This window comes from Ranitomeya imitator, chromosome 10 (assembly GCF_032444005.1).
Source record: "Ranitomeya imitator isolate aRanImi1 chromosome 10, aRanImi1.pri, whole genome shotgun sequence".
NCBI classification, from domain to species: Eukaryota; Metazoa; Chordata; class Amphibia; order Anura; family Dendrobatidae; genus Ranitomeya; species Ranitomeya imitator.
Window position 1 is genome coordinate 101,073,800 of NC_091291.1, and position 72,089 is coordinate 101,145,888.

Genomic DNA, 72,089 nt, shown 5'->3' on the forward strand with positions numbered 1-72,089 from the left:
CTGTGGTGCTGAATGGAGGTGGTGGAACGTAAAGGAAGCCCGGAGGCAGAGTTTTCTTCCAGGTTCTGTATTTTCCAGAGCCTGAAAGAAATCATTAGCATAAAGAAATGACGATTTCTCAACAAGATATGGGCATACAGGTATGACTAGTTTAACCATTCTATCACCTGTAAGCCCATATTAATAGTTTAAAAACTTCACAGAGGGTGACAGATTCCCTTTAAAGTAAAATCAATTTTGGTGTAACCCTGCTTTATATGAGTCTCTCACTTTGCTCAGAGCTGTGCTTGTGACCACAATCTATAATAATAATAATAATAATAATAATAATAATAAAATGAATGGGGGAAAACACACATAAACAACATACTGGATAGTGGTGCAGAAAAATCTGCTGCAAATACGCACCTTATAGTTTGACATGACATAGGGCTTGTTCAGCGGAGCGTTTTATAGATATATGATCTGTCCCTGTTGAAATTGGAAAATACATAGGCAACACGTGACCAATATTCCTGACTAGAGCAGTCCAGATGATAATTTGTCCGTATAAAAAAAAATCGCAGCGTGCACTATTCTCTTCTGTATTTCAGATGATACTCCCCTATTCAAATCTACAGGTGCGCAACAAAAAATGGGATATCGTAAGGCTCATTCTTAGTGCTTCCAATTTTTATGGATACATTTAAATTATTAACATAGGAAACGGGCAACCAGATGACGTTTAAGAAGGTGGACTGCTGATGTCGAATTCCTTCACCTGAAGACACAAATCGCGTTATTGTAATGTCATATGAACTGTTTTGTGTAATGTGAATGGTGTAATACGTTAATGATGTGTTTAATTTCACCATGGCAATAGTGAGAGTTAATATATATGTTGATATGTGCTGTGATGTGAAGCAGTATAATATCCTACATTATTAATGATGTTCTGCCCAGCAACAGGTAGCTGAAACAGACAGTGAGAGTTAATAATTGGGACTAGCCCACGGTGGGAGGGTCTAGTTTAAGGGAAAGTGATTGTTTTCTGTTACGAAGACTGATAGGGCCTAGAATGCATAGTTAGTGGACGTATAGGTCCAAGGCGAGCAGTGCCGCATTCTGGGGTGACCCTAAGTGAAAGGAGACAGAAGAGAAGGGATATCGAGATCCAGATGACATGTGACTAACAGACAGAGTGGCCTTCTGGAGACGGGTCCTAGGAGAGGATGCCTAGCCGTGAGATCCTGAATTTATAATGCTGGAAGGTAATGGACTGAGTACATGGGACTAGTAAAGGGTCGCGAGCGAGTGTTCTAGAGCGCCAGAAAGAAAAATAGGAGCACGGAACAGCAGAACAAGTTGATAACACTTGCTGATCAGGACTGTAGAGTTAAAGCTGGGTTATGGTGACGTTGGGAAAATCAGTGTACTCGTACATAGAGAGCCCTGGAGAAAACTACAGAGGAAAGAAAACGTGTGGAAAATGCTTCAAGTTGTAAAGGAAACACTCATAAGACTATATGCCTGCTATCTCTTGTATAGAATCCTTATCAAGTTGCAGTTCAGTAAAATGTGTTGGTCTACCTCATTGAACTGTGAAACATCTGGTCCTGGCCAGACCACAACGTCGGCTGCCTGTGGCCTGCACGGCACTAGTCCACACACCCAGCCAGGACCTCCACTTTCATGTAACATGTCAGGGCACCACAGACGAGTGTCTCGCTCACGGCCATCGCTCTGCGCCACGTTATAGACACACGGATGAAATACGGATGACAATATGGATGAAAATCGGATGATTTTTCATACCCTCGTCTGAATTCGGCCTTATAACAATGCCCATTAGCATTCGGCTGCCAGTCTCGTACATGTTCTTGCCGACTATACATAAGCGCTGATGTCATGTCCTTAGCGATGACATGTCAAGTGACCAAGTATTTTGCAATTGTTTGTGCACCAGAGGCAACCTTCTTAAAATAAGGCAAATAGCTCAAACTTTATATACCCTGGGGCCGCCCATTTTGCACATCGATTTAATCATTTATAGTTAAATATATGAAGAAAACTAACAAATAAAAACCCGAGAAAGTACAGTAAAACAAGCCATGAGTCCTAGGACAATACAGGACGTTGCTTGGGTAAAGCGTGGCCACCATTCCCCACGGGTCTCCGGACAGAGATGTTATTTCTGTCATCACAATGTAAATGTTCCCTCAATGAATTTGTTGAAATTTCCCACAGATCGCGGCCCGTAGAGAACAATAGACGTGTGTCTGACTGAACTGCGCGGCTCAACAAAGCAACAGCTGGAGACAGGGTCACCCAACTCATGAAAGGCCTCGATGTGGGAACAGAGCGCTGGAAACGCGCAGTAAATGTGACCCTCCTCACAAGCTAAGCACAATTTAATAGTAAGTGACACATTCCATTTCTGGGAACTGTCCCTGAGCCCGTTCCAGGAGGACAAAGCAGGGACCATTACCTCATTGCGTCATCTCCCCCATGATTTATCAACACGGGCAAGAATTAAAGGGGTCTTCCAGTCTTTTGGAGAAAAAAAAGCCGTCTTACAATATAATTTTGTTCTTAATATAAATATTTTTTCAAGATCTCTGCTTGCCATCGAATCGAAACGTGTCTAGGTCAAGTCCGGTTCACACAACTGCGACTTGTTACATCGTATCACCTTTCCGAAAAGCAGATATAGCTAAAAAATGGCAAAATAAAATTTAGTTTGAACCCCATAAAAATGAATGACTTTTTTTCCAATGGCTATTTTTTTGTTCTTTTTTAGTTAAAAGGGGTTTTAAGGTTTCAGAAAACCCCTATTCCTAAAAACAAACAAACTGAGCTTTACTCACCCTTGCCGGATTCAGAGTTGAGTCTCTGTCCCTGTTCCTGGTTATTGTTTTCGTCTGCAGCATTGAAGTCACGTCAGAAGCGCTGCAGCCAATCAGTGTGCTCAGAAGTTGCAGCATTTTCAACGTGACATCGGTGCTGCAGATGATAACAGACACTGGAAACAGTGACAGAGACTCAGAATTGAACCTGGGGAAGGTGAGTAAAGCACAGTTTAAAAAAAAAACTGCAGACAGTGGACAGTGGTTTTCCAAAACTAGAAAACCATTTACAGTTCACAAATATTAATATTATACATATCCCAGACAACCCCTTTAACTCCCCAGTAATGCAATGGAAAAAATGTATTGAATATTTTTGGGGTGAATATTATGCAGCACAGACGTTCTGCCCTATTTTAGAATGAATTCATTTTTGTTTCTGTCTGACTTCATCACATTCCTGCATGGAAAGAGTCCGCAGCCAGGCTGGGTGGTCCTGTATATAATTCTCCGGGGACTGGAATTCATCATATAATCTCATTCATTTACAGCCGGTGACTGGGAAACTCTTGTATCAATGGCCATTTACCACTGAACACTCTGAGAACAGTTAATTGAATGAAGCGGCCATTGTTCCTTCTTGCCTAGAACTCTCCGCCACTTGTAGATATCTCCTCCTTCTTACAAGATTAATTCAAAATGACAATTATCTGCAGAAAACAGCAAAAATTAACTGTACGCCGCCTCGTAGGTAAGTGCAAAAAAATTAGGTTGACATTGGGCACCCATGGGTGAGTGCTGCGATGTCCTTTACACTTGTAACGACAAATCATCACTAGAGTCCAAGTGTACAAACGTCGGCATAAGGAAATCCAGATGGAGAATCCACCTTAAGAAAATATTTTATTCTTACTATAGGTGCTGAGAGCCGTAGATTCTCTCATCCGAGAGAATCGGACCGATTATGCCAATGACACTCTGATCAGAGCATTGTGTGATCCGATTCTTGCGGACAAGAGAGGACTGAGGAGAAGATGGAGATCAAAATTTCTCCATCTTCTTCATTGTGTCAGTGCATGAAAATCGAACTGCACTTAGATGTCATATGAATGCAGTCAGATATTTCCCACGCACTAATTGACTAGCGTGGCTGAGTGTCGGATCAAATTTGGGGATTTAGCAATTTTTTTCCTCGTCTAGAATCTTTCCAAAGAAAAAAATCAGAGATGGGCATGGCCCCAGAGAATACCATTGCTCTGAGTGCTATCCGATGTTTTGTTTGATCGCCCTCGGACCAATAATACGGCCTTTTGAAAGAGCGCTAAGGTAAGTTTCACAACTCCGACATTCACGGCTCAAGCATGGACTGAAACGTATGGAGACTGCTGTGTTCCGGCCAGGAGTCCTGCGGCACATCACCTCTGCTTGTTGTCATTTCACAGGAATCTTCATTATGTCAAGTGGGTAATTAATAATCTATCGTGGTCGAATCATGGACTCAGAGATACACAACTCTTTACTGTATATTTATCCAAGCTGCATCCGTCAAGCAACCAAAATACATTTATTGAATCCCCTGTTAGAATTATTATTATTATTTATTATGCCTTTCTTATATAGCACCATTATATTCTGCAGCGCTTATCATCACTGTCCCTATTGAGGCTCACAATCTAAATAGAATTTCCAATATTCTATGGCAGCAATGCAGTTCCAATGTTCTAAAGTTATGATTCTTAGCAATTCAGGGTGTAAATTAATCTTCTTCTATAGTCATTTGGCACCTGTTCACACTAGTTTTTGGATATGCTGATCATTTTCTTCTATTTGTAATATAAATTATCCCTATCAGTGCACCAGTGAGGAAACCAATGCAGATACAGGGAAAACATACCTTGCAGATGTTGTTCTTGGTGGGATTTGAGCCCAGAACCCCAGCGCGACATCAACAGTGCTAACCACTGAGCCACCGTGCTGCCCGATCCCCTAGATGTAAGCAACGAAAATCCCCATTGAGTGACAGCAAGCAGAGATCTTCAAATAAAAACTGAAACACAAAGTATATTGGAAAAATTATAATAATAATAATAATATTAAAAACATTGTGACATCTTCCATGAAATAAAATATTGTTTCTAGAAGATTAATTTGGTAATTTGTGAAACCATATGGTATCTCACTGAGTCCAGACCGTTGACTCTGTGTGCCGCAAAACAGACACTATCGCGTGCGTGAGGCTCAATGGTCAAAGTGACTATAAGGTAGGAGCAGGTAAACAACACAGTAACATGTCGAGTGTCCCAGTCCCTTGTCCCAGTCCCTTGACTTTTCCCATTTGTCAATGAAACTTGATGAAAGCACTGGTTACCTTGACCCCTAAGTAGAAAGCACTTGCTGGGAGCAGTGATGCCCGGCAGGTGTCAGCCCATGGGGCAGCGGCTGCTCGGACATGCTTCTTGGCAGTACTGTGTGAGTTTGAGTTTGCTAAGTTTTCCCACACTGTTTTCCATTGAAAGTATTCATCCTGAGCACAATGGAAGTGTGCCGCTCCCCATTCATCATGGGGGATCTGACCTCACTGGGTGCTAAGCTGTAATTCTGCTCTATAGACCATCTGGAGGCCGGGTCACCTTTACATGTTCCTCATGATCTCACAACCTAAGAATTTACATGAATAAATGGTCTGTCCAAAAAAAAAAAAAGTATTATGAAATCGAGTGACACATAAATGGCTTGACTCCTTCACCCTTTTTGCGATATACAGGTGCTTCTCACAAAATTAGAATATCGTCAAAAAGTTAATTTATTTCAGTTCTTCAATACAAAAAGTGAATCTCATATATTATATATAGTCTTTACAAACAGAGTGTTCTATTTCAAGTGTTTATTTATGTTAATGTTGAGGATTATGGCTTACAGCCAATGAAAACCCAAAAGTCATTATCTCAGTAAATTAGAATACTTTATAACACCAGATTGAAAAATGATTTTAAAATCTGAAATGTTGGCCTACTGAAATGTATGTACAATAAATGCACTCAATACTTGGTCGGGGCTCCTTTGGCATCAATTACTGCATCACTGCGGTGTGGCATGGAGGCGATCATCCTGTGGCACTGCTGAGGGTTTATGGAAGCCCAGGTTGCTTTGATAGCAGCCTTCAGCTCGTCTGCATTGTTGGGTCTGGTGTCTCTCAGCTTCCTCTTGACAATACCCCATTAATTCTCTATGGGGTTAAGGTCAGGTGAGATTGCTGGCCAATCAAGCACAGCGATACTGTTGTTTATAAACCAGGTATTGGTACTTTTGCCAGTGTGCCAAGTCCTGCTGGAGAATGAAATTTCCATCTCCAAAAAGCTTGTCGGCAGAGGGAAGCATGAAGTGCTGTAAAATTTCCTGGTAGATGGCTGCGCTGACGTTGGTCTTGATAAAACACAGTGGACCTACACCAACAGATGACATGGCTCCCCAAACCATTACTGATTGTGGAAACTTCACACTAGACCTCCAGCAGCTTGGATTGTGGCCTCTCCACTCTTCATCCAGACTCTGGGACCTTGATTCCCAAATGAAATGCAAAATTTACTTTCATCTGAAAACAACACCTTGGACCACTGAGCAACAGTCCAGTTCTTTTCTCCTTGGCCCAGATAAGACACTTCTGGCGTTGTCTATTGGTCATGAGTGGCTGACACAAGGAATGTGACACTTGTAGCCCATGTCCTGGATACGTCTGTGTGTGGTGGCTCTTGAAGCAATGACTCCAGCAGCAGTCCAGTCCTCGTGAATCTCCCCCAAATTTTTGAACGGCCTTTTCATAACAATCCTTTCAAGGCTGCGGTTATCCCGGTTGCTTCTGCACCTTTTTCTACCACACATTTTCCTTTCACTCAATTTCCCATTAATATGCTTGGACACAGCACTCTGTGAACAGTCAGCTTCTTTAGCAATGACCTTTTGTGGCTTACCCACCTTGTGGAGTGTGTCAATGACTGCCTTCTGGACATCTGTCAAATCAGCAGTCTTCCCCATGATTGTGGAGCTACTGAAACCGACTAATGTACCTTTTTAAATGCTTAGGAAGCCTTTGCATGTGTTTTTGTTAATTATTCTAATTTAATGAGATAATGACTTTTGGGTTTTCATTGGCTGTAAGCCATAATCATCAACATTAACAGGATTAAACACTTGAAATAGATCACTCTGTGTGTAATGACTCTATATAATATATGAGATTCACTTTTTGTATTGAGGAACTAAAATAAATTAACTGTTTGATGATATTCTAATTTTGTGAAAAGCACCTGTATGTGCCTGGTGCTAGGATTGGGAACCCACCAAAGAAAACAAAATAAAACAATCAGCCTTGGTCACTAAGCTATTTAGACACAGGCCTAGGCTGGACAGCAATCTGCATCTTTGTTTTAATGAAAGAATAGCTACTTTGGTCAAGGAAAGAGGATGTGTCAGGACGTACCGGTACCATCTTACATCTAAATATATATGCACATATATAAATAGCCTTATAGAGGTCTAGTTGGTTAGGTAAAAATGCCTCTTCTGTAAGAGACACTTCGAAAACTGCTCGGAGTAGATGATTACTAAAGTACTGGCACAAGACTGATATTTGATAGATTTATGCCTAGAAAGGGATAATCGCGTTGTATTTTTAACTGTTAATTTTTTGTACCTACGTATAGGCCTCTTTCACACATCCTTTATTTAGAATCAGTCAGTGTTGAAAAGACGGATCCTGTGCCGATTGTAAAAAACTGATGTGCTGGATCCGTTTTTTTTACGGATCTGTCGAAGTAGCTGCAGCCGGAATTTAAAGAAACACAATTCGGGGGGAGAAAGAGAGAGAGATTTTTTTTCTCCCTGCATGGAAAAATGGGTTAAATTAAAGGAATAGAAATTCTTCCGGGCATGTTCAGTTTCAAAAAACGGAATCCGTCACTGGATTCTGTCTTCTAACGGACAGCAATGGATCCTGTGCCCATAGGCTTCCATTATAGCCAACGACAGACGGCGCAGGATCCGTCGCTGTCCGACTTTTCGACTACACAAAAAACGTTCCTAGGTCTGTTGTGTCTGGCCGACGGACAACGACTTTATGACGGATCCGTCAAACGACGAATTAAGCGGATGGCCATCCGTCACAATCCATAGCTAATACAAGTCTATGGGAAAAAACCGGATCCAGAAGCAACATTTGCTGGATCCGTTTTTTTCTAAAAACAACGGATTGTGACTGATTCTAAAAAGCGGATGTGTGAACGAGTCCTTAGTCTGTGTTATTGAGAGGAACTGCTGTCATTGTATTTGTTACTTTTACGCTGTTTGCCTACCATCCTTTCCCTTGTTTATAAACTGTTTAGTAAATATTTCTATTATATTATCTAATACAGTTAGGGCCAGAAATATTTGGACAGTGACACAAGTTTTGTTATTTTAGCTGTTTACAAAAACATGTTCAGAAATACAATTATATATATAATATGTGCTGAAAGTGCACACTCCCAGCTGCAATATGATAGTTTCCACATCCAAATCGGAGAAAGGGTTTAGGAATCATAGCTCTGTAATGCATAGCGTCCTCTTTTTCAAGGGACCAAAAGTAATTGGACAATGGACTCTAAGGGCTGCAATTAACTCTGAAGGCGTCTCCCTCGTTAACCTGTAATCAATGAAGTAGTTAAAAGGTCGGGTGGATTCCAGGTGTGTGGTTTTGCATTTGGAAGCTGTTGCTGTGAGCAGACAACATGCGGTCAAAGGAACTCTCAATTGAGGTGAAGCAGAACATCCTGAGGCTGAAAAAAAAAGAAAAAATCCATCAGAGAGATAGCAGACATGCTTGGAGTAGCAAAATCAACAGTTGGGTACATTCTGAGAAAAAAGGAATTGACTGGTGAGCTTGGGAACTCAAAAAGGCCTGGGCGTCCACGGATGACAACAGTGGTGGATGATCGCCGCATACTTAATTTGGTGAAGAAGAACCCGTTCACAACATCAACTGAAGTCCAGAACACTCTCAGTGAAGTAGGTGTATCTGTCTCTAAGTCAACAGTAAAGAGAAAACTCCATGACAGTAAATACAAAGGGTTCACATCTAGATGCAAACCATTCATCAATACCAAAAATAGACAGGCCAGAGTTAAATTTGCAGAAAAACACCTCAAGAAGCCAGCTCAGTTCTGGAAAAGTATTCTATGGACAGATGAGACAAAGATCAACCTGTACCAGAATGATGGGAAGAAAAAAGTTTGGAGAAGAAAGGGAACGGCACATGATCCAAGGCACACCACATCGTCTGTAAAACATGGTGGAGGCAACGTGATGGCATGGGCATGCATGGCTTTCAATGGCACTGGGTCACTTGTGTTTATTGATGACATAAGAGCAGACAAGAGTAGCCGGATGAATTCTGAAGTGTACCGGGATATACTTTCAGCCCAGATTCAGCCAAATGCTGCAAAGTTGATTGGACGGCGCTTCATAGTACAGATGGACAATGACCCCAAGCATACAGCCAAAGCTACCCAGGAGTTCATGAGTGCCAAAAAGTGGAACATTCTGCAATGGCCAAGTCAATCTCCAGATCTAAACCCAATTGAGCATGCATTTCACTTGCTCAAATCCAGACTTAAGACGGAAAGACCCACAAACAAGCAAGACCTGAAGGCTGCGGCTGTAAAGGCCTGGCAAAGCATTAAGAAGGAGGAAACCCAGCGTTTGGTGATGTCCATGGGTTCCAGACTTAAGGCAGTGATTGCCTCCAAAGGATTTGCAACAAAATATTGAAAATCAAAATATTTTGTTTGGGTTATGTTTATTTGTCCAATTACTTTTGACCTCCTAAAATGTGGAGTGTTTGTAAAGAAATGTGTACAATTCCTACATTTTCTATCAGATATTTTTGTTCAACCCTTCAAATTAAACGTTACAATCTGCACTTGAATTCTGTTGTAGAGGTTTCATTTCAAATCCAATGTGGTGGCATGCAGAGCCCAACTCGCGGAAATTGTGTCACTGTCCAAATATTTCTGGCCCTAACTGTATTTGTGCGTGTCTGCTGATTGCTGCTGCACCCCTCATCCTGTGGACGTCCCTCGTCTACGTTTCACAGATGCAAGAGAACTGACTGTTTAGGCAATGCTGTGACCATGCTCCAAAAGCTAATGGCTAAATATGCATTAGTGTGGTTCTGCAAGAGTGTGCACAGATTTTCAATAGGGAGAGGGTAAAAAGTAGCCACTACTGTAGACTCCTCTAGTAGAGTCCAAACCTCCTCTAGTATTACCTTCAGCACAAAAACTGTGCCCCCGTCAGAATCTTCATGGCGGAGTAGTTGCATGCAGGCTCATATCACCAAGCACAATGCCGAGCATCGGATAGAATGATGTAAAAATCTTACCCCAGTCCCTTACTGAAGAAAGATTTGCAGCTCGTCCGACGCTCGTCAGACGCTCGTCAGATACTCCTGATATTCATTAAGAGGTGTGTTCCTCTTAATTAACGAAGCACCTCTGACTCCAGTATGCTCCCTCATCATGACTGGCATGAACATTGCTGCTCTTGATGAATTGGAGCCATTGTTCTTAGAGTTTGGTGTGGATGAACAGGACCAGCTGCACGGAGCTCAGTCCTCTACCCCATCCCTCACCCCCAGAACAGAGATTTTGAACCCGACCTCTCCTCCAACATCAGTGTCTAACCTTACAAATGTTCTTCTGGATGAGCAGGCAAAGATTCCCACAAACACCTCCAAAATCTTATAGAAAACCTTCCCAGAAGATCAGTAACTGGTACAGCTGTAAAGGGACCAACTTCATATTATTATTATTATTATTATACATTTTTATAGCGCCATTTATTCCATGGGGCTTTACATGTGAATACGGGGCAAATATAGACAAATACAATAAACATGAGCAAAAAACAAGGCACACAGGTACATAAGAAGGGAGGACCCTGCCCGCGAGGGCTCACAGTCTGCAGGGGATGCGTGAGGATACACTAGGAGAGGGTAGAGCTGGTTGTTCAGTAGGTTGAGGGTCACTCAGGTTGTAGGCTTGTCAGAAGAGGTGGGTCTTCAGGTTCTTTTTGAAGGTTTCTATGGTAGGCGAGAGTCTGATGTGTTGGGGTAGAGAGTTCCAGAGTAGGGGGGAAGCACGGGAGAAGTCTTGGATGCAGTTGTGGGAAGAAGAGATAAGAGGGGAGTAGAGAAGGAGATCATGAGAGGGTTGGAGGTTGCGTGTAGGTAAGTACCGGGAGACCATGTCACAGATGTATGCAGGAAACTGGTTGTGTATGGCTGTGTATGTCATAGTAAGGGTTTTGAACTGGAGTCTCTGGATGATAGGAAGCCAGTGAAGGGCTTGGCATAGGGGAGAGTCTGGGCAATAGCGGGGAGACAGGTAGATTAGTCAGGCAGCAGAGCGTAGGATGGATTGGAGTGGTGCCAGAGTGCTAGAGGGGAGGCCAGAGAGTAGGAGGTTGCAGTAGTCAAGGCGGGAGATGATAAGGGCATGCACTAGTGTTTTTGTGGTGTCTATATTAATTAAAGCTTGTAATGGTGTAATGTGAGGGTGTCCCGACACTTTGTCCATATAGTGTATCTATCACATGTCTTATGCAATAGCTATAGACAGCCTCAGCCCATGTTAGCCATTTTATAGGCATTATGCACTTGCTCAGTGGTTTCTCAAAGAGCCAGTACATAACACAACTGTTTCTGTAGGCCTCAAGGAAAATAGCATAGCAAAGCACGGTGCAAAATAACATTACAGAGCAAGGACCACAGATTACTGTCCTAGAGATTGGAGATGAACAAACTTGTTCACCATTCGGATTCGTGTTTGGATTCCTGACCATTTTCCCTCAAAGTGTGCAAAATTCAGAGCAGTTTAGTAAATGATCACATGTCCACTAATGGTTTTGTTAGGACTAGGATAATGGTGCAGTATGATGAGCAGGAGGGACGTTTTTTATGAGGGGATGGGGAGGGGTCAGAGGAGCAGTGGACTGTTATTTATTTTTTTTAAGTAACTTAATGTGTGGAGATTCCGGCTGACAATCAAGGCGCAGAAACCATCCACAACATCCAAACACAAGGGCTTCTGTCATTGGCTGCTGAAGTCACATGTCCCTCTCCATATAAAAAGTGAACATATTGTTTTGGTGACACCATTTTGAGAATGTAACTGCGCAGAGAGGCTGCTCCTGCTGCAATTTGTGAGATAGTTAGATAAGCGGTTTATCGTCAGATACTTCAGCTAGATAGGATCCTGTGTGAAATCGACCTTCCAGCATCTAACTAGTTTGTGATAACAGTGTTGTGCAGGCACAGACCACATTTCCTAATCAAAATCGTTTGGGCTAATACTGTGGTGCAGGCATCAGGCCACATTGTCTAAGCAAAATCGTTTGGGCAAATACTTTTGTGCAGGCACCAGGCCACGTTTCCTAATCAAAATTGTTTGGGCCAATACTGTGGTGCAGGCACCAGGCCACATTGTCTAATCAAAATCGTTTGGACTAATACTTTTGTGCAGGTACCAGGCCACATTTCCTAATCAAAATCGCTTGGGCTAATACTGTGGTGCAGTCACCAGGCCACATTTCCTAATCAGAATTGTTTGGGCTAGTACTGTGGTGCAGGCACCAGGCCACATTTCCTGATCAAAATCGTTTGGACTAGTATTTTTGTGCAGGCACCAGGCCACATTTCCTAATCAAAATCATTTGGGTTGATACTGTGATGCAGGAACCAGGCCACATTTCCTAATCAAGATCTTTGGGCTAATATTATTTTGCAGGCACCAGGCCACATTTCCTTATCAAAATCTTTGTACTAATATTGTTGTGTAGGCAACAGACCACGTTTCCTAATCAAAATCGTTTTAGCTAATACTGTGGTGCAGTATTAGCAGCAGCAGCAGTGTAAGTGGTAGAAGTAATTTCTGTGAGTCCGTTTCACACATTTTTTTTTATACCAGCCCATGCACCAGCAGAACAGAGTACAAGTCTGACATGTTTTCATCAACTGGAGAGGATGGTGTAGGAGTATCTTGAGCTCAATATCAATGCCATCAGTAGGGTTTGGATCCTTATGCATCCAGCTGTCCCCTGAAAGTGTAGACCACCTAACTTTCATCAAAATAAACAAGTCATGAATCTCCAATGACTTTTGCACCCCAGTCGCAGACTAGGCAGTGGTGTAGTTTTTAGTGTGATACACTGATCTTGCATTATTGAGTCTGTGACACCTTTGTTGTGGCTGCTGTTGCTACTGCTGCTGATGCTGCAAACATTTTTTTGAAATGTGGAGATTCCAAGTTGGGTCTCCATCTTGTGACTTGCCTGTAGTAGAAGGTGTTTTAGAGCCCAATTATACTATTTCTACTCTGGGAAAATTGATGCCACTTTAGTGGTGTGTGGCAATCATTTTTGGAAATGTGGAGAATCCAAGTTGGGTCTCCATCTGCTGGGTTACCTGTAGTGGAAGAGGTATTTCGACTTTGGCGAAATTGATGCCACTTTAGTGGTGTGGGACAATAATTTTTTTAAATGTTTGGACTCCAAGTTGGGTCTTAGTTGCCTGTAGCAGTAGGGTTCCCAGATCAGCAGGACTGCACTTACTTTCAGTCAATTACCTGTGCTACTATCCATAAAGGTTTCTGACAATAGTAGTCTACAAAGCTGATAATTGTGCCACCTGAGGCTGAGCAGAAGAACAATTTGAGCTGTTGCATGAGGTATCACGGTTCCCAGCACAGCCGGTCTACACTGGTCCCTCACCCACCTCGTCTCAATTTAAACTTAAGTTCAAAGCTGTAAATTCTTGCCCAGACCCTGATATCTCATGCATGGCCTATGGCTAACTGCTCCTGTGCTGTTATCAAATTTCTACTGTGGGTCAATTGATGCCCCTTTTCATGATGTCTGCCCCTAATTTTTGCAAATGTTTGGACTCCAAGTTGGGTCTCCTTCATGTGTGCAGCTTGAATTTTGCAGGCCTGATCAATGTTTCAGCTGGAAATGCTGGCCCAGGCCCTGTCCCATGCATCCATCCTGCACATTTATACTATTTGTACTCTGGGTCAATTGATGCCACTTTTCCTGGTGTCTGCCCATAATTTGAGCTGTTCTGGCAGCTTTTTGCCCCCCTCTCCCCCTGAAGGTTTTTTTTCTATGTGCTTTGTTTTGCCTCCCATTGAATTCAATGGGGTTTTTTGTATGTTCGGCCAAACGAACCTTGAAAGGTTCGCTCATCTCTACTAGAGATCTTAAAGGGCCACTGTCACCCCCCTGCAGCCGTTATAAACTAAAAGAGCCACCTTGTGCAGCAGTAATGCTGCATTCTAACAAGGTGGCTCTTTTAGTTTTGTGTTCAGGTATTACTAAAATAAAGCAGTTTGAAACTTTGCAAAAATACCTGTCTTTGTCCACGGAGGCGGGTCTGAAGCCTCCTCTGTGAAGCGCCCAACTGCCGTCACTCATCTCTTCTGGGCGATGTTCGCCGCCCCCTCCGCGCTGTTTTCTTTTCAAATCCGGCGCTGGCGCTGTGTAAATATTTGTGGGGCAGGCGCACTAAGCTCTGGCGGTCTGACGTCCCAGCCAGGCTTGCAGACTGCGCCTGTGCTGGCAGTGCGGCCACCCACCTCGGTAATCCCTGCCCCGCACTGTGTTATGCATTATGCACAGTGCGGGGCTGGGATTCCTGGGCATGCACACTGCGTGTGTCAGCCACTCACTCAGGTCCCCCCGCTGACACACGCAGTGCGCATGCCCAAAAATCCCAGCCCCGCACTGTGCATAATGCATAACACAGTGCGGGGCAGGGATTACCGAGGTGGGTGGCCGCACTGCCAGCACAGGCGCAGTCTGCAAGCCTGGCTGGGACGTCAGACCGCCAGAGCTTACTGCGCCTGCCCCACAAATATTTACACAGCGCCGGCGCCGGATTTGAAAAGAAAACAGCGCTGAGGGGGCGGCGAACATCGCCCCAGAAGAGATGAGTGACGGCAGTTGGGCACTTCACAGAGGAGGCTTCAGACCCGCCTCCGTGGACAAAGACAGGTATTTTTGCAAAGTTTCAAACTGCTTTATTTTTGTAATACCAGAACACAAAACTAAAAGAGCCACATTGTTAGAATGCAGCATTACTGATGCACAAGGTGGCTCTTCTAATTTATAACGGCTGCAGGGGGGTGACAGTGGCCCTTTAATTTTCTGTGGAGTGAGTTTGTATAATGCTCAGACAGTTCTCATGAAATTAACCTCCCAAAACCCAATTAATCACCCTAAAGCAGGCTCAATACAATACCCACTTATCCAAATGAAGCCTCGGAAATCACATATTTATATGCAAATGAAGTGATGTAATAGATTGAACACAAGGATAGAAAACTGGCATGAATGGGGGGCCATGGGCCAGAGACCCTCAGTGATAATCCAATTAGGCAATTGTGATCCCAACTTCCTCTTGTGCGCGATTTATTACTGTCATCATCAAGCGGCTCACATGTTCCTCAGAAAAACATTGCGATGATGTATTATATTTAGTGATGAGCGAATATACTCGTTACTTGAGATTTCTTGAGCATGCTCGGGGGTCCTCTGAGTATTTTTTAGTGCTCGGAGATTTAGTTTTCATCGCCGCCGCTGAATGATTTACTGTACATCTGTTAGCCAGCAAAAGCAAATGTATATATATATATATATATATATATATATATATATATATATATACTGACTAGTAGTATCCTTTTTTTTTTATGGATAGCACTCGTCCCATATTATTCAACGAGGCTGTGCACGTGTCTGATTTTTTTCCTCTCACCGTGTGGTCCGAGAAAAAAAAACGCAGCATTCTTGATTTGACAATCAGATTGCACCATTCAAGTCTATAGGGCAGTGGAATACATCAGACCACCCTCGGATGACATCTGAGTGCATTGCGATTTTCACGGACAGACTGAATGAAGAAGGTGCAGAAACGTTTTTTTTATTTTCTACACCTGCAAGAAAGTCAGATCACACTATGATCTAACTCTGATCAGAGTGTGATTAACATAACTGGTCCGATTTTCTTGGATGAGAGAAAAACAGTCATGCGACCCTAGCCTTGGGGTGGCAGTATCAAATGTAAAAAAATTATAAAATAGAAAGGCTCACATCACCTTCTGACTTTTCTCGAAACATAAATAAAAAACTAAAAAAAAAAGAACACATGGTATCGTTGAGTGCAAGGCTCTCCTAAATAATAAGATATTATCATATATTTTCCAATACTCAACTCCAAAATGAGAAAATTAATATGTAAGTGGTCGCCTCCCCAAAAATTGGACCTCGAAGAGCAATAAGAGGGGCCCACTAGGACTGTGTCTCCCCAAGGGCCTGGATAAACCTGGACTGGGTAAGATTTTTGCTAATTACAGTTATATGTTGTATACTCACCCATGAAGACAAAGGCACAATGTAATAGATGATGACAACTGTCACGCGGCGGTCTTGGCACAGTGTCCTCTCCTGAGTTTCCCTCCAATGTCAGATATTTGATCCAGTGGATGAAGCACGTGTCTGGAGGCCACACGAGCCTTTCCCAGAATCTAGTGTATCATTACCAGCCCCGACCCCATTGTCATTCCATCCTCCACCTGCTGCTGAACAGAGGGTTGTTATCCTGAGGCAGTTCCACAGATAATTTAGCATCTAGTAATTGAAGCCCTCCGTATTGTTTGGGGGGGGTTCCTCGATTGGCTGCCGACTGTGGGAAACTTCACAGAGCTCAGGACTCACAGATTCAGCTGCTGATATGCACTTATAAATAGGAGATGGTCTCACATCTGCCACAAGGAGAATTATCAGTCATCAGAGATATATCTGTAAGACCAGTGCATTAAAAATGGCGCCCACCGGCACGTCTGCAGAGTCTTGCAATAATGGTCAAAAGTGCAAAAATGCCTTCAGGGTAGGTATTAGGTGATGTAAAAAAAAATCTTAAACTCACAACATAACTTGTGGATGGAATGGTCCTGTCCATTAGAGCTAGCAATCGATATATGTGTCAATCAGGGCTTAATCGATTTTATGTATTTATTTTTTTACAGCAACTGAGAAAACCGGAGGTGGAAAAGCTGAGACGAGACAGAATTAACAGCAGCATTAGACAACTTAGATTGCTGCTGGAGAGTGAATTTCAGAGCCATGAGCCTAACACCAAACTGGAGAAAGCCGACATTCTGGAGATGACAGTCAGTTATTTGAAAAAGCGCCACATGCTGGTGAATGGTAAGTACTGCACTGCGCACTCTTACGGTAATGGTGTAAAGTGTTCATTTATCCACTGGCGGAATCCTATCTATGTGAGGTGCATAAGTAATAGTTAGACATGAGCATTATTCGGAAAGGGGCCCAAGGGCTTCCCGCTAAGAAGACTCCGGTATTATAGAGGGCACATGTTAGGCAAAAACACTATTATAGATTTTCAGTTGCTTCAGGTTATATCAAATTGTCAGATATGAAGCCTAGGACTGTTTTATGAAGGTTGCACTTGCATCAGGCTACCACTATCTGGAGGTCCGGGCTATCCTTAGCTGCATAGGATGCCCATTTTATGACACCATTTATCGATCAGGATCATAGGTTCCTAATATAAGTGGGATCTGATAGGTGCCAGATTACGAAATGCTCCTGATTATCAGATGTTGGATTATTAGAATTTTGTTTAATTGACTGGAGGTTCGTGATTTTCTCAGGTGCATTGCATTGGATACAGCCTTCGTTTGTCATTTCACAGTAAAAGCTTTATCTACAATCGTCCGGAATTATCTAAATTTATCTGAATTAATTAATCACCAATCTTAATATCTGGAACAAACATATCATTGGTACAAACTGTGCAGGCACCAGGGGCCCAAGACACAAGGGGGCCCACTTCTACCTCCAAGCCAGCAAATAGCTTCTATCACAGACACGTAAAGGGGTGAATGATGATGCGTTTTGGAATGCAAAGGGCCACAGACTTGAACAGGGGCCATTTTAGCCCAGGTCAGCCCATGCTTATTAAACTATTCATTGGTCCAAGTATGCATGTACCTGATAGTTGCCATTGATGGACCTGATAACTTTCATATTATGAAACATTTCAGATCAGATGTCAGAATCATGGATTTCTATGGTGCACTGTAATCATAGTGCTAAAAGTATTTGGCTCCCCTTGACCAATGCTCAAAAGCAGGGCTCCCCAACCTGTAGCTCGGGAGCCACATGTGGCTCGCGGCCCCATGAATTGTGGCTCGCGACTGTCTGTCAGCTTGATGCATTAGGTCCAAGTCTAGCAAACAGGTATGAAAAGCACATCTCAAAAGGGTGAATTTTGTGAGTAGCCCTGCACAGAAGATCAGATCTGGATGCACATTTACTGGTCTTAGGGGTTTAGAGATGTTTTAGGTATGGTACGCTGGAGGTTTGTACTACCTGTTAGAAGAGGTGCTCAAAGCTGGATGTGACAATGTGTTGGGAGAATACTGAATGGGGATATTGTGGGAACCCCTGGATCTCAGTGTACTGCTCTGGAGTGATTTCTGTGGAAAAGCTTTGGTTATCATTATACCTGTAATGGGGGCTTTGGTTGACACTACTTTGAAGGGGGTGGGAGCTGGATGTGGCTCGCGACCCTCTCGCTAAGCTGAATGTCTCAACTGAGTTAGATTGATTGCTAACGAGCTTTAACACAAAAAAAAAAAAAAAAAAGAGATCTAAGGGCTAGCCTTCTATAAATGTAGATGTAGCTTGGGGATGCATTCGTGCACTGTTATTCGTGTATTTTTTATTCAAAGTACTTTTTTTTCTAAGTACTCGGCAGTTATAACATGGCAGTTAGACAGGGCAGGAGACAGGTAAGAAAAACTAAATCTAAACCATATTCACTTGAAACAGCACAAATACTCACCATATTTATTTGTATAATCTATATTCTGGCTGCTGCATTCACTCACATTCACCGCCCTCGCATTAACTCTCTACACTCCATCCATATCGGCCCCTCTGTCCTTGCCTCTCCTATGTATAGCACTCATGCTCTGTTCACATTGCTTAACAGCACAGATCCATTCAGTCCCAACATCCAACACAAGAGACGCTCTCACAAATCACTTAACCATCTGCTCACTCTTTCGATCCTCCTTCTCCTAGTCGCTGGAGACATTTCGCCAAACCCCGGCCCCCCCATGTTATAGCCAGTCAAACCTCCCAATTGCTACACCCAGAAACCCCTCTAACCTTATTAATATTCCCTGCATGCCTGCTGTCTCTTTCAATTGTGCCCTTTGGAATTCTCGCTCTGTGTGTAATAAACTCTCCTTCATTCATGACTTCTTCCTTTCTAATTCTCTTAATCTCCTGGCTCTAACTGAAACCTGGATCCAGCAGTCAGACACCACCGCTGCTGCTGCTCTTTCATATGGTGGACTACACTTTTCTCATACCCCAAGATCAGACAACAGAGCAGGTGGAGGCGTTGGTCTGCTCCTTTCACCCAAATGTACTTTCCAAGTTATCCCCCAAGTACCCTCACTTGTCTTCCCTTCCTTTGAGGTCCATGTGGTCAGACTCTACGTCCCCTTCTCCATGCGAGTGGCGGTGGTGTATCGTCCTCCCGGCCCCTCTCATCAGTTCCTGGATCACTTTGCCACCTGGCTTCCACACTTTCTCTCCTGTGACACCCCCACCCTTATCATGGGTGATTTCAACATCCCCATTGCCTCTCCCCTCTCCCCATCTGCTTCTCACCTTTTATCTCTATCCTCCTCTTTTGGCCTCTCGCAGCATACTAACTCTCCAACACATGAAGATGGAAACTCCCTTGACTTGGTCTTCTCCCGACTTTGCTCAGTGGATGACTTCACAAACTCCCCTCTCCCGCTCTCTGACCACAACCTTCTTTCATTCTCTATCAAGAACTGCCATTCTGCTCAGGTCACCCCCACTTTCCACACCTATAGAAACATACAGGCCATTAACACCCAGAAACTTATGATGAACTTGCAGTCCTCATTGGCCCCTATTTCCTCCATCTCATGTCCTGATTCTGCATTGAAGCATTACAATGAAACCCTGCAAAGTGCTCTGGATGAAGCTGCTCCTCCTATACATAAAACAACTCGGCACAGACGGCAACAACCGTGGCACACGCTGCAAACACGTTTCCTGCAGCGGTGCTCCAAGTGCGCAGAACGTCTGTGGAGAAAATCTAATCTACCCGAAGATTTCATCCATTATAAGTTCATGCTAAAGACATACAATTCTGCCCTTCACCTCTCCAAACAAACCTATTTCAACACCCTCATCACCTCCCTGTCCAATAACCCTAAACGTCTCTTTGACACGTTCCAGTCCCTACTCAACCCAAGAGAGCAGGCCCCAACAACGGATCTCCGTGCTGACGATCTGGCCAATTACTTCAAAGAAAAAATTGACCACATTCGACAGGAAATCATCTCCCAATCTCTTCATACCATGCACTGTCCTCCCTCCCCCACTGCATCTAGTTCACTCTCTGACTTTGAAGCAGTTACAGAAGAAGAAGTAAGCAGGCTCCTTGCATCTTCTCGCCCGACCACTTGCACCAGTGACCCCATTCCGTCACATCTCCTCCAGTCCCTTTCCCCGGCTATCACCTCTCACCTAACAAAAATATTCAACCTTTCCCTCACTTCCGGTATTTTTCCCTCCTCATTTAAGCATGCCATCATACATCCATTACTTAAAAAACCATCCCTCGATCAAAACTGTGCCGCTAATTATAGACCTGTCTCTAATCTTCCCTTCATCTCTAAACTCCTCGAACGCCTGGTCCACTCCCGTCTTACCCGCTATCTCTCAGATAACTCTCTTCTCGACCCTCTTCAATCTGGCTTCCGCTCTTTACACTCTACTGAAACTGCCCTCATTAAAGTCTCTAATGACCTACTAACAGCTAAATCTAATGGTCACTACTCCATGCTAATTCTCTTGGATCTCTCTGCAGCATTCGACACTGTGGATCATCAGCTCCTCCTCACTATGCTCCGCTCCATCGGCCTCAAGGACACCGTTCTCTCCTGGTTCTCCTCCTATCTCTCTGACCGATCCTTCACTGTATGTTTTGCTGGTTCCTCCTCCTCTCACCTTCCCCTTACTGTTGGGGTTCCTCAAGGATCAGTCCTAGGCCCCCTACTCTTCTCGTTGTATACTGCCCCTATTGGACAAACAATCAGTAGATTTGGTTTCCAGTACCATCTCTATGCTGACGACACCCAATTATACACTTCTGCTCCCGATATCACACCGACCTTTTTAGAAAACACCAGTGATTGTCTTACCGCTGTCTCTAACATCATGTCCTCCCTCTATCTGAAACTAAACCTGTCAAAAACTGAACTCCTCGTGTTCTCTCCCTCTACTAACCTACCTTTGCCTGACATTGCCATCTCCGTGTGCGGTTCCACCATTACTCCAAAGCAACATGCCCGCTGCCTTGGGGTCATCCTTGATTCTGACCTTTCATTCACCCCCTACATCCGATCACTGGCTCGCTCTTCTTACCTGCATCTCAAAAACATTTCTAGAATTCGCCCTTTTCTTAATTTCGACTCTGCAAAAACTCTGACTGTTTCACTTATTCATTCTCGTCTGGACTATTGTAACTCTCTACTAATCGGTCTCCCTCTTGCAAAACTCTCCCCGCTCCAATCTGTCCTGAATGCTGCAGCCAGGATCATATTCCTCACCAACCGTTACACCGATGCCTCTACCCTGTGCCAGTCATTACACTGGCTACCCATCCACTCCAGAATCCAGTACAAAACTACTACCCTCATCCACAAAGCACTCCATGGCTCAGCACCACCCTACATCTCCTCCCTGGTATCAGTCTACCACCCTACCCGTGCCCTCCGCTCCGCTAATGACCTCAGGTTAGCATCCTCAATAATCAGAACCTCCCACTCCCGTCTCCAAGACTTTACACGTGCTGCGCCGATTCTTTGGAATGCACTACCTAGGTTAATACGATTAATCCCCAATCCCCACAGTTTTAAGCGTGCCCTAAAAACTCATTTGTTCAGACTGGCCTACCGCCTCAATGCATTAACCTAACGATCCCTGTGTGGCCTATTTATAATAAAAAAAAAAAAAAAAAGGTTCCTCGCATCATGTTCTCATACACTTTATGCAGTATTAGCCCTCTGTGTCTGTACTGCTACATACTTAGGCAGGTAACTGGTTCATGCAGCTTTACATGAACACCTGAGCCTTACACTATAGCTGGTCCGAATAACTAAAGCAATTGTTACCATCCACCTCTCGTGTCTCCCCTTTTCCCCATAGTTTGTAAGCTTGCGAGCAGGGCCCTCACTCCTCCTGGTATCTGTTTTGAACTGTATTTCTGTTATGCTGTAATGTCTATTGTCTGTACAAGTCCCCTCTATAATTTGTAAAGCGCTGCGGAATATGTTGGCGCTATATAAATAAAATTATTATTATTATTATTAGAATGTGGCTCTCAAGGTCAGAAAGGTTGGGGACCACTGCTCAAAAGTATGGCTGCTGGTGCTTCTTCCACCCCTGATATTGGTGTCATGTGGCCTGCCCTACTGTAACCACATAGGGGTAGCACCTGGGGAAACTACGAACACTGCCTTTAAGAAATTGTGCATAATTATTATTTTATCTTACGGTACTGTATAGTCTTTGCCCATGTGAATGTAAAGGATGTTGATTTTTACATATTTTTTTGTTTTATATTTTTTTTCTTCCTATATAGCAACATCAAGCTCTACAAAAAAAACTTTCCAAGGCTACAGCCAATGTCTACAGGAGACTTTGCACTATCTATCGTATCCCAGGAAAATGGACCAGGCCAATGAAAAAGTCATGCAGTATTTCAGCAGAAGCTACATAATGGGCAGCGAAGCACCTGGTGCATCACCGACCAACTCAGAGCGGACCCTGAAACATGTCATCTGGAGACCATGGTAAAGGACTGTGATGCTTTGTCATACAGACTTGTATTTCACCCTCTGTCAGCTACTTTTCACTCTCTGTCACCTATGGACTTGGTGACATTACTAATACCAGGGGCCAATTCAACTCATGTGTCCCATAGTAGAAAAGGTTTTTTTTTAACCAATAGTTGCTTCATGTTGAAGTTATAAATATTATTTCCCATAAAGTTAGCAAGCACCTTCTATCTATATTGTACATAAGAAGGTTTTATAACAACTAATAATGCATGTGGAAAGAACTGGATACTATATGTAGATATTATATTTGAAAGATAATAAAACAATTATATTTTACATCACAAAATCTGTTGACCTTGTAATTCAAGTTTAATAAAAACAGTATTTGCTGATTATTTTAACAAAGAAAATCAATTATGTAAAACTATGTTCGCAATTCTGATGGTTGCCCTTGGAAACAGACTACAGTTTAGCTTCAATCTGCTGTCAGACATGTGACCGCACAGTTTGGCTTTACAGTGCTGTGCAAATTAATTGGGACAAAGCAAAAAAATTAAATGTTATAATGCAGGGATGTCAAACTGCATTCTTCGAGGGCTGCAAACAGGTCATGTTTTCAGGATTTCCTTGTACTGCACAGGTGATAATTTAATCACCAACTCATTATTTGTGTAGGTGATTAAATTATCACCTGTGCAGTACAAGGAAATCCTGAAAACATGACCTGTTTGCAGCCCTCGAGGAATGCAGTTTGACACCCCTGTTATAATGCACTATTACATACTAATTCTGAAAATTACCTTGTTCCACTGGCTAGTTGATCAAGATTTATTTATTATATATTAAAACTGGTTTGAATCACTGACTGGTAACCAACTTACAATTTTACTTAAATTAAATTAATTTGCGCAGCACTGTATCTGTGCAACTGACATCTGAGCAAAGGTGTTTGCAAAGATCATTTTAAAGTGTAACTGCGGTTTCAGAAGAACTTGCAGCAGAATGTCCAAGTCTGCCTCTAGCTCCTCCCTAAAATGTCTGTCGGTCTCTAGCTCCTCCCTAGAATGTCTGTCTGCCTCTATCTCCTCCCTAGAATGTCTGTGTCTGCCTCTAGCTCCTCCCCAAAATGCCTGTGTTTGCCTCCAGCTCCTCCCTAGAATGTCTGTGCCTGCCTCTAGCTCCTCCCTAGAATGTCTGTGTCTGCCTCTAGCTCCTCCCTAGAATGTCTATGCCTGCCTGCAGCTCCTCCCCAGAATGCCTGTGTTTGCCTCCAGCTCCTCCCTAGAATGTCTGTGTCTGCCTCTAGCTCCTCCCTAGAATGTCTATGCCTGCCTGCAGCTCCTCCCCAGAATGCCTGTGTTTGCCTCCAGCTCCTCCCTAGAATGTCTGTGCCTGCCTCTAGCTCCTCCCTAGAATGTCTGTCTGCCTCTAGCTCCTCCCTAGAATGTCTGTCTGCCTCTATCTCCTCCCTAGAATGTCTGTGCCTGCCTCCAGCTCCTCCCCAGAATGCCTGTGTTTGCCTCCAGCTCCTCCCCAGAATGCCTGTGTTTGCCTCCAGCTCCTCCCTAGAATGTCTGTGCCTGCCTCTAGCTCCTCCCTAGAATGTCTGTCTGCCTCTAGCTCCTCCTAGAATGCCTGTGTCTGCCTCTCACTCTGCCTTCACACTTTATACAATTTCATCAGCACCAACTGTCATCTCCTATCTCAGTAATGTAATAGTCTGTATTAATTGAAGACATTTTACCCATGTATTGAGAATGTTGAGAATGAATGATCAGTCCAGGAGGAGAAAGAAGCAGAAATATATGATACAGAGCTGCTTGTATTCATACTAGATGGTGGCCCGATTCTAACGCATTGGCTATTCTAGAATATGTATGTAGTTAATTTATGAAGAATAAAGCAATGAATACACGGGATTCGGATGGGCGCGACCAATTAGCGAAGTGTGGTTCAAATCCCTCGCCAATTCGCGGCCAGACTGCACCTTTTGCTGATTGTTCGCGGCCGGCCAGCTGCGACCAATCAGTGAAGCCAGCGCCAGCTGCAGGTTTTTGAAGGCCCCGGGCGAAAGAGTCTCACAGCCCAGGTAGCATATAGTATATAGCACAGCCACATAGTATATAGCACAGCTGCGTAGTATATGGCACAGCCACGTAGTATATAGCACAGCCACCTAGTATATAGCAGCCACATAGTATATAGCACAGCCACGTAGTATATAGCACAGGCACGTAGTATATAGCACAGCTACGTAGTATATAATACAGCCACGTAGTATATAGCACAGCCACGTAGTATGTAGCCCAGCAACGTGGTATATAGCACAGGCACGTAGTATATACCACAGCCCACACAGTATTTAACACAGCCACATAGTATATAGCACAGCCACGTATTATATTGCACAGCCACATAATATATAGCACAGGCACGTAGTATATAGCACAGCCACGTGGTATATAGCACAGCCACATATTATTTAACACAGCCACGTAGTATATAGCACAGCAGCGTAGTATATTGCAGAGCCACATAGTATATAGCACAGCCCACGTAGTATATAGCACAGCCCACGTAGTATATAGCACAGCCCACGCAGTATATAACACAGCCCACATAGTATTTAACACAGCCACGTAGTATATAGCACATCCACGTAGTATATTGCACAGCCACTTTGTATATAGCACAGCCCACATAGTGTAGAGCACAGCAACGTATATAACACAACCCACGCAGTATATAACACAGCCCACGCAGTATGTAACACAGCCCACGTAGTATGTAACACAGCCCACGTAGTATATAACAAAGCCCACGTAGTATATAGCAATGTGGGCACCATATCCCTGTTAAAAAAATAATTAAAATAAAAAATAGTTATATACTCACCTTCAGGCGGCCCCGAATCCAGCCCAGGCGTTTAGCGATGCTCCGTTCCCAGTAATGCCTTGCGGCAATAACCCGTGATGATGTAGCGGTCTAGCGACACTGCCATGTCATCACGGGTCATTGCCGCAATGCATTCTTGGGACTGGAGTGTCACGAGGAGTGGGAAAGGCTGCCGCTGACGCCGGAAGGTGAGAATATAGGTTTTTTTTTATTATTATTTTTAACATTATATGTTGTTACTACTGATGCTGCATAGGCAGCATCAATAGTAAAAAGTTGGTCACACTTACAGGGTTCATGGCAGTGTTAACGGACTGCGTTACATCGCGTTATGCCGATATATAAAAAATTTAACTTTACAGATATTGAGGGAAATTTATCAAAAGTAGTGTAAAGCAAATAGTGGTGTAGTTGCCAATAACAACCAATCAGATTCTAGCTCTCATTTTCCAGAGGACCTTCTGGAAAATAAGAGCAGAGACCTGATTAATTGCTAAGGACAATGGCTTCACTTTTTTGTTTTTCTGCACAAGTTTTGATAAATGTTTTCCACCAGTTGCATACATAGAAATCAAGGGGCACCATAGCAAAAGCCTGAATTGGGCCAACCACCTCTACCCCATTTGTGAGCAGTCTGTATGGTCTAAATGTTCTACCATGACTCAAGACTTGTCTCCCATCAAGCACATCTGGGACGCCATTGGTTGGTAATCACACAGGAGCTGCCAGCAGCGGATCTTGATGCATTGTCCATCCGCATTTAGTACTGCAGTACATTACAATCATTGACAACCTAATTTATTGCAGTGAGACTGTAAGTATCGGTATTTCTGCAGGTGACGCTCATGCACAATACTGAATAAATCATGAAGTTTTGAAACTTTTTTCGACATTTTTTCACAATTTTCAATTCATTACTATGTCTATCCGTCCTGCGATTTCCATAATTTCATCGTTCTACCTTCTTAATGTTGTTACATAGTTACATAGGTTGAAAAAAGACATAGGTCCATCAAGTTCAACCTTTCTCAAGGAGTGCATAAAAACATTATATTTATACTAGATGCAGGCCTGATGCTATCGCATCGGGAGGGCGGTAATGTCACGATGGGAGCAGGCTTTGCAGCGTTGAGCATCTCTCCCCCATGTGTTCACCCACCTACTCTCTCTTTCCCCATGTGCTGACTTCTCGCGTCTGTGCTCTTTTCTTTGACCTGTCTACCCCATGTGCTTTCCCTCTTGTCTGCTGTCTCTCTCCTTCCTGTGCTGTGTTCTTCCCTCATGTGCTGTCCCGTTTGAGCTGTCTCTCCCCTGTGCTCTCTCTCACCCCTGTGCACTTTCTCTCTCCCCATCTGCTGTCGTCTCCTCTTATGTTATCTCTTCTCTGACCTGTATACACTATGTGCCCTCCCCCTTGTGTGCTCTCTTTTTCTCCACCACTGTGCAAGGGGTTTTCCCACAAAAGAAAGTTCATTTTAAAAATTGTCTGTGTCTGACCATGTACAGAACATACCACAGCTCCTGGGCAGGGGAGGAAGCAAAAGACAATACTGACATTACAGCAGGGGATCGCAGAGGATACATTTTGTGAGGTAAAATATTGTTTAAAAACAGTCAGCGAAATATTTTACCCGACAACATGAATCCACTGTGATCTCCTGCTGTAATGTCAGTATTGTCTGTTGCTTCCTCCCCTGCTCAGGAGATGTGGTATGCGCCGTACACGGTCAGACACAGTCAATTTTTAAAATGAACTTTTATTCGTGGATAAACCCCTTTAATGTGACCGGCTTCCTCTGCCTGTAGACATGTCGTGCATCTGCCGCCAGGATCAGATGAATTATTCACTGCACCTGCGCGGAATTTGCGCAGTAAATCAGATGCCGCCATCTTTGTGCAGACAGATAGAGGCTGTCACATTAAAACTGCGCATGCACTCCTCCTGTACAAAGATGGCGGCAGTCAGTGAATCATTCGGCTGATCCCTGCGGTGGCGTGTTCGCGATGGTGTTCCGCTGGTGGTACCACGCAAGAGGCTGCGTACGGCGTATACAGTGTGTGTGTGCATGTGTGATGCGTACGGCATATACAGTGTGTGTGTGTGTGTGGTGCGTACGGCGTATACAGTGTGTGTGTGTGTGTGGTGCATACGGCATATACTGTACAGTGTGTGTGTGTGGTGCGTATGGCGTATAGAGTGCGTGTGCGTGTGGTGCGACGGTGTTCCGCTGGTGGTACCGCGCAAGAAGCTGGTACCACCAGCAGTTTCCATATTGAGACACCCATGACTTGGGTGCCCCAATATGGTGGACGGTGAACTTACACCGCTTGCAATTTTGGGATCCGGATACATCTAGACGGAACATGATGTGAAGACATTACAAGGTAAGTATATATTAAGATATATATTATATATTTCCATTATATTCTATACTTCAACCAGTCACTTTTTTTTATATTTCGATAAAAAAAATAATTAAAACCTTAGAACCAATATTAAAAATAAAAATCTGAATTTATCATACATTACACTGTATAAAAATAAACTACAGATATATTTTGTAAATATAATTTTTCATATTATTATCCTTATTATTATGAACTTTCTTGCTTCAGTGGAAGTATTCATAAAAAAAAATTCCATCCAGAGTTTATATCAGCATTTTCATTCAACGCAAATAAACTCGCCTCCCTTTTATTTCTTTATGCAGCTACAATCGGAATGACTTTTACCATTTTTTTATACAGGGGGCTAAAAAATGTGGTAATTTCCCACCAAAGAAATCTATTGTATCATGAATTTGTAAAGGTAAATTCTGATCTAATTTCCTTGGGAACGATACTCGCTTTAATTCTCCTCCTGTTTGCCATGATCTCATCAAAAAATAGATATCAACTTGGTAAAAAAAAAAAGTAAAACAAAAAACAAAGAGGCTTAAAGAATTAGTGAATTTTTCTTGAAGTTGTGGGAGAGACTGGGCAGTGTCTGAATAGGTTTAGACATCCTGTCTTTTGATCTTTTTGTTTCCCGCCTTGACGTGTGTCCCTATTTATGGTTGTCATTGGAATGTCTCTGATTCCAAACATTAGGCTGTGTCGGTTTCTCTCTTGGAGCCATTAACACTCTCGCCATTTCTGGCTTATTCAATTGCCCCTCTGTTATTTGGCACGTACCCTCCACCTGTTCATCTGTCATTATTCCAAGGTCATTCACAGTCAATTTAGCGCAGCAGTAATTTAAGCTTCTATTGTGGCCACCAGTTAACAATTGGTAGCCGAGTGTGGGAATGAGCGGAGAGGTTGGGGCTCAGCAACTGTGGCCTTCAAGGACGCCATTATACAGCGGAATCCCGCGTAAATTACGTCAGAGGTGACAGTGAACTCAGCCTCATTCAGAAGTGCGCAGTCCATTGTTGGAGAGATTTGCTGACTTCATTTCTCAGTACTGGGACCTAGAACAAGCACAAGCCTCGCTGGCGACTGGGTCTTTTGAATACATTGATGGGTGAGGTTTGGGCAAAACAAGGGGGGTTAATTGGTGTTGTCATGGACACACAGGAAGAAATAATGAAATTCATTGACAAGGGAGATACTTTTCTTTGCTGTGAGGATAATACCCAATGGCAGCAAAATCTTCAATGGTGAGATATTGATGAATAGCTATGACGACATCTTTATGCAGATGTGTGTGAATGCAAATGTAATGTCTATCTAGCTATAAGAAAAGATTTCATTTTTTTAAAATAACACTGCAATATAATACTCATAAATTTGAACTATATATATATATATATATATATATATATATATATATATATATATATTAATTATTATTATTTATTTATATAGCATCACCATGGTGCTGTACATGAGAAAGGGGTTACATACAGAGTTATACATATCGTCTACAGCAGAGGTCCCCAACTCCAGTCCTCAAGGCCCACCAACAGGTCATGGTTTCAGGATTTCCTTAGTCTTGCCCAGGTAATAATTGCATCACCTGTGCAATGCAAAGGAAATCCTGAAAACATGACCTGTTGGTGGGCCTTGAGGACTGGAGTTGGGGACCTCTGGTCTACAGCACACAGACTTACAGGTTTACAGTGACAGACTGGTACAGAGAGGAGAGGACCCTGTCCTTGTGGACTTACATTCTATGGATATATATATATATATATATATATATATATATATATACTAGCTGAAGAGCCCGGCGTTGCCTGGGCATAGTAAATATCTGTGGTTAGTTATAGCACGTCACTTCTCTTATTTTCCCATCACGCCTCTCATTTTCCCAATCACATCTTTAATTTTCCCCCTCACATCTCTCATTTTCTCCCTCACACCTCTCATTTTCTCCCTCACTCCTCTCATTCCCGCCTAACACTTGTCAGTTCGACCTCACATCTGTCATTTTCCGATCACTACACTATTTTCCCTCACTCCTCTCATTTTGCACTCACACCTTTTCATTTTCACCTCACACCTCTCATTTTCAATTCAGTATATACATGTTTGTCATCTCCCTTATATATAGTATACACCTGTATGTCATCTCCTGTATATAGTATATACCTGTATGTCATCTCCCCTGTATATAGTATATACCTGCTGTGTGTCATCTCCCCTGTATATAGTATATACCTGTATGTCATCTCCTCCTATATATAGTATATACCTGTATGTCATCTCCTCCTATATATAGTATATACCTGTATGTCATCTCCTCCTATATATAGTATATACCTGTATGTCATCTCCTTCTATATATAGTATATACCTGTATGTCATCTCCTCCTGTATATAGTATATACCTGTGTGTCATCTCCCCTGTATATAGTATATATCTGTCTGCCATCTCCTCTTGTATATAGTATATACCTGTATGTCATCTTCTATATATAGCATATACTGTACCTGTATGTCATCTCCTCCTGTATATAGTATATACCTGTAGGTAATCTGCTCCTGTATATAGTATATACCTGTGTGTCATCTCCTCCTGTATATAGTATATACCTGTATGTCATCTCCTCCTGTATATAGTATGTACCTGTATGTCATCTCCTCCTTTATATAGTATATACCTGTGTGTCATCTCTCCTGCATATAGTATATATCTGTGTGTCATCTCCCCTGTATATAGTATATACCTGTGTGATCTCCTGTATTAGACCTCGTTAACATGTTATTTGCTCAGTATTTTTACCTCAGTATTTGTAAGATAAATTGGCAGCCTGATAAATCCCCAGCCAACAGGAAGCCCTCCCCCTGGCAGTATATATTAGCTCACACATACACATAATAGACAGGTCATGTGACTGACAGCTGCCGTATTTCCTATATGGTACATTTGTTGCTCTTGTAGTTTGTCTGCTTATTAATCAGATTTTTATTTTTGAAGGCTAATACCAGACTTGTGTGTGTTTTAGGGCGAGTTTCGTTTGTCAAGTTGTGTGTGTTGAGTTGTGTGTGGCGACATGCATGTAGCAACTTTTGTGAGATGAGTTTTGTGTGGCAACATGTGTGTAGCAACTTTTTGTGTGTCGAGTTGCATGTGACAGGTTGGTGTAGCAAGTTGTGTGCAGCAAGTTTTGCGCATGGCGAGTTTTGCGCGTGGTGAGTTTTATGTCTGGTGCCTTTTGAGTATGTGCAAGTTTTGTGTGAGGCAACTTTTGCATGTGTTGCAAATTTTGTGCATGTGGCAATTTTTCCGCATGTGCAAGTTTTGCGTGTGGCGAGTTTTCCATGAGGTGAGTTTTGCACTTGTGGCGAGTTTTGCGTGAGCCTATTTTTTGCATGTGGCGAGTTTTGCGCGTGGTGAGTTTTGAGCGGCGACTTTTGTGTTTCGACTTTTATGTGGCGAGGTTGGTGTATGTGTGGTGAAATGTGTGCTGAGGGTGGTTTATGTGTTCAAGCACGTGGTAGTGTGTGGCGCATTTTGTGTGTGTGTTCATATCCCCGTGTGTGGTGAGTATCCCATGTCGGGGTCCCACCTTAGCAACTGTACGGTATATACTCTTTGGCGCCATCGCTCTCACTCTTTAAGTCCCCCTTGTTCACATCTGGCAGCTGTCAATTTGCCTCCAACACTTTTCCTTTCACTTTTTCCCCATTATGTAGATAGGGGAAAAATAGTTTGGTGAATTAGAAAGCGCGGAGTTAAAATTTCACCTCACAACATAGCCTATGATCAGGGCCGGCTCCAGGTTTTTGAGGGCCCCGGGCGAAAGAGTCTCAGTGGGCCCCCCCTTTAACACATGCCCCGATTCATGATCGCATATAAACACAGCCATGTAGTATATAACACTGCCCACGTAGTATATAGGAGCCCACGTAGTATATAGCAGCCCACGTAGCATATAGCAGCCCATGTAGTATATAGCACAGCCCACGTAGTATATAGCAGCCCACGTAGTATATAGCAGCACAGCCCACGTAGTATATAGCAGCGCCACTCACTCATGCACTGGTAGGACTAGGAGCTCTTCCTGAATCTGCCTCATAACTTCAGCAGCACGGCAGCCAGCCAGGGGAGGAGAGCAGAGCAGAGAGCAGAGAAAGTGCTCTCTCCGCCCACAAACAATGTCACACTGGCTGCCTTCTCTTAACCCCTATGTGTGCCTGCCTGGCTGCACTCACTGAGTGATAAGATGCTTGTGTCAGAGCTGGCACATAGGGGTTAAGAGAACGCAGCCAGCAGTGACTTTGTAGGCAGAGAGAGCATGTTATCTCCTGCTCTGCTCTCCCAGCTGTATCTATGACAGCTTGAGTGGGCCCCCCTCTCTCCCCAGGGCCCCGGCATTTGCCCGCTGTGCCGGGTGCTGACGCCGGCCCTGCCTATGATGCTCTCAGGGTCCAGACGTGTGACTGTGCAAAATTTTGTGGCTGTAGCTGCGACGCCTCCAACACTTTTCATTTCACTTTTTCCCCATTATGTAGATAGGGGCAAAATTGTTTGGTGAATTGGAAAGCGTGGGGTTAAAATTTCACCTCACAACGTAGCCTATGACGCTCTCAGGGTCCAGACGTGTGACTGTGCAAAATTTTATTTCTGTAGCTGCGACGCCTCCAACACTTTTCCTTTCACTTTTTTCCCCATTATGTAGATAAAGGCAAAATTGTTTGGTGAATTGGAACGCACGGGGTTAAAATTTCGCCTCACAACATAGCCTATGATGCTGTCGGGGTCCAGACGTGTGACTGTGCAAAATTTTGTGGCTGTAGCTGCGACGGTGCAGATGCCAATCCCGGACATACACACACACACACATACACACACACACATACACACATTCAGCTTTATATAGTAGATATATATATATATTAGAAGAAAAAAAAAGGAATAGCACAACTCTAGTACTTATCTTCAGGTGCAGGGCCTCAGGCAACCAGTCCAGCGATTGCACCAAGTTTACAGTCACTCAAAAAAGAGGCAGCACTCCATAGTTTAAGTGAAAAATGTGGAAGGTTTAATCGACCCACATAGCCGGGCGACGTTTCAGCTCCATCTGAGCCTTTATCAAGCAGTGAGTAACCATTCCTAGTGTCTATTTATATGTGTCTCAACTCATGTTAAATTAGGTCCAATTATAAATTACATATTATTAGTGTTCATAATAACATATACAATATTCATTATTCATTTATATTTGCATCCAGTGCTCATATATAAGGTGCGTTGTGCTTATGTGCATTAAAACCATGCTATCTATACCCCAGCAGATTATCCTGAAGATATTCACAATTACAATAATAGATATATTAATGTTAATTATGTTTACATTCCTCTGCACTCACCCTTGTCTCTCATGTGGGCTCATGGAGGACGACATGCCTGCAAGTCGGCGTTCTCTGCCGCTCACTGCGCATGTCACAAATCCATCATCATGATGAAACGCCATATCAGCCAATGAGGCGCTCTGTGTGGCATTTTACACACGGCGCATGCGCAGTAGCGCCGAAAACCGCCATGTTGGTACTGGCTGATCATTCACTCTATTATCTATGTGAACTTATGCATATTAATAGTGCTCGCGCTGCAGCGCTAAGCAGGTACATACCGTAAGGACACTCATATGTCAGCGCCTGCACAGTTGCACATAAAAGGGCCTTGTGTTAATTTAAAGGGAACCTGTCACCTGAATTTGGCGGGACTGGTTTTGGGTCATATGGGCGGAGTTTTCGGGTGTTTGATTCACCCTTTCCTTACCCGCTGGCTGCATGCTGGCTGCAATATTGGATTGAAGTTCATTCTCTGTCCTCCATAGTACACGCCTGCACAAGGCAAGATTGCTTTGTGCAGGTGTGTACTATGGAGGACAGAGAATGAACTTCAATCCAATATTGCAGCCAGCATGCAGCCAGCGGGTAAGGAAAGGGTGAATCAAACACCCGAAAACTCCGCCCATATGACCCAAAACCAGTCCCGCCAAATTCAGGTGACAGAGTCCCTTTAAGATCAGCCATTTACCATAGAATGCTGTCTGGCTACACATAGCACCCACACCCAAAATAAAGCGGATCTAACACCCAATTGGGAGTATGTATTATTTTATGTTTATTTCAGATCTATAAGGACCAAATATATTTCTTTATGGACTTAAATGGACTATATAAGATGCATAAACATACCTCGGCACTACGGACGACTGCTTATCAAAGCATATAATATTAAGGTCAGAAATGGCGCACTCTATGATACAAGGAGGTGCTCAGAAGGAATAAATATGAATCAAAAAGGAGAATAACCTTCGGCACTCAATAAGGTCCACAATAGCTTCAACTCTCAAAGGGTAGATTTATTACAGAACAGCCGATTAATAACAGACATCACAGTTTCCAACGCTTCGGCAACTCATGCCTTTGTCAAGGAAGTCTGTAGGGAGTAATCACTGCCTTTTGGAAGCCATAAGCAGAATCTGCTATACAGGGGAACGGCAGCATAGGCTGTAACAGCGGTGAGATCGGTGTGCGTCCGGTAACCAGGGAGGTGGTGGGGCTTGGGCCCGCAGGACCGACAGGTATATATACATTTAGTATTACGTCTATTCCCATATATCTTACAGCGGACATTGGCGCGCATGTATTTGTTATTATAGTGCAGCGGAGGACATAAGGCACATAGTTGATTTTTGCCCTTGTTTTTATGCACCTTGCACATATAACTTATGGTTACACCTACTTGCACACTTTGCTATTGAGGATACATTTGCACATAAGTTATTTATTATATATATATTTTTTATTTGTGCCCAGCACTTTTTTTGCACGTGCAACACTATCTCCTCTGTATGCACATAAAACCTTTTTTTACATGCGCTTATAATTAGATTGTGGGACCGTTTTTAGATATATATTTTTTTATCGTATATTTTACCTGTTCACCTGTGTGTACTTATTCCCCAAGCACATGCACTTTTGTGCTAATGTTGCCATACTATAAATAAAGGCTTTTTATCTGATTTACCCTTTTGTGGCCTTTTTATATATATAAGTATATTTCTTTGCTTTATGTATATACATATATAGTCTGTTTACCAGTATTGGGAGTCCCTTTTTTTAGTTTTTTTATATTTTTATATGGTATTTGCACCATTGTCCTGGTCCACTTATCTCATATACTAAAGACATTCAACACCTCAATTGTTTTTACTGTTTATTTAGATGAGAAATCCACCCGGGTCATAGGCACTGTAATAGCCAAACAGCAAGAATTACATTTAATATTCGTATATATTTAGTAATAACAAAAAATAAAAAGAAGCAAAAGTAAATTAATATCTTTGTCCTCCATGATACCACATTCTGTCCAGGTGACTTTTTTCAGGAATAGCATCTGATGGGTAAAAAATAAGATAAAAATTACTGATACGAAGTATCCAACATATCTTAAAATATCCTGGCCCCAATTATACAGGAAGGAAAAAAGGTTAGTACATACCCCCCTATAACACCGCATGAATACTAAAATCTACATTTAATCCTTTCGGTTTGAGTGTTTTCAACTCATAGATGCATTTGAGCTCCCTCTTTTTTAGAATCTGTTCCCTATTACCTCCCCTCCTCTGGATCGGGACCACATCAATAATCCTACATTTCAGATCTTTTTCTTGATGGTTACAGTCCACAAAATGTTTAGGGACTGGAAGGTCCATTCTTTTCTTTCTGATGGTATACCTATGTTGGTTCATCCGCACTTTAAATGCACATATTGTTTCGCCAATATACCAAAGATTACACAGGCAGGTTAAGAGGTATATTACATGGTCTGTATCACATGTCAGGAACTCTTTTATCTGATAGACTTTACCTGTTTCAGGGTGCTCAAAAGTGGGGCCCTTCAACATATGTGTACAATTCACACAGGACAAACAAGGATAACAACCCCTTTTCTTCCTGCCCGTTAGTGTCAATTGTTGGTTTCTCATTAAAGGCCCAATGTCTGATTTTATTAAGTAGTCCCCTATATTTTTGCTTCTTTTATAGGAGTAAAGTGGTGACATTGAAAATTCACTTATTTCTGGGTGGCACCTACCAAGCATACCCCAATGCTTTGAGATAATCTTGCTCACCTCCCTGCTTTCTTCCACATATGTACTCACAAACGGAACACGGTTAATTCGTTTTTTATCCTTCGTAGCTTTCATAATTAGTGCCTTTCTATCCTTCTTTACATTTTCTTTAACCGACCTTAAAAGCTTTCTAGGGTACCCTCTCTCTATAAATTTTCTTACTAATGACTCCAATGCTTCGTCCACATCCTCCTCTTTTTTGACTATTCGCCGTACCCTCAACAACTGACTCAGCGGTATTGACTCGATCATTTTACGTGGATGTTGGCTGTCGTATACTAATAGATTATTTCGGACAGATAGACAGATTATTTTAGACAGATAGAAATAAGTGGTGAGACTAGCGTCCTTGCCAGCCAGTGCACTAGCCAGGGTAAAGTGAGGTGACAGCTAGGCATAGGCATGTGATGGCGGCGGGGGAAAGGACCCACATAGGGCATTAGAAGATCTTAGGAATAGGCACAGATTGTAGTTTAAGAGGTGCACCATCCCTTGTTCCCTATCGTTAGGGTCTTCCTCCCCCTTTTTCTATCCCGCTGTATGTGTGTTGTGCCGTCCGCTGGACCGAACCTTGTTGGGTCGTGACATATATGTATTATAATATATCTAGAATATATCCATATTTATACATGTATATATATATACTGTATATTAAAAAATATATATATACGCATATACACTGTATATATCATTTTACTGTATATATACAGTACAGACCAAAAGTTTGGACACACCTTCTCATTTAAAGATTTTTCTGTATTTTCATGACTATGAAAATTGTACATTCACACTGAAGGCATCAAAACAATGAATTAACACATGTGGAATTATATACTTAACAAAAAACTGTGGAACAACTGAAAAAATGTCTTATATTCTAGGTTCTTCAAAGTAGCCACCTTTTGCTTTGATAACTGCTTTGCACACTCTTGGCATTCTCTTGATGAGCTTCAAGAGGTAGTCACCCGCAATCGTTTTCACTTCACAGGTGTTCCCTGTCAGGTTTAATAAGTGGGATTTCTTGCCTTATAAATGGAGTTGGGACCATCAGTTGTGTTGTGCAGAAGTCTGGTGGATACACAGCTGATAGTCCTACTGAATAGATTGTTAGAATTTGTATTATGGCAAGAAAAAAGCAGCTAAGTAAAGAAAAATGAGTGGCCATCATTACTTTAAGAAATAAAGTTCAGTCAGTCCAAAAAATTGGGAAAACTTTGAAAGTGTCCCCAAGTGTGGTGGCAAAAACCATCAAGCGCTACAAAGAAACTGACTCACATGAGGACCTCCCCAGGAAAGGAAGACCAAGAGTCACCTCTGCTTCTGATGATAATTTTGCAGGTTAACAGCAGCTCAGATTAGAGACCAGGTCAATGCCACACAGAGTTCTAGCAGCAGATACATCTCTACAACAACAGTTAAGAGGAGACTTTGTGCAGCAGGCCTTCATGGTAAAATAGCTGCTAGGAAACCACTGCTAAGGACAGGCAACAAGCAGAAGAGACTTGTTTGGGCTAAAGAACACAAGGAATGCACATTAGACTAGTGGAAATCTGTGCTTTGGTCTGATGAGTCCAAATTTGAGATCTTTGGTTCCAACCACCGTGTCTTTGTGCAGAAAAGGTGAACGGATGGACTCTACATGTCTGGTTCCCACCGTGAAGCATGGAGGAGGAGGTGTGATGGTGTGGGGGTGCTTTGCTGGTGACACTGTTGGGGATTTATTCAAAATTGAAGGCATACTGAACCAGCATGGCTACCACAGCATTTTGCAGCGGCATGCTATTCCATCCGGTTTGCGTTTAGTTGGACCATCATTTATTTTCAACAGGACAATGACCCCAAACACATCTCCAGGCTGTGTAAGGGCTATTTGACCAAGAAGGAGAGTGATGGGGTGCTACACCAGATGACCTGACCTCCACAGTCACCAGACCTGAACCCAATCGAGATGTTTGGGATGAGCTGGACCGCAGAGTGAAGGCAAAAGGGCCAACAAGTGCTAAGCATCTCTGGGAACTCCTTCAAGATTGTTGGAAGACCATTCCCGGTGACTACCTCTTGAAGCTCATCAAGAAAATGTCAAGAGTGTGCAAAGCAGTCATCAAAGCAAAAGGTGGCTACTTTGAAGAACCTAGAATATAAGACGTAATTTCAGTTGTTTCACACTTTTTTTTTAAGTATATCATTCCACATCTGTTAATTCATAGTCTTGATGCCTTCAGTGTGAATGTACAATCTTCATAGTCATGAAAAAATACAGAAAAATTTGTCCAAACTTTTGGTCTGTACTGTATGTGTATATTATATATATATATATATATATATATATATATATATATATATATATATATATATATATTATAATGATAGTATAATTGTATTAGATAGCAAAATAAATACTAAAATTGAAAATATAAGACATTTGATATGTGTTCAATTTTTATTCAATTATATTATTATATTTCTTACAATATACAATTAGCTTTATATATAGTTATAACACGTTGGTTTTCTGAGTCAATCATTTTATACTTTTATCAATAATAATACTATTTTTTAATTATATAATTACAATTACACAAATCTAATGTATTTGCTTGATATATTAAAGAGGTTTCCACTTTTTTTAACATTTATGGTTTATACCTAGGATGTCTGATCAGTGAGGTTTTGACTCCATGCACCCCTGCAGATCAGCTGTTCTCAGTGTTGGCGGTCGGACTATCAGTTTCGGAGCTGCACAGCATGGCATCTTCAATGGAATAGTGGTCACGGCCGGGTACTACAGATCCGCTCTCTATTGATTTGAATAGGGGCAGATGTGCAGTACTCGGCCGCAGCCGCTAGTCAGTAGATGAAGCTGTGCTGGGCGGTACCATAACTGAGCAGTTTCAGTTGCTGCCAACACTTGAGAACAGCTGGTCGGCGGAGTGCATGGAGTCGCACCCTCACTGATCAGACATTGATGACCTATTCTAAGGATAAGCCATCAATGATAAAGTAGTGGAATCCTCTTTAAAGGGACTCTGTCACCTGAATTTGGAGGGCACAATCTTCAGCCATAGGGGCGGGGTTTTCGGGTGTTTGATTCACCCTTTCCTTACCCAGTGGCGTATCCAGGGGGGGGCAGGCGGGGCATTTGCCCCGGGCGCAGCTGACAGGGGGCGCCAGCGGGGCCGCCTGAATTGATGATGTGATGCGGCATTGCAGCTGTTAAAAGCCAGGCTCCTCGTCGGCGCCCGGCACATTCTGCCGCCCGCGGTGTTGTGAATTCTGTGGCTGAGTTCACTTCTGTGGTCACAAGTGGTATTGCAGTCTCTGGGCTTCCTCCCTCAGGTGTTTTGGTGAGCTCGTTGGCTGCCTTGCTATTTAGCTCCACCTGAGTCTGTCTTCCTGGCTCCTTGTCAATGTTCCAGTGTTGGATCTGAGCTACTGCATCTTTCCTTGGGCCTGCTGCTCTGCTAGATAAGTGCTTCTAGTTTGTTTTCTGTTTTTTTCTGTCCAGCTTGCTATTGTCTTTTGCTGGAAGCTCTGAGAAGCAGAGGGGTGCACCGCCGTGCTGTTAGTTCGGCACGGTGGGTCTTTTTGCCCCTTTGCGTGGTTTTCGTTTTAGGGTTTTTTGTAGACTGCATAGTTCTCTTTGCTATCCTCGCTCTGTCTAGAATATCGGGCCTCACTTTGCTGAATCTATTTCATTCCTACGTTTGTCTTTTCATCTTGCTAACAGTCATTATATGTGGGGGGCTGCCTATTCCTTTGGGGTATTTCTCTGAGGTAAGTCAGGCTTGTATTTCTATCTTCAGGCTAGTCAGCTCCTCAGGCAGTGCCGAGTTGCATAGGTAGTTGTTAGGCGCAATCCACTGCTGCTTATAGTTGTGTGAGGATAGATCAGGTACTGCAGTCTACAGAGATTCCACGTCTCAGAGCTCGTCCTATTGTTTTTGGTTATTGCCAGATCTCTGTATGTGCGCTGATTACTGCACGCTGTGTTGCCTGATTGCCAGCCATAACACCGCGGCCCGTCCTCCCCCCCCCCCCCCCGCAGTGAGATAATCCCGTGCCGCTGGAGGTTCGCTTGCTTCAAGGAAGGAGCCCCTTCCTTTTCAGTCTAAGCGCCTGGCCGGCTGCGCCCCGCCCCCTGACGACCGCTGAGAGGCACAGGCTGACGTCACAGTCTGACTGAGCGTGTGACTCACTGTGACACATCTCACACAGGCAGGCTGCTTCATAACCGCTGGTCGTTCGTTGCGCCCCTGTACCGGTGACTGAGACTCGGTTTGTTCGTTCGCTCGGGGTTCGGGCGTGTCGTCGTGCAGTCAGTGCTCGTGTGTAGTATTACTAGTAGTCACTCACTGTAGGAGGAGGGGGAGCCGGGGAGGGAGCGCTCAGCAGCGGCCAGGGCAGGGGCAAGTTGCAAACTGGGTATGTAACGAGACTGTCAGACTCACTCACTCACTGTTGTGAGAATGAGTCTGACGACTGTGATGGGGGCACAGATCAGGACAGTATGGGGGCAAAGATCTGGACATTATGGGGGCACAAATCTGGACAGTATGGGCCATAATGTCCAGATTTGTGCCCCCATAATGTCCAGATCTGTGCCCCCATACTGTCCAGATTTGTGCCCCCATACTGTCCAGATGTGTGCCCCCATACTGTCCACATCTGTGCCCCCATACTGTCCACATCAATGCCCCCATACTGTCCACATCTGTGCCCCCATACTGTCTACATCTGTGCCCCCAAAGGGGGCACAAATCTGGATAGTATGGGGGCACAAATCTGGACAGTATGGGGGCACAAATCTGGACATATGGGGGCACAAATCTGGACAGTATGGGCCATAATGTCCAGATTTGTGCCCCCATAATGTCCAGATTTGTGCCCCCCATACTGTCCTGATCTGTGCCCCCATACTGTCCAGATTTGTGCCCCCATACTGTCCAGATCTGTGCCCCCATACTGTCCAGATCTGTGCCCCCATACTGTCCAGATCTCTGCCCCCATACTGTCCACATCTGTGCCCCCATACTGTCCACATCTGTGCCCCAAAGGGGACACAAATCTGGATAGTATGGGGGCACAAATCTGGACAGTATGGGCCATAATGTCCAGATTTGTGCCCCCATACTGTCCAGATTTGTGCCCCTTATACTGTGGGGGAGGGGGGGGGGCGCCGAACTGATCCTTTGCCCCGGGTGCAGGAAAGGCTAGATACACCTCTGTCCTTACCCGCTGGCTGCAACATTGGATTGAAGTTCAGTCTCTGTCCTCCGTAGTACACACCTGCGCAAGGCAAGATTGCCTTATGCAGGCATGTACTACGGAGGACAGAGAATGAACTTCAATCCAATATTGCAGCCAGCATGCAGCCAGCGGGTAAGGAAAGGGTGAATCAAACACCCGAAAACCCCGCCCCTATGGCTGAAGATTGTTCCCTCCAAATTCAGGTGACAGAGTCCCTTTAATCTTTTGAAACAGAGCAATGAAAATGAAACAATAATACAAAAAATAACATATAAAGACATCTTAAAACCTACAGATAAGTACTGCAATCCGTTTTATTACAAGGTTCACAGCAAATTCCATACAGTTATACAGTATGTGCTCCTTCTCATTTTTTTTTTAATATATCCTTTATTCCACATATTTTTTCCTCTTCTTACAGTTCTAGAACTTCTAATTCCACTGCAAATCCTGAGAAACAGAATAGAAAACCTCACTTCTCTCAGCGTCAGTAGTACCGGTGGTGAGAGCACTGTATTAATGACGTCGTGATTGCAGAACATCTCTGTGGATGTGAGTTCAAGTACCAACTGGGCTTCTTTGTTTTTTTTTTTTTTAAATAATAACAAAATAAGATCTGCTGTAAATAGAATGTTACAATGTGTCTCATGAAAAATGTATCACTGCCTTTGTTATGAAAGAGCTAATTTTTGCGCCTTAATTATTTTATTTGTACCTGCTCTGTAGGTGGCGCTGTTTGCACTGCACTGTACAGGCTTCACCTGGAGACAGAACAATACAAATAATACTGCCACACTTTGCATTTATAATACCGTCATATAATAACATTGACATATAGTGATTCCCATACATGTTCACTTTGTCTACCTGCAGTCAGTGAGTAGGAATATTTTTATTTTCATCCAAGGCTAAACACCCTGTAGACATATACACTTGCATAGATGACTCACATGGATAGGATACACGGAGCTCCAGTGGCGCAATCGGTTAGCGCGCGGTACTTATAAGACAGTAGCTGAGCAATGCCGAGGTTGTGAGTTCAAGCCTCACCTGGAGCAGGTTTTTTGCCAGATTCTGCATTTTCCCCTACCCCCTTTGGTGATTTTCACTCTTATGTTTGCTCAATAGTCATTTCAATAGCAAACACTAAAGCTATGGCACCTCAATAAAGATAAAACCTTAATCCTGGAAAATAACAAGTTCCGCTACTTTCTCATATACTTTGTACTTAAAGGGTTTGTCCTGTGAAAACAAGTTATCACCTATCTGCAGCATAGTGGACTGACCTCTGGGATCTGCACCGATCAGCGGAAAGGGGAGCCTTATACCCAGTACAAAATGGAGCAGCAGGTGAGATGGACAACCACAGCTCAACTCATTTTCTATGGAGCTGCCGGTAAAAGCAGAAGGCAGCGTTTGGCAGCACCATGGGGAATGAATGCAGCGGTGGCGGGGCATGTGCACTGCGCTCCATTCTAACAAGGATAACAGTACTGATTGGGGCAAGTCCCAGTGTTTCTGCCTCCACTGATCAATAAGTTGTAACCTGTCCGGTAAAAAGGTAAAAAGGTTATAGCTTTCACTAGGATCAACCCTCCTTAGCAGGAGTGACTGAATAATACCGCATACAAGGAACAAATACCACCACACCATGATCAGTCCTCATATTACCACCAAATGGTGGCCGAATTATGCCACATACAAAAAACAAATACCGTCACATCATTAACCGATCACATATTACCATCACATTGTAACTGAATAATACCACATGCAAGGGAGAAATACTGCCGCACCACGAGAAGACCACAATTACCACCACATAATGACCAAATAATACAATAGTGATCATTAATTTAAAAAAAACCACAATACTAAATGCCATTACACACAGGAACTCTGCATATATTGTCAGTGTACAGGAAATACAGTGATCACCAGTGACGTTATACACAGGAGCTCTGTATATAGTGTCAGTGTACAGGTAGTACAGAGATCACCAGTGACATTATACACAGGAGCTCGGTATATAGTGTCAGTGTACAGGTAATACACTGATCACCGGTGACATTATAGACAGGAGCTCTGTATATAGTGTCAGTGCACAGGTAATGCAGTGATCACCAGTGACTTTATACACAGGAGCTCTGTATATAGTGTCAGTGCACAGGTAATGCAGTGATCACCAGTGACATTATACACAGGAGAGCTGTATGCATTGTCAGGGTACAGGTAATACAATGATCGCCGGTGACATTATAGACAGGAGCTCTGTATATAGTGTATAATGTACAGGTAATACAGTGATCACCAGTGACATTATACACAGGAGCTCTGTATATAGTGTCAGTGCACATGTAATGCAGTGATCACCAGTGACATTATACACAGGAGAGCTGTATGCATTGTCAGGGTACAGGTAATACAGTGATCGCCGGTGACATTATAGACAGGAGCTCTGTATATAGTGTATAATGTACAGGTAATACAGTGATCACCAGTGACATTATACACAGGAGCTCTGTATATAGTGTCAGTGCACAGGTAATGCAGTGATCACCAGTGACACATTATACACAGGAGAGCTGAATGCATTGTCAGGGTACAGGTAATACAGTGATCACCGGTGACATTATAGACAGGAGCTCTGTATATAGTGTATAATGTACAGGTAATACAGGGGTCACCACTGACAATATACACAGGAGCTCTGTATATAGTGTCAGTGTACAGTGTCTATTATCTATCTATCTATCAATCTATCTATCTATCTAGCTATCTATCTATCCATCCATCTATCCATACACCCATCTATCTTATTTCTAGCACAATAGGAACATTGTTTTACTCCACCATGATCACAGACGCATTCTCTCATCTCCTCCAGTTCACTGTAACTTTATGTTAAATATGAAACAGCAGATCCTGAATTTCCAGTCACACAGACCCATCACAGACATGTCCGGGGGCAGCCACATCCCTGCTATGTGCAGAGTGGATCTCACTGGAGGTCAGAAGCATCGCTGTCTTGTCGACATATAATTCCCTGATAAATGATAATGAAGTGGTCAGTTATTGTGTCTCAGGATCAGACATCATTGCTGTGTGATATCACTTACAGAGAACCTGTCACCAGGTCAAAATGGTCCTGTTTTTACTCCCATTATATTTCCACCGCTCCCCTGAATATTCTGTTATTTTTTAGTTATTTTTATAAATCCGTCATATTGTAGCAGAGGTATGGGACTTTTTATTTAGTGTTAATTATTATTGCCTTTACAAAGGGGCGGTACTCGCAAGATAATTATTCAGAGAACTCTAAAGACACGCCCCCGAGGATCCTGTGAGCCACAGCCCATTGTAAAGACCGTAAAAATTAGCACTAAATAAACAGGGCCGTATCTCTGGAGGCATATGGTGGGTTTCAACAAAAAAGCACACAAAATGGATTCTTAAGGGGAGCCGTGGGAATATAATGGGAGCAATAACTGGTCACTTTTGACCTGGTGAAAGGTCTTCTTTAAATGAGCGTTACATTAGAGTCTGTGGTGTTTGTGAAAAATAGTAGGAGTCACAGATTGCTGAAAATTCAACCAAGCCCATTCAGAGTCATCCTTAAAGTCAGTGCTCCCCAGCTACTGCAGGACAGTAACCCTCAACCTGCCTTAAAGCTGTCAGGGCAGGCTGAGGTTTGTAGTTCCAAAAAAGTTTGGAGAGACCCTTTTTGACAACCAGTGGCGCAGTCAGCGGTGTGGCTATAAGGGGACCAGAAATAGCATTTGCATCTGAATTCTGCCATGTGAGGGGACACAAAGGCCATGAGTGACCTGACAACTCCCACCCATCTGAATTTTATATGGGTATCATCGGGGGCATAACTATAAAAGGTGCAGGGGTTTCAATCGCACCCGGGGCCCTGGAGCCTAGGGGGGCCAAAAAGTTGGAGCTTTGCATTCGGGCCCCTGAGATTCAAGTTATGCCATGAAAACACAGTACCTGTACTGCCTTGGCTCTATCAGTCTCATAGACAATGAATGGAGGATGGTGCACATACTCGGCCATTGCTCTATACAGATGGAGGGATTGATTGTCTATGCAGCGATCGGCAACTTATCTCATATCCAGTTGATAGTTCATGTTGTTATGGCGGGACAACCCCATTAAACGTGTCGGGGGCATATTTGCTTATCTAGGTCGTACTCCTACAGTGTGGCCATAGAGCAGTAACACAATACTCAGTTCCACCCTGGGGGCAATCACCGCTGTGTGACGGCTCCTTGCCCCCTTCATGTGGCAGCAGGTTGCAAACACTATGGGTGGAACTTTCCCAGGTCTTGACAGCGCGGCCATGTGTACGGACCCCGCGTCCTTTATACAGCACACATGCCTGACATCTGGGGGGGGGAGTGAGGAGTGTGTGTGTGTGTTCTTTCTTTTTTTGGCTAGGATGACTTCAGAAGCATGAATGAAAGTGGCTGTTGTCCTGCGGCCGCAGTGATTGGACTCTGAGTGTGGGAAACCATGTGTTGGCTGCCGTCCATACATTCACATACTGAGGAAGGGGTATAAAAAGAGCATCGAACCATCACATTAAACAGAACCCTATGATGATGGCAGCGAACAGCGCTCTGTGCACCATATCTAAGGAATACGCATCAGAAACCCTCACCACAAAAGTGAAAAATAGGGTAAATTCATATTAACTATATATATATATAATTTTTTTTTCTAATGTCAGTGTTACAATTGCTATAAAAAATATATCTTTTTCTTCTTGACCAGATGAGAAAGCCAGTTGTAGAAAAGATGAGACGGGATCGCATTAATAGCAGCATCAACCAACTGCGGAAACTTCTAGAGCAAGAATTCCAGCTTCTCCAGCCAGACTCCAAGCCGGAGAAGGCTGACGTCCTGGAAATAGCCGTACAATTCCTTAAACAGCAGCAGAGATGCACCCACCAAGGTAAGATTAAAAACTGCAAAAGAAAAAAAAAGTTTGCAAAACTTTTAGAATTGTTCTGTGTGCCCCCTAGTGGGTAGATTTGGTATTACACCATCTAACTTCAATCTTTTCTCTTTTTATAATCACTGCTATAATTAATCTTTTTTTAATGCACGGGGAATAAAAATGTGAAGATCTACAATACTTATTTGATACTTGATTGCATATGGATTCTATATGCATGTAAAGGATCGTTTCAAAAATGATCAAGGATAGCAATCGTATATGAAAGCTGGACATCTGTATGAGCCCTAATAGTGACCACTGACAAATAATATAACTTATTACTCCTTATGTGCCCAAACGTGCCGTCTACCTTTGCAATCACTATAAATTACATAATGTGACTTCTCCCGAGCTAGGCACTACTGGGGGGACTGGGCTGAGCCAGGAGTGGGAATGAAACCCACCTAAATTCCCATGCCTGAAAATGGAAGTATTCCGCACAACCATCTGGTGAATAAAATGTTGATATTTATTAGAGACGTCTTAAAACATTGGATCCATTCGAAATAGGTTAAAACTGGCAATACAAATCCTCTAGCCCACTATGATCACCCACCTACTACAGGGATCTCGGCTTTTGAATTTTCGGCAAGTGTGGGGAGCTTCCAACTTATACCTAAATTGCCACCACCAATGTTTGGACATCTGGCAATTCCCTATCCTATATAAATTGTATTCCTGTGACTATATACTATTTATTACATAGGACTGCCATTGCAATGTTTCACTAGTTTGATGTTATTCTTTTAGGAATGAAATCAGTTCATGGAGCAGATCACCAGGAATACAGACATGGCTACTCCAAGTGTCTTTATGAAGCCCTCTCATATCTATCAGCCCATCACACGGGGCAGGAGGCGCAGCTCCACTTACTGAATCACTTCCAGCAGCTGGAGAGCCAACCGAGAAATCTCAGCTGCCTCCAGACACCTCCTAAGCAGCAACAACAGCCTCTCATGGCCAACACCAAGTTCTTGTGGAGACCCTGGTAGACGATCCACATCATTTCTTAGAGACATATCATTCATATGATTCTATGGCGGTGAGTTCTCCTTCAATGGAAGTCTTCAGAGGCTGGATGGACATCTGTCGGAGATGGTTTAGTGAATCCTGCATGGAGCAGGGGGTTGGACACGATGACCCTGGAGGTCCTTCCAACTCTACCATTCTATGATAAGTGGTGAGGACTTGCAAAAAGGTGGGACTTCCTCTTATGTTCCGAGTGTCTGCTTCATAATGAAGATGCACTTAAATCGGACCATCGCTTGCTATAAATACGCCGCCGTTCTCCTGAATCCGGAGATGTTTCTTTTATGTTCTTACATTTTTCCATCCTGAGATGAAGCCCCTTCTTCCCCTCTATGTAAATGTAGGGTTCTTTTTTTTTTTTTTGCAAAATGGGTGTGATCATGATCATGAACTCTTCTTTGCGGGTGTCTTTATGAGGACCACGCCAAGTTCGCTAAAAAGACTAGATTTATAGAGAAGAAAGATGGGACCATATCTCAGGAGGAGAAAGGATGAAATGAACAACTTCTTTAAGTGCCTAGATACAAATCCAATCTTCAGCATGAAGGGTTAACTATATAATAGGTCATCATTCTGAGCGAGCACGTTACATTGGTGGGAGCCAAGCCTGCAGACCAGTCCAATAATTTGATAAGAACCAGACAACCCCCTATAAGGTAAAATGTAATGCAATTAATACACCTTCCAAGAGTTGGTGCCATATTACTTAAAGGGGTTGTCCAGGCTGGGGGCTCATCTGCAGTTACTATGTGCACACTGTCAGGATTCTCCGGTGGTCATGTGACTGCAAGTATGCGATCTACACACATGAGGTCACATGCCGACTAGACGTGCACAGAATCACCCAATGCAATCATATTGAGCGAGGTAGGACAAGTCTAGTCGGAATGTGGCCGGAAGCATACAAAAGACATAGACCCACAAGTGGGCTGTGTAGCGAACCTCAATTGGTCGGTGAATCCTTTACTGTTACCTATGGCAACACTGTAATAACTAGATTCAATGTATAGCTATTAAATTATTATGTTTTTATTTTGAATAAACCTTGCAGATTTTGTACAGTTTATTAAGGAAAGGAGTAATTAATCTTTAGAAGATGCATATGGGTGTACATTTTTTAATCTTTGTGAAAAGCTTATAATACATTTTTATTTCTTCAAATGTGAATAATTGTGCAGTTTTTATTGTGCATTTCGGCGGTACCTTTACTACTGCCCGAAAAAATAGAATACAGTGCAGCTGAAAATAATAATAGCATCAAAAAATGCTGCAAAAACGCAACATGTGAACATAAGCCCAAGTAAGATCCCCAGGTTCCTAAGTACTAGTATGACAATAAGACCTTATATGAGGCGTTCCCTGTCATTTTATATTCGATCAATATTCAGTTTGTTGGGAAAACGCTCATCTGAGACGCTATTTCTTTTTCACACAAGCAATACAAAAAAAATGAAATAAGTGCCCTCTGAATGAGGCCACACAGTGCCAATGGTAACCAATCACACAGGTCCCGACTGGGGCAATGTTTGCACTTCCTAAATAAACTCCACTGGGATTTCCAGTGCTAGAGCGCCATCTGCTGGAATGCAAAAAAAAAAAAAAAAATGCAATATGGGATTTTCATACATTCCCTTTAATGCAAAGTTGGTAACAGGACTCCACAGGACCTCAGGATCCGGGGTCTGGTTGCAATTGTTATCCCTGTACCCTCTGAGCTAAGTGATACAAGAATAAACTGTCACAATCTGAAAGGCGACTTCTACTAAGTGTTTAAATGCCGAGGGACGACGAAAAAAATGATTATAAATCTACCAGCTATCATGGTGAACCTCAGGTATCAGGGGAGGGGGTGCATTCATTCTGGAGCCCCTGCCTGGGGCACCAAGAGAGCTTGTATGGCCCCTAGGAATAAACCATAATCCTTGCACCCTTGCAGGACTTATTATCCAGTAAATGTCCTGTAATCCATCTAATACCTCCATTCTTGTGGTGCGCAGTGCTCCCAGGTACCTGAGCAACCCCCTCAGTAAGCAATCACACAGCACAGGAAAATACAAATAGTTTCTTTACCACATTTAAATGCAGGAAGGTAAAGAAAACAAGCACGGTAGTCATATGAGCCCGGAGCAGCAACATAAAGCAGGTACACGTGGATACGGGCAGAAGTGACGGCACTGCTCTGCACTTATACATAATTCTAGATCTCTGCATTTTATATTTTTTCCATACAATAGTCATATTGGAAAAATGTCCTCTTGTCATCATCACATAATGTACTTACTGTAAGCAGCACAGGTAGTGTGTAATAAGCAGTACAGGCAGTGTGAAATAGGCAGCACAGGTAGTGTGTAATAAATAGCACAGGTAGTGTGTAATAAGCAGTACAGGCAGTGTGAAATAGGCAGCACAGGTAGTGTGTAATAAATAGCACAGGTAGTGTGTAGTAAGCAGAACAGGTAGTGTGTAATAGGCAGAACAGGTAGTGTGTAGTAAGCAGTACAGGCTTTGTGTAGTAAGCAGCACAGGTAGTGTGTAGTAAGCGGTACAGGCTTTGTGTAGTAAGCAGCGCAGGTCATGTGTAATAGGCAGCACAGGTAGTGTGTAGTAGGCTGCACAGGCAGTGCGTAGTAAGTTCAGCGCCCCAGGTTCCTGGTCGCTGCAGTAATGTCATTCTTCCACCAGGGGGAGTGATGTTATGCCTGAAGGCAATAAAGGAGATCTCTTTATCAGGTAATACAATGCATGCAACATGTTCACATTCCAGACCAGAAGGGGGAGCTCTAAGCCTGTTTAAGGTGAACTCCCCTATTAGAACATCCTGATCTGGAGGGAAAGGGTCAGTTCCTGTCAGGAAGACAAAGGGGGAGGACAGAGTCCTGGAGCCTGAAGTGCTGCAGCTCCTGGAAGAAGACACTAAAGCGAACATATTGCAGAGAGTGTGCAGGAAAGCAGAGCACAGGAGAGGAATATCAGAGGGAGACCAGCCAGGAGCAGACTGCTTCCTTCTGAGGCGCAGGAATCCGGTAGCCAAAATACCGAGGGAGTAAGGATCTCTACGCTTTACGTCAGAGCCTGGCAGGACAGATAATTCCACGTTACTTGGCCAACCTATACCCAGGAGGCACGGTGGCAACTTGTAGGGGCTGGGGCATGCTAGAGTTCCTGTAAAAAGCCTCAGGCCATCAGTCATACAGGTTGTTCCTATCCATCTGGGGGACAGAGAGAAAGACATAACATCTAGAACATCTACAACAATTGTGAGGACCTTATTAGAGGCTCAGCAGTAAGGTACTACAACATCCAGGCGCTAGAGGAAGGCTACTGATTTCCACCTGGATAAGGGGACTCTGGATTTGCCTTCAGACCGGCCGGACTCTGCCAGCCCTGTGAACCGGTGCTCTGGACTGTGGACACTGAAGCCTTCAGTAAAGGTAAAGAGACTACAACCTTGTGTCCTCGTTCTTCACTGCGCCTCTCACCATCCACCATCTACACACTGGGAAGCCCTGGGGACATACTTCACCTGTGGGAAGGTGTTATGATCTGGTGGCCTAGGAGCAGCATGAGACGTACTCTGGAGAAGGTGGTACCTTTACTGACCGCAAACCCTGAACTAGCAGCGCAACTAGAAGTAGCCGTGGGGGGTACCTAACACTCCCTACACCCCTCGACACAGCCTAAGAACTAACTACCCCTAAAGACAGAAACGGGAAAACTATCTTGTCTCAGAGAAAATCCCCAAAGGATAGACAGCCGCCCACAAATATTGACTGTGAAAGGAGAGGGAAATAACATACGCAGACATGAAATCAGGATTTAGCATAGGAGGCCATACTAGCTAAAAAGGAAGAATAGGACAGAGTACTATGCGGTCAGTATTAAAACACTAGAAAATATCCACCACAGAAAATACAAAACACCACATCTGACTAAAGAAATGGAGGGTATATCTGCATCTCCAGAGACACAGCAAGGCTGCAAAAAATCCTTCACAGACAAAGCTGGACAAAACAAAACAAGAAAATGCACAGACTATAAGGTCCACAGCAGGTGGACAGCAAAAACAAGGCCAGAACTTATCTTTGAAGAAATGAACAGCAGACCAGGAGAAACCAAGTATGGATGTGAATCTTCCAAAAACAATGGACAACTGGCACTGACTAAAGGATAAAGCAGGACTTAAATAGCCCAGCCCAAATTGCAAAAAATTGATACACCTGATAAATGCTGCGATCCAACTACCGCAGCACTACCACTCATAACCACCGGAGGGAGCCCAAGAGCAGAATTCACAACAGTACCCCATCCTTGAGGAGGGGTCACCGAATCCTCACCAGAGCCCCCAGGCCGATCAGGACGAGCCAAATGAAAGGCACGAACCAAATCGTCAGCATGAACATCGGAGGCAACAACCCAAGAATTATCCTGAATTATCCTCCTGGCCATAACCCTTCCATTTGACCAGATACTGAAGCTTCCACCTCGAAAAACGAGAATCCAAAATCTTCTCAACCACATACTCCAACTCCCCATCAATCAACACCGGGGCCGGAGGATCAGCAGAGGGAACAACGGGCACCACATACTTCCGCAACAAAGATCTATGGAACACATTATGGATGGAAAGAGAGGCTGGAAGGGCCAAACGAAAAGACACCGGATTGATAATCTCAGAAATCCTATAAGGACCAATAAACCGAGGCTTGAACTTAGGGGAAGAAACCTTCATAGGAACATGACGGGAAGACAACCAGACCAAATCCCCAACCCGAAGCCGGGAACCAACACACCGACGACGGTTAGTAAAACGCTGAGCCTCCTCCTGAGACAACACCAAATTGTCCACCACTTGAGCCCAAATCTGCTGCAGCCTGTCAACCACTGAATCCACACCAGGACAATCAGAAGGCTCAACCTGCCCTGAAGAAAAACGAGGATGAAAACCAAAATTACAAAAAAAAGGCGAAACCAAGGTAGCAGAACTAGCCCGATTATTAAGGGCAAACTCGGCCAATAGCAAGAACGCCACCCAATCATCCTGATCAATAGACACAAAGCATCTCAAATAAGTTTCCAAAGTCTGATTAGTTCGCTCCGTCTGGCCATTTGTCTGAGGATGAAATGCGGAAGAAAAAGACAAATCAATGCCCAGCCTAGCACAAAAGGCCCGCCAAAACCTAGAAACAAACTGGGAACCTCTATCGGACACAATATTCTCCGGGATGCCATGCAAACGAACCACATGCTGAAAAAATAACGGAACCAAATCAGAAGAGGAAGGCAATTTAGGCAAAGGTACCAAATGAACCATCTTAGAAAACCGGTCACAAACCACCCAGATAACCGACATCCTCTGGGAAACCGGAAGATCTGAAATAAAATCCATAGAAATATGCGTTTAAGGTCTCTCAGGGACCGGCAAAGGCAGAAGCAACCCACTAGCGCGGGAACAGCAAGGCTTAGCCCACGCACAAATCCCACAGGACTGCACAAAAGAACGCACATCCCGCGACAAAGAAGGCCACCAAAAGGACCTACCAACCAAATCTCTGGTACCAAAAATCCCAGGATGGCCAGCCAACACAGAACAATGAACCTCAGAAATCACTTTACTAGTCCATCTATCAGGAACAAACAGTTTCCCCACTGGACAGCGGTCAGGTTTATTAGCCTGAAATTCCTGAAGAACCCGTCGTAAATCAGGGGAGATGGCAGAAAGAATCACCCCTTCCTTCAGAATGCCGACCGGCTCAAGAACCCCAGGGGAATCAGGAAAAAAACTCCTAGAGAGGGCATCCGCCTTAACATTCTTAGTACCAGGAAGGTACGAGACCACAAAATCAAAACGGGAGAAAAACAGGGACCATCGAGCCTGTCTAGGATTCAGTCGTTTGGCAGACTCGAGGTAAATCAGATTCTTATGATCGGTCAAGACCACAATACGGTGCTTGGCCCCCTCAAGCCAATGACGCCACTCCTCAAATGCCCACTTCACAGCCAACAACTCCCGATTGCCGACATCATAATTGCGTTCCGCAGGCGTAAACTTCCGAGAAAAGAAGGCACACGGTTTCATCAAGGAACCATCAGAATTCCTCTGAGACAAAACGGCCCCTGCCCCAATCTCAGACGCGTCAACCTCAACCTGAAATGGAAGAGAAACATCCGGCTGACGCAACACAGGGGCAGAAGTAAATCAGCGTTTAAGCTCCTGAAAGGCAGAAACAGCCGCAGAGGACCAATTCGTCACATCAGCGCCTTTCTTTGTCAAATCGGTCAGAGGTTTAACCACACTGGAGAAGTTGGCAATGAAACGACGATAAAAATGAGCAAAGCCCAAGAATTTCTGAAGGCTCTTCACAGATGTGGGCTGAATCCAATCATGAATGGCCTGAACCTTAACCGGATCCATTTCTATAGATGAGGGAGAAAAAATGAAGCCCAAAAAATAAACCTTCTGCACTCCAAAGAGGCACTTCGACCCCTTCACAAACAAAGCATTATCATGGAGGATCTGAAATACCATCCTGACCTGTTTCACATGAGACTCCCAATCATCAGAAAAAATCAAAATATCATCCAAATATACAACCATGAACTTATCAAGATAACTCCGAAAGATATCATGCATGAAGGACTGGAACACAGATGGGGCATTAGAGAGTCCGAATGGCATCACTAGGTATTCAAAATGGCCTTCGGGCGTATTAAATGCAGTTTTCCACTCGTCACCCTGTTTAATACGAATAAGATTATATGCCCCTCGAAGGTCAATCTTAGTAAACCAGCTAGCCCCCTTAATCCTAGCAAACAAATCAGTAAGCAAAGGCAAAGGGTATTGAAATTTGACCGTGATCTTATTCAAGAGGCGATAATCAATACACGGTCTCAAGGAGCCATCCTTCTTGGCAACAAAAAAAAAACCTGCTCCCAATGGTGAAGAAGATGGCCGAATATGCCCCTTCTCCAAAGACTCCATAATATAGCTCCGCATGGCGGCATGTTCTGGCACAGACAGGTTGAATAGTCGACCCTTAGGGAACTTACAACCTGGAATCAAGTCAATAGCACAATCACAGTCCCTATGTGGTGGAAGGAAACTGGATTTAGGCTCATCGAATACATCCTGGAAATCTGACAAAAACTCAGGAATTTCAGAAGAGGGGGAAGAGGAAATCGACATCAAAGGAATGTGGTCATGAACCCCCTGACAACCCCAACTAGTCACAGACATGGATTTCCAATCTAACACCAGATTATGTAGCTGTAACCATGGAAAACCCAGCACAATATCATCATGCAAATTATGCAACACCAGAAAACGACAATCTTCCTGATGGGCTGGCGCCATGCGCATGGTCAGCTGTGTCCAAAATTGAGGTTTATTTTTAGCCAACGGTGTAGCATCAATCCCCCTTAAAGGAATAGGGTTCTGCAAAGGCTGCAAGGGGAAACCACAACGTCTGGCAAATTCTAAGTCCATTAAATTCAGAGCGGCGCCTGAATCCACAAATGCCATGACAGAAAATGACGATAATGAGCAGATCAAGGTCACAGATAACAGAAATTTTGGTTGTACAGTACTGATGGTAACAGAACTAGCGATTCTCTTTGTACGCTTAGGGCAATCAGAAATAACATGAGCAGAATCTCCGCAGTAAAAACACAACCTATTCTGACGCCTAAATCCTTGTCGTTCAGCTCTAGACAAAATCCTATCACACTGCATAGGCTCAGGGCTCCTCTCGGAGGACAACGCCACAGTGTGCACAACTCTGCGCTCGCGCAAGCGCTGATCAATCTGAATGGCCAGAGACATAGAATCACTCAGACCAGCAGGCGTGGGGAACCCCACCATAACATCTTTAACGGATTCAGAAAGACCCTTTCTGAAAATTGCCGCCCAGGCATCCTCATTCCATTTAGTCAGTACAGACCATTTTCTAAATTTCTGGCAATACGATTCTGCCGCTTCTTGACCCTGACACAGGGCCAACAAGATCTTCTCAGCTTGATCCACAGAATTAGGCTCATCATACAATAACCCCAATGCTTGAAAGAAAGAATCAACATTAAGCAACGCAGGATTGCCAGATTCCAGGGAAAATGCCCAATCCTGTGGGTCACCATGCAGCAAGGATATGATGATTTTAACCTGCTGAATGGGATCACCAGAAGAACGGGGTCTCAATGCAAAAAACAGTTTACAATTATTTTTGAAACTCAAAAATTTGGATCTGTCACCAAAAAATAAATCAGGAGTGGGAATCTTAGGTTCTAAGGCAGGAGTCTGAATAATATAATCTGAAATACCCTGTACCCTAGCAGCAAGCTGATCCACCCGAGAAACTAACTCCTGAACATTCATGTTAATACTAGGTTCCGTAGCCACCCAGAGATTAAGAGGGAAGAGAACACAGAATAGACTGGAGAAAAAAAATGGCTCAAGAGCTTCCTTCCCTTCTTCTGAGATGCATTTAACTCATTGTGGGCCAGTTGTACTGTTATGATCTGGTGGCCTAGGAGCAGCATGAGACGTACTCTGGAGAAGGTGGTACCTTTACTGACCGCAAACCCTGAACTAGCAGCGCAACTAGAAGTAGCTGTGGGGGGTACCTAACACTCCCTAGACCCCTCGACACAGCCTAAGAACTAACTACCCCTAAAGACAGAAACGGGAAAACTATCTTGCCTCAGAGAAAATCCCCAAAGGATAGACAGCCGCCCACAAATATTGACTGTGAAAGGAGAGGGAAATAACATACGCAGACATGAAATCAGGATTTAGCATAGGAGGCCATACTAGCTAAAAAGGAAGAATAGGACAGAGTACTATGCGGTCAGTATTAAAACACTAGAAAATATCCACCACAGAAAATACAAAACACCACATCTGACTAAAGAAATGGAGGGTATATCTGCATCTCCAGAGACACAGCAAGGCTGCAAAAAATCCTTCACAGTCAAAGCTGGACAAAACAAAACAAGAAAATGCACAGACTATAAGGTCCACAGCAAGTGGACAGCAAAAACAAGGCCAGAACTTATCTTTGAAGAAATGAACAGCAGACCAGGAGAGACCAAGTATGGATGTGAATCCTCCAAAAACAATGGACAACTGGCACTGACGAAAGGATAAAGCAGGACTTAAATAGCCCAGCCCAAATTGCAAAAAATGGATACACCTGATAAATGCTGCGATCCAACTACCGCAGCACTACCACTCATAACCACCGGAGGGAGCCCAAGAACAGAATTCACAACAGGAAGGTATACCAACTAGCTGCCATAACATCACCCCAGCGGACCCCTAAGCAGCGTCGGTCACCCCGACCGAATACCACAGGTGGCGTCACGAACATTATCCATTTAAAGACCTTTCCCCCCTTTTATTAACAGACCTCCCTAGGGCCACGGACCGGGTCAGCCACTGTGGCATCCCCCTTGAGAACCAAGGACCCGGTACCGAGTACCCCACTGCCCTACGGGGGCGCTCCAACTTTGGCGTCACGAACAGGATCTACTTAAGCCTGAAAATCCGGTCATGTGCGCCTTAGAACTGTGCCAGAATTGTATTTGAACTGTTTGTGCTGAAAGACTGTGTATTGCCATTTCCCGCCAAAACCTGCCATTGCCACGCAGCATGGAGTGTGAGGAGGAAGAGACGTACCTTTGTGGGTGGAGCCAGCCGAAAAGAGCGCAAAGCAGGAAGGACGGGTGCCGCGCTGCTGCCTGGAACGCCGGAAGTGAAGACGTCGTACAGCGGAGCTGCAAAAGGAGACGCCGGCTTCTATTAGGTTAGCGAGGGGAAATTGCCATGTCTCATCTGGGAGGGGAGTTGGCGGTGGTCGCAGCCGCAGACCTAATAGCACCCCCAGGCCTCGCAGCGGACGTGCCCGCAGGCCCCGTGGTAGGCGGAGCTGCAGAGCCTGCCGCTCCTATCAGCCAGCCGGGTGCCGCCTCAGCTACAGCGGCCATCATGCCCTTCTCCATGCCATACATACCTGGAGCAGCCTGGCTCCCGCAATATTCCGGGGAATCGCATGCGTTAGCTGACTTTAAAGAGAGACTCTGCAGCCTGCTTGAAGTTTACCCCCTGATAGAGCATCAGAAAGTTCACATTGTAATGGGCCAACTGCTTGGTGCGGCCCAGAGGGAGGTGAAATCCTGGCCAGCTGCGGATAAAGAGACTGTGCAGCGGGTCTTTGCCAAGCTTAAGACCACCTTTGACACAAGCACCGCTACAGAAATTAAATTGACGTTCTATGGGTGCAGGCAGAGGCCGCAGGATAGTGCAGCGCCCCAGAGACCTGGTCGTTGCAGTAGTATCGCTCTGCCACTAAGGGGAGTGATGGTATGTCTGATGGCACTAAAGGAGTTCATCTGACCAGGTATCACAAGCACACATTATACTTCACACTCCGGCCACTAGGGGGAGCAAAGGGTTTTATTTATTAGGCCATTCCTCACACTGGTAAAACTAGGGGTTGGATAGGAAGTTAGTGAGAAGCTGACTGGGTTTTGTTCAGGCAACATCCCGTGGCAGGGGGTGTTGCGGGGAAGATTCAGGGGGGTCCCTGTCAGGCGTGGGAACCTGGCAGGCACCTAGCGACAAGGATAGAACGTTACGGAGCCACGCCTGCGCTGTCTGCGGCGGCATCCAAAGAAAGGACACGAAGAGAAGGACATTGTGGACAGTGAGAAACGAGATCAAAGCACAAAGGAGAGCCAGTAGGAGTCGTGCCCGGAGAACGGCAACATCCTACTGAGGCGCGTAGCCAGTGCCCGGAACACCGAGGAAGTAACTGACTTTATGCCTTACTTCAAATACCGCAGGACAGTTAATTATAGGTTGGCTGTCTACCTTACATCACCTAAGCAGACATAGGGGGCAATGCGTGGAGAGGGGCATCTCTAGGGTCCCGGAAGAGCTCCGAGCCTTCCCGTCAAACGGGTGCGTCCTAGCCATAACAAACCTGGGGGACGGAGAATAGAAAGAACTAGAAAGAACTGGCACGAACGAGAACAGAAGTTGTGAGGACTATCCCGAATGCTCAGCAGGTAAGCACTACAACACACAGGCGCTAGTGGTAGGCCACGATTTCCACTTGCAAAGGGAACTCTGGATGTGCCTTCGGACCGGCCGGTCTCAGACAGCCCTGTTAACCTTGCTCTGGATTGCGGATCCTGAAGCCTTCAGTAAAGAGACTGCAACCCTGTGTCCTCGTTATTGACTGCACCTCACACCATCGTCATCTACATTATTGGGAAGCCCTGGGGACACACTTCACCTGTGGGAAGGTATACCATCTAGCTGCCATAACATCACCCCAGTGGACCTCAAGAAGCGTCGATCTCCCTGGCCGAATACCACAGGTGGCGTCACGAAACCTTGACAAACTACCATCACCCCTTTTATTGGACGCCCCTTAGAAGGGTCACGGACCGGGTCCAGCCACCGTGACAACCCCAGAACTGAGACAGAGAGGACCGGTACCGAGTAACCTGTGGCCCTGTGTCTGGGGGCGCTCCAATAGCCTACGGGACTATGCTCTTAATCTCCAGGAAGCACTGCAGGCAGTCAGGCAGGTTGACCCTAACAGTGTGCCAGATGAGGACAAACTCTTAAAGGAGCGGTTTATTGAGGGACTTCAGTGCAATTTATCAAAGGGACCAACTGCACCTCCTGGCCATGCAGAATCCCGACCTGGCCTTTGCGCAGTTCAAAGATAAGGCCATTCAGGTGCTACAGGAACTGCCGTGCAGTGCCCCCTAGGTGTTCAGCTCTCACGTACCACCAGGAGGTGGCGCCCAACCCTCAAGTCTCTGCTGAGGCCGATGCCCAGATCCTTGAAGATGATTCTCCCACCGGACTACGCCTCCAGCTGCAGGAACTAACCAAGAACATTGCTGCATTAGCCCAGACCGTGCAGTCCCTACAGGAGGCCCCCAAGGAGAAGATCAAGCTGGCTTCCAGACTGGAGGATGTTTCCTGGCAACGACAAAAGAGGACTCCGCCGTCTAGAGACGACGATCGTTATCATAAGGACGGACGACCCATCTGCCGCTGCTGCAATCAGGCAGGCCACATTGCAAGGTGCTGTCATTTAAACGAGCAACCCCTGGGGCAGAGGGCCAATCCCCAGGAGTAGGACGACCAGGCCCGCAGAACTGGAGAGCCAAATACGTTGGAGGACGACCTGTTCTCCCCATTATGATCGACGCTATTCCCATGAATGCTCTGTTGGACACCGACTCTCAGGTGACAACTATGCCTTACGTCCTTTACAAACGTTATTGGGAAGACACCGTCATTACTCGTTGCCCTGATGACGATTTCACCATAGTCGCCAGTAATGGTCAGCCACTACCCCAAGTGGGATACAAAGAGGTCACCATTAAATTGGGGCAGGTAGAGTTAAAATCCCAAGGGATCGTGATTGTTGATATCGATCGCCGTGAATGTAACCCTATGATGACCATTGGTACTAATGTCATAGAAAATTGTCTTGCAGAGGTTATTGTCTTGTTACAGCAGGTGGCAGAAACAGCTGGTTCCAGTGAGCAACGTGTCCTGCAGAAAGAAATCAGAGCTCTGGCACAGAGACAGCAGGTAGAACTAGCTGGTGGAGAAATTGGCCGTGCCACAGTGAGTGACTCAATCCCCACTGCAATACCCCCCAGGAGTGAAATGTTAATATGGTGTCGGGCAGCAATAGGCCTCAGAGGTAAAGACTACAAGGCCCTGGTAGAACCTGTGTATTCAGAAAGTAGGCCCACAATCCTGACAGCCAGAGGGGTGGTTGAAGTCCGCAAGGGGAGGGTGCCAGTACGTGTCCTTAACTTTGGAGAGAAAGAGGTCCACCTAACCAAATATGCCACAATTGCCAAACTGTTTACTGTTGATAACAATGTGATAAGGGCAACAGAACCCTTGGTCCCGTCCAATCAAGCGGAGGACAATGGCTCGGCAGAACAAATGGAAGATTGGTGTCAGAAATTACACATGGGCACTGATTCTACACCATCACACCAAAAACAAGGGGCTTACAGGGTGGTCCATGAGTATTCAGTAAGCACCCCCTAGATTTTGGGCAGGTAAAAGGGATTCAACATCATATCCCCACGGGAAATCATGCACCCATTAAAGAGAGATACCGTCCTGTACCTCCTGCTCATTATCAGTGTGCCAAAGACATGTTGCGAGAGATGAAGGAGGCTGGGGTAGTTAGAGACAGTTGTAGCCCTTGCGCAGCTCCATTAGTCCTCGTCAGAAAGAAGGATGGCACGATGAGGATGTGTGTAGATTATAGGCAGATAAACCGCATTACACACAAGGATGCATACCCTTTGCCTAGAATAGAAGAATCATTAGCTGCTTTAAAATCTGCTAACTACTTCTCTACCTTGGATCTCACCAGTGGGTACTGGCAGGTTCCCGTAGCATAGGCGGACAAGGAAAAGACGGCCTTCACCACACCGATGGGTCTCTGTGAGTTCAACTATATGCCATTCGGGCTGGGCAACGCTCCAGGGACGTTCCAGAGGATGATGGAGTGCTGTCTTGGACACAAGAACTTTGAAACTGTCTTGCTGTATCTGGACGATGTCATTGTCTTCTCCAAGACTTATGAGGACCATCTGGAGCACCTGGCCGAGGTGTTCGAAGCCCTGTCCAACTTTGGCCTAAAGGTAAAACCATCCAAATGCCATCTGTTAAAGCCCAAAGTGCAATACCTGGGCCATGTGGTGAGTGCCCAAGGAGTGGCCCCTGACCCTGACAAGGTCACTGTGATCAGAGACTGGCCAAAGCCCAGCAACCTCCATGAAGTCCGGCAGTTCCTCGGGTTGGTAGGCTACTACAGGAGATTTATCAAAGACTTCACCAAGAAAGCCGCGCCACTACAAGACCTGTTAGTGGGCCAATCCAAGAAAACCAAAGGTAAGAATACCCCATTTGACTGGGATGACGGACTGCAGAGGTCCTTCACTCATTTGAAGTTGGCTCTGACAGGAGATGAGGTGCTGGCTTACCCTGAATATGACCAACCATTTTTGCTGTATACAGACCCCAGCAACATGGGACTAGGAGCAGTGTTGTCCCAAGTCCAGAGAGGCAAAGAAAGGGTTATTGCCTACGCCAGCAGGAAACTTCATCCCACTGAAAGGAACCCTGAAAACTACAGTTCCTTTAAGCTGGAGTTCCTCACCATCGTCTGGGCAGTGACAGAGAGGTTCAAGCACTACCTAGCCTCGGCAAAATTCACAAACTTTACGGATAACAATCCACTAACACACTTGGACACGGCAAAACTTGGTGCCCTGGAGCAACGGTGGATGGCCCCGTTGTCCAATTACGATTTCACCATGAAGTACCGCGCAGGACACAAGAATACGAATGCCGATGCATTGTCCAGAATGCCTAACTTGCCAGAAACGGGAGAAGACTCGGAAACCCTTGAAGAAATAGAGTTGCCAGCTTTCCATTGCCCCAAGGCCACTCAGTATTCCCGTCATGTGAAGAACAGGCATAAGAACAAGCAGGACGCCATGCTGAATCCCCTGCCCCACCATGGATGGGCCAAGACTCAGGACAGTGACTCCGCTGTTCGTCGGGTGAAAGAACTCCTGACGCAGGCAGGTTCACACCCTGGCCCAGATGATCCACATAGACACGCAGCAACTATGGAAGGAGAAAGGTAAACTATTTATCTACGATGGTAAGCTGTGCCGAAGAAGCATCGACCCACGCACTCATGAGTTGGTTTGGCAGATAGTGGTCCCGAGACAAGATGCACCAATGGTTCTGGAAGCGTACCACGAAGGAGCAGGACACTTCAAATGGAAGAAGTTGGAGAGTCTACTTCGTGGAAGGTTCTACTGGATTGGTATGAGAAAAACCATCGAGAAGTGGTGCCAAGAGTGTGGCCCGTGTAGCTTACACAGAAAGGACCGTGACAGTCAGAGGGCTCACCTATAGCCCATAGTTACCAAACAACCACTTGAATTGGTCGCGATAGATCACGTGAAGCTAACACCAAGCCGATCCAGCTATGTTTACGCTCTGACCATTGTAGACCACTACTCCAGATTCCTGGTAGTTGTACATGTCAAGGATTTGACGGCAAGAACAGCAGCCAAGGCCTTTCAACGGTACATTTGCAGACCATACGGATACCCAGAGAAGGTCCTTACTGATCAAGGTCCAGCCTTTGAAGCGGAAGTGTTTCAGGAGTTCTGCAACCTGTATGGGTGCAAAAAGATCAGGACGACTCCATATCACCCGCAAACCAACGGGATGTGTGAGAAGATGAACCAAGTAGTGACTAACCTACTGAAAACCATACCAATGCAGGAAAGGAACTTATGGCCAGAAAAGTTGCCAGACTTGGTAGATTTGTACAACCACATTCCAGTGAACTCCACCAACTGTACTCCAGCATATCTGATGAGAGGGAGATCCAGCAAACTACCTGTTGACCTAGACATGGGAGTCCTGACCCCAGAAAATCCATCATCTGATGCAGATTGGGATACAGAAAGACAGCAAAAGTACCGCCAAGTACAAGAGTGTGTTGAAAGAAGTCTATCTCAAGCCAGACAAAAACAAGAGAGAGACTACAACCAACGTGCTCCTGCAGTTCCCTTGTCACCAGGTGAGCAAGTGTTAAAGCGTAAAAGAAGAATGAACAAACTCGATGATCAGTGGGAAGCAGAAGCATATACCATCTTGCCATCCAACTTTGACAATACTAAAGTGTGTCTCATCAGCAAAGATGGAGGAGAAACTTCGACAGCAGTATCCAGAGACAATCTCAAGAAATGCCCTGACAAATTGAGGAACAGAGAAACAGACCAAGGAACATCTCCACCTATGGAAGAGAAGATGATACATACTGTTCTTGGAGATTTTCCCCAGTCTTGGACTCAAATAAATCAGGCCATTGTGATACCTGTCTTGACTTTTCCCCAGCTGGGAACACCAGAACAAAATGCGACTCAGAACCATCCAGAGCCTGAAGAGACTCCGCACCAACAGGTTCAAGCAACCATTGTCACCCCAGCAGTGGAACCAGAGACTCCACCCTCTGCTATTAGTGAACTTATCAGACCTATGGTGAATTTAAGAAGACGCAGACTCTTGCCCAGTTTACCTACACAATGCAGGCCTACAGATAGTACGTACACTAGTGGGTCCATTCCAGTAACAGCGGGCATGTCAGATCAGGAACCACGCAGGTCTACATGTAGTACCAAAGGCCAAGTTCCAGCCAAGTACAAAGATTAAAAATGTTAATGACTGCTGTTATATGTTTAAATTGTTCATCTTTGTTACAGGTTTAAAAATGGACATTGCGGTAACGGACAATGCTTACCCAAAGACTTTCTTTGTAAATAGTTTGGCACCTCCAAGGTGCACCCTGGTTCTGCCAACATTACTACATGGGTAGAGCCTTTCTTTACTTCATCTGGCTAAAGACAATACAGATGCACTTTTACAAACTGGTTGTTTGCAACATTCAAGTGTCCTCACCTCCCATAAAGGGAAGCACAGTTATATTAACTTGTTTTACAGCATTTTAAAAAATTGCATGTTTTTTTGCTAATGTATTGTTGTTTTCTTTTCCCTGTCTCGGAGTACTGGATTGAACAGGGAGAGTGCAGCGCCCCAGGGTCCTGGTCATTGCAGTAATGTCATTCTTCCACCAGGGGGAGTGATGTTACGTCTGAAGGCAATAAAGGAGATCTCTTTATCAGGTAATACAATGCATGCAACATGTTCATACTCCAGACCAGAAGGGGGAGCTCTAAGCCTGTTTAAGGTGAACTCCCCTATTAGAACATCCTGGTCTGGAGGGAAAGGGTCAGTTCCTGTCAGGAAGACAGAGGGGGAGGACGGAGTCCTGGAGCCTGAAGTGCTGCAGCTCATGGAAGAAGACACTAAAGCGCACATATTGCAGAGAGTGTGCAGGAAAGCAAAGCACAGGAGAGGAATATCAGAGGGAGACCAGCCAGGAGCAGGCTGCTTCCTTCTGAGGCGCAGAAATCCGGTAGCCAGAATACCGAGAGAGTAAGGATCTCTACGCTTTGCTTCAGAGATTCCCACTGCCCTACGGGTGCGATCCATAAGCAGCACAGGTAGTGTGTAGTAAGCAGCACAGGCAGTGTGTAGTAAGCAGCACAGGTAGCGTGTAGTAAGCAGCACAGTCAGTGTGTAGTAAGCAGCACAGGCAGTGTGTAGTAAGCAGCACAGGTAGTGTGTAGTAAGCAGCACAGGCAGTGTGTAGCAAGCAGCACAGGCAGTGTGTAGTAAGCAGCACAGGTAGCGTGTAGTAAGCAGCACACGCAGTGTGTAGTAAGCAGCACAGGCAGTGTGTAGTAAGCAGTACAGGCCGTGTAGTAGTAAGCAGTACAGGTAGTGTGTAGTAAGCAGCACAGGTAGTGTGAAGTAAGCAGTACAGGTAGTGTGTAGTAAGCAGCGCAGTTAGTTTGTAATAAGCAGCACAGGTAGTGTGTAGTAAGCAGCACAGGCAGTGTGTAGTAAGCAGCACAGGCCGTGTGTAGTAAGCAGCACAGGTAGTGTGTAGTAAGCAGCACAGGCAGTGTGTAGTAAGCAGCACAGGCAGTGTGTAGTAAGCAGTACAGGCCGTGTAGTAGTAAGCAGTACAGGCAGTGTGTAGTAAGCAGTACAGGCCGTGTAGTAGTAAGCAGTAGAGGTAGTGTGTAGTAAGCAGTACAGGCTGTGTGTAGTAAGCAGTACAGGCAGTGTGTAGTAGGCAGCACAGGTAGTGTGTAGTAAGCAGCACAGGCAGTGTGTAGTAAGCAGCATAGGCAGTGTGAAGGAAGCAGCACAGGTAGAGTGTAGTAAGCAGCATAGACAGTGTGTAGTAAGCAGCACATGTAGTGTGTAGTAAGCAGTACAGGCAGTGTGTAGTAAGCAGTACAGGCTGTGTGTAGTAAGCAGTACAGGCCGTGTGTAGTAAGCAGTACAGGCAGTGTGTAGTAGGCAGCACAGGTAGTGTGTAGTAAGCAGCACAGGTAGTGTGTAGTAAGGAGCACAGGTAGTGTGTAGTAAGCAGTACAGGTAGTGTGTAGTAAGCAGTACATGCAGTGTGTAGTAGGCAGCACAGGTAGTGTGTAGTAAGCAGTACAGGTAGTGTGTAGTAAGCAGTACAAGTAGTGTGTAGTAAGCAGCACAGGTAGTGTGTAGTAAGCAGTACAGGTAGTGTGTAGTAAGCAGTACAGGTAGTGTGTAGTAAGTGCAGCGCCCCAGAGTCCTGGTCGTTGCAGTAATGTCGCTCTGCCACTAAGGGGAGTGATGTTATGTCTGATTGCACTAAAGGAGTTCACCTGACCAGGTATCACAGTCACACATTACACTTCACACTCCGGCCACCAGGGGGAGCAAAAGGCACTATGTATTAGGTCACTCCTCACACTTTGGTAAAACTGGGGGTTGGATAGGAAGTTAGACAGAACGCAGCCTGGGAGAGCTCCAGGGAGGACCTGTCAGGGGTGGGTTCCTGGCAGGTACCTAGCAGAAAGGACAGATTGCTACGGAGCCGCGCCTGCACTATCTTGCGACGGCATCCTAAGGAAGGACACGAAGCGAAGGATATTGTGGAGAAGTGAGAAACAAAATCGCAGCACAAGGAGATAACCAGTAGGAGTCGTGCCTCGAGATCGGCAACATCCTACTGAGGCGCGTAGCCGGTGGCCGGAACGCCGAGGAAGTAACAGACTTCAAGCATTACTTCAAATAGCGGCAGGGAAGGACAGTTGATTATAGGTTGGCTGTCTACCTTACATCACCTAAGCAGACATAGGGGCAAGCGTGGAGAGGGGCATCTCTAGGGTCCCAGAATAGCTCCGAGCCTTCCCGTCAAATGGGTGCGTCCTAGCCAGATATACTTGGCGGACGGAGAGAGAGAAAGAACGAATTTGAAAGTTGTGAGGACTATCCCGAATGTTCCGCAGGGAAGAACTACAACACACAGGCGCTAGTTGGTAGGCACTGATTTCCACCTGCAAAGGGAACTCTGGATGTGCCTTCGGACCGGCCGGACATAGCCAGCCCTGTTAGCAGTGCTCTGGATTGCGGATCCCGAAGTCTTCAGTAAAAAGGTAAAGACTGCAACCCTGTGTCCTCGTTATTAACCGCGCCTCATATCATCGCCACCTACACTACTGGGAAGCCCTGGGGATATACTTCACCTGTGGGAAGGTAAACCATCTAGCTGCCATTCCATCACCCCCAGCGGACCCCTAAGCAGCGTCAGTCACCCCGACCGAATACCACAGGTGGCATCACGAATACTTGACAAACTACATTACCCTTTTATTGGACGCCCCTTAGCAGGGTCACAGACCGGGTCCAGCCACCGTGACAACCCCAGCACCAAGACAGAGAGGACCGGTACCGAGTACCCCGCGGCCCTGTGTCGGGGGGCGCTCCATAAGCAGCACAGGTAGTGTGTAGTAAGCAGTACAGGTAGTGTGTAGTAAGTAGTACAGGTAATGTGTAGTAAGCAGTACAGGTAGTGTGTAGTAAGTAGTACAGGTAATGTGTAGTAAGCAGTACAGGTAGTGTGTAGTAAGTAGTACAGGTAATGTGTAGTAAGCAGTACAGGTAGTGTGTAGTAAGTAGTACAGGTAATGTGTAGTAAGCAGCACAGGTAGTGTGTAGTAAGTAGTACAGGTAATGTGTAGTAAGCAGTACAGGTAGTGTGTAGTAAGTAGTACAGGTAATGTGTAGTAAGCAGCACAGGTAGTGTGTAGTAAGTAGTACAGGTAGTGTGTAGTAAGCAGCACAGGTAGTGTGTAGTAAGTAGTACAGGTAGTGTGTAGTAAGTAGTAAAGGTAATGTATAGTAAGCAGCACAGGTAGTGTGTAGTAAGCAGCACAGGTAGTGTGTAGTAAGTAGTACAGGTAGTGTGTAGTAAGCAGCACAGGTAGTGTGTAGTAAGTAGTACAGGTAGTGTGTAGTAAGTAGTAAAGGTAATGTGTAGTAAGCAGCACAGGTAGTGTGTAGTAAGCAGCACAGGTAGTGTGTAGTAAGTAGTACAGGTAGTGTGTAGTAAGCAGTACAGGTAGTGTGTAGTAAGTAGTACAGGTAATGTGTAGTAAGCAGCACAGGTAGTGTGTAGTAAGTAGTACAGGTAATGTGTAGAAGGCAGCACAGGTAGTGTGTAGTAAGCAGTACAGGTAGTGTGTAGTAAGTAGTACAGGTAATGTGTAGTAAGCAGCACAGGTAGTGTGTAGTAAGTAGTACAGGTAATGTGTAGTAAGCAGCACAGGTAGTGTGTAGTAAGCAGTACAGGTAATGTGTAGTAATCAGCACAGGTAGTGTGTAGTAAGCAGTACAGGTAATGTGTAGTAATCAGCACAGGTAGTGTGTAGTAAGTAGTACAGGTAGTGTGTAGTAAGCAGCACAGGTAGTGTGTAGTAAGTAGTACAGGTAATGTGTAGTAAGCAGCACAGGTAGTGTGTAGTAAGTAGTACAGGTAATGTGTAGTAAGCAGCACAGGTAGTGTGTAGTAAGCAGTACAGGTAATGTGTAGTAATCAGCACAGGTAGTGTGTAGTAAGTAGTACAGGTAATGTGTAGTAAGCAGCACAGGTAGTGTGTAGTAAGTAGTACAGGTAATGTGTAGTAAGCAGCACAGGTAGTGTGTAGTAAGTAGTACAGGTAATGTGTAGTAAGCAGCACAGGTAGTGTGTAGTAAGTAGTACAGGTAATGTGTAGTAAGCAGCACAGGTAGTGTGTAGTAAGCAGCACAGGTAGTGTGTAGTTAGTAGTACAGGTAGTGTGTAGTAAGCAGCACAGGTAGTGTGTAGTAAGTAGTACAGTTAATGTGTAGTAATCAGCACAGGTAGTGTGTAGTAAGTAGTACAGGTAGTGCGTAGTAAGCAGCACAGGTAGTGTGTAGTAAGTAGTACAGGTAATGTATAGTAATCAGCACAGGCAGTGTGTAGTAAGTAGTACAGGTAATGTGTAGTAAGCAGCACAGGTAGTGTGTAGTAAGTAGTACAGGTAGTGTGTAGTAATCAGCACAGGTAGTGTGTAGTAAGTAGTACTAGCAGAGAGTGTGCAGGAAAGCAAAGCACAGGAGAGGAATATCAGAGGGAGACCAGCCAGGAGCAGGCTGCTTCCTTCTGAGGCGCAGAAATCCGGTAGCCAGAATACCGAGAGAGTAAGGATCTCTACGCTTTGCTTCAGAGATTCCCACTGCCCTACGGGTGCGATCCATAAGCAGCACAGGCAGTGTGTAGTAAGCAGCACAGGTAGTGTGTAGTAAGCAGCACAGGCAGTGTGTAGTAAGCAGCACAGGCAGTGTGTAGTAAGCAGCACAGGTAGTGTGTAGTAAGCAGCACAGGCAGTGTGTAGTAAGCAGCACAGGCAGTGTGTAGTAAGCAGCACAGGTAGCGTGTAGTAAGCAGCACAGGCAGTGTGTAGTAAGCAGCACAGGCAGTGTGTAGTAAGCAGTACAGGCCGTGTAGTAGTAAGCAGTACAGGTAGTGTGTAGTAAGCAGCACAGGTAGTGTGAAGTAAGCAGTACAGGTAGTGTGTAGTAAGCAGCGCAGTTAGTGTGTAATAAGCAGCACAGGTAGTGTGTAGTAAGCAGCACAGGCAGTGTGTAATAAGCAGCACAGGCCGTGTGTAGTAAGCAGCACAGGTAGTGTGTAGTAAGCAGCACAGGCAGTGTGTAGTAAGCAGTACAGGCCGTGTGTAGTAAGCAGTAGAGGTAGTGTGTAGTAAGCAGTACAGGCTGTGTGTAGTAACCAGTACAGGCAGTGTGTAGTAGGCAGCACAGGTAGTGTGTAGTAAGCAGCACAGGCAGTGTGTAGTAAGCAGCATAGGCAGTGTGAAGGAAGCAGCACAGGTAGAGTGTAGTAAGCAGCATAGACAGTGTGTAGTAAGCAGCACATGTAGTGTGTAGTAAGCAGTACAGGCAGTGTGTAGTAAGCAGTACAGGCAGTGTGTAGTAAGCAGTACAGGCCGTGTGTAGTAAGCAGTACAGGCAGTGTGTAGTAGGCAGCACAGGTAGTGTGTAGTAAGCAGTACAGGTAGTGTGTTGTAAGCAGTACAGGTAGTGTGTAGTAAGCAGCACAGGTAGTGTGTAGTAAGGAGCACAGGTAGTGTGTAGTAAGCAGTACAGGTAGTGTGTAGTAAGCAGTACATGCAGTGTGTAGTAGGCAGCACAGGTAGTGTGTAGTAAGCAGTACAGGTAGTGTGTAGTAAGCAGTACAAGTAGTGTGTAGTAAGCAGCACAGGTAGTGTGTAGTAAGCAGTACAGGCAGTGTGTAGTAAGCAGTACAGGTAGTGTGTAGTAAGTGCAGCGCCCCAGAGTCCTGGTCGTTGCAGTAATGTCGCTCTGCCACTAAGGGGAGTGATGTTATGTCTGATTGCACTAAAGGAGTTCACCTGACCAGGTATCACAGTCACACATTACACTTCACACTCCGGCCACCAGGGGGAGCAAAAGGCACTATGTATTAGGCCACTCCTCACACTTTGGTAAAACTGGGGGTTGGATAGGAAGTTAGACAGAACGCAGCCTGGGAGAGCTCCAGGGAGGACCTGTCAGGGGTGGGTTCCTGGCAGGTACCTAGCAGAAAGCACAGATTGCTACGGAGCCGCGCCTGCACTATCTTGCGACGGCATCCTAAGGAAGGACACGAAGCGAAGGATATTGTGGAGAAGTGAGAAACAAAATCGCAGCACAAGGAGATAACCAGTAGGAGTCGTGCCTCGAGATCGGCAACATCCTACTGAGGCGCGTAGCCGGTGGCCGGAACGCCGAGGAAGTAACAGACTTCAAGCATTACTTCAAATAGCGGCAGGGAAGGACAGTTGATTATAGGTTGGCTGTCTACCTTACATCACCTAAGCAGACATAGGGGCAAGCGTGGAGAGGGGCATCTCTAGGGTCCCAGAATAGCTCCGAGCCTTCCCGTCAAATGGGTGCGTCCTAGCCAGATATACTTGGCGGACGGAGAGAGAGAAAGAACGAATTTGAAAGTTGTGAGGACTATCCCGAATGTTCCGCAGGGAAGAACTACAACACACAGGCGCTAGTTGGTAGGCACTGATTTCTACCTGCAAAGGGAACTCTGGATGTGCCTTCGGACCGGCCGGACATAGTCAGCCCTGTTAGCAGTGCTCTGGATTGCGGATCCCGAAGTCTTCAGTAAAAAGGTAAAGACTGCAACCCTGTGTCCTCGTTATTAACCGCGCCTCATATCATCGCCACCTACACTACTGGGAAGCCCTGGGGATATACTTCACCTGTGGGAAGGTAAACCATCTAGCTGCCATTCCATCACCCCCAGCGGACCCCTAAGCAGCGTCAGTCACCCCGACCGAATACCACAGGTGGCATCACGAATACTTGACAAACTACATTACCCTTTTATTGGACGACCCTTAGCAGGGTCACAGACCGGGTCCAGCCACCGTGACAACCCCAGCACCAAGACAGAGAGGACCGCTACCGAGTACCCCGCGGCCCTGTGTCTGGGGGCGCTCCATAAGCAGCACAGGTAGTGTGTAGTAAGCAGTACAGGTAGTGTGTAGTAAGTAGTACAGGTAATGTGTAGTAAGCAGTACAGGTAGTGTGTAGTAAGTAGTACAGGTAATGTGTAGTAAGCAGTACAGGTAGTGTGTAGTAAGTAGTACAGGTAATGTGTAGTAAGCAGTACAGGTAGTGTGTAGTAAGTAGTACAGGTAATGTGTAGTAAGCAGCACAGGTAGTGTGTAGTAAGTAGTACAGGTAATGTGTAGTAAGCAGTACAGGTAGTGTGTAGTAAGCAGCACAGGTAGTGTGTAGTAAGTAGTACAGGTAGTGTGTAGTAAGTAGTAAAGGTAATGTGTAGTAAGCAGCACAGGTAGTGTGTAGTAAGCAGCACAGGTAGTGTGTAGTAAGTAGTACAGGTAGTGTGTAGTAAGCAGTACAGGTAGTGTGTAGTAAGTAGTACAGGTAATGTGTAGTAAGCAGCACAGGTAGTGTGTAGTAAGTAGTACAGGTAATGTGTAGAAGGCAGCACAGGTAGTGTGTAGTAAGCGGTACAGGTAGTGTGTAGTAAGTAGTACAGATAATGTGTAGTAAGCAGCACAGGTAGTGTGTAGTAAGTAGTACAGGTAATGTGTAGTAATCAGCACAGGTAGTGTGTAGTAAGCAGTACAGGTAATGTGTAGTAATCAGCACAGGTAGTGTGTAGTAAGTAGTACAGGTAATGTGTAGTAAGCAGCACAGGTAGTGTGTAGTAAGTAGTACAGGTAATGTGTAGTAAGCAGCACAGGTAGTGTGTAGTAAGCAGTACAGGTAATGTGTAGTAATCAGCACAGGTAGTGTGTAGTAAGTAGTACAGGTAATGTGTAGTAAGCAGCACAGGTAGTGTGTAGTAAGTAGTACAGGTAATGTGTAGTAATCAGCACAGGTAGTGTGTAGTAAGTAGTACAGGTAATGTGTAGTAAGCAGCACAGGTAGTGTGTAGTAAGT

The 72,089-nt window shown here is 44.7% G+C and overlaps 2 protein-coding genes and 1 non-coding gene across 3 annotated transcripts; all 3 read left to right on the forward strand.

The window, feature by feature from the left end:
* The first annotated feature begins 16,702 nt into the window (after positions 1 to 16,702).
* On the forward strand, positions 16,703 to 23,149 carry LOC138651325 (transcription factor HES-5-like). Its single transcript, XM_069741426.1, has 3 exons — positions 16,703 to 16,800; positions 16,940 to 17,120; positions 22,636 to 23,149. The coding sequence occupies exons 1-3, from the start codon at positions 16,735 to 16,737 to the stop codon at positions 22,848 to 22,850; spliced, it is 462 nt and encodes a 153-aa protein (XP_069597527.1). The 5' UTR covers positions 16,703 to 16,734; the 3' UTR covers positions 22,851 to 23,149.
* A 19,369-nt stretch (positions 23,150 to 42,518) lies between these two features.
* On the forward strand, positions 42,519 to 42,608 carry TRNAI-UAU (transfer RNA isoleucine (anticodon UAU)). Its single transcript is given in 2 exon segments — positions 42,519 to 42,556; positions 42,573 to 42,608. It is a non-coding gene; the product is annotated as a tRNA-Ile (tRNA).
* A 3,542-nt stretch (positions 42,609 to 46,150) lies between these two features.
* Positions 46,151 to 48,751, forward strand: LOC138652007 (transcription factor HES-5-like). The gene is made up of 3 exons (XM_069742685.1): positions 46,151 to 46,238; positions 46,333 to 46,513; positions 47,309 to 48,751. The coding sequence occupies exons 1-3, from the start codon at positions 46,155 to 46,157 to the stop codon at positions 47,548 to 47,550; spliced, it is 507 nt and encodes a 168-aa protein (XP_069598786.1). The 5' UTR covers positions 46,151 to 46,154; the 3' UTR covers positions 47,551 to 48,751.
* The last annotated feature ends 23,338 nt before the right edge of the window (positions 48,752 to 72,089 follow it).

Coding starts and splice junctions, on each gene's coding strand:
- LOC138651325 (XM_069741426.1), top strand. CDS start 16,735: ATGGCGCCCACCGGCACGTCTGCAGAGTCTTGCAATAATGGTCAAAAG. Junction 16,801..16,939: donor AGTGCAAAAATGCCTTCAGG/GTAGGTATTAGG, acceptor ATTTTTTTACAG/CAACTGAGAAAACCGGAGGT. Junction 17,121..22,635: donor GCGCCACATGCTGGTGAATG/GTAAGTACTGCA, acceptor CTTCCTATATAG/CAACATCAAGCTCTACAAAA.
- LOC138652007 (XM_069742685.1), top strand. CDS start 46,155: ATGATGATGGCAGCGAACAGCGCTCTGTGCACCATATCTAAGGAATAC. Junction 46,239..46,332: donor CCACAAAAGTGAAAAATAGG/GTAAATTCATAT, acceptor CTTCTTGACCAG/ATGAGAAAGCCAGTTGTAGA. Junction 46,514..47,308: donor GCAGAGATGCACCCACCAAG/GTAAGATTAAAA, acceptor TTATTCTTTTAG/GAATGAAATCAGTTCATGGA.